The sequence below is a fragment of the Phoca vitulina genome, unplaced genomic scaffold (assembly GCF_004348235.1).
Source record: "Phoca vitulina isolate PV1807 unplaced genomic scaffold, GSC_HSeal_1.0 scaffold26, whole genome shotgun sequence".
In the NCBI taxonomy this organism is placed as follows: Eukaryota; Metazoa; Chordata; class Mammalia; order Carnivora; family Phocidae; genus Phoca; species Phoca vitulina.
In genome coordinates, this window is record NW_022589729.1 from 4936931 (window position 1) to 5009019 (window position 72089).

At 39.6% G+C, this 72089-nt stretch overlaps 1 long non-coding RNA gene across 1 annotated transcript; it reads left to right on the forward strand.

The window, feature by feature from the left end:
• The first annotated feature begins 16062 nt into the window (after nucleotides 1-16062).
• On the forward strand, nucleotides 16063-43537 carry LOC116643400. Its single transcript, XR_004301543.1, has 5 exons — nucleotides 16063-16242; nucleotides 21429-21544; nucleotides 36415-36522; nucleotides 38821-38887; nucleotides 43490-43537. It is a non-coding gene; the product is annotated as an uncharacterized LOC116643400 (long non-coding RNA).
• Nucleotides 43538-72089: the final 28552 nt, after the last annotated feature.

The following is a 72089-nucleotide window of genomic DNA, read 5'->3' on the forward strand; positions in this document are numbered from 1 at the left end:
CTCCACAAATGTTTAAGAAGTATTGCTTTCCTATGGCTGCTATAACCAATTAGTAACATTGTGGTGGCTGAAAGCAACAGAAGTTTATTTTCTCACAGTTCTGGAGGCCAGAAATCCAAAATCGAGGTGTCGATAGGACTACACAATCTCGGAAGTCCCTCCGGGAAAAATCCATCCCTTGCTTTTTCCAGCCTCTGGTGGCCTTTGGTGGCTGCCGGCATTCCTTGGCTTGTGGCTATATCACTCCCCAGTCTCCTCATCACCTTTTCCTCCATGTGAGTCCAATTTCCCTCTGCCTCTTTCTTATAGAAACACTTGCAAAGGCATGTAGGTCCACCTGGACAATCCAGAATAATCTTCTCATCGCAAGAGCCTTAATTTAATCGCATCTACAAACACTTTACCCTATGACACAACATTCACAGTTTCCAGAGGTTAGGGTCTGCTATCTGTGTGGGGAGGTACCATTCAGGTCCCTGTAGGATGCAGCTTCTGGGAGGAGACAAGCTCACAGTTCCCCCCAGGAGTTCAGGCCCAGGATGACTTATGAGGATGAACAGTCCTGTGCTTTGGGGACCACAGTCTAGGTTTCCAAGGCCTCAGGAAGAATGAAAAAGAGCAAACACCAATGGAGATAAAGGGATCTTTGGGCAGATTTCAAGCCCCAATTTTCCCTGAAGAGAGGAGCTGAGGATGAGAAGCCTTCAGGGTGTGGCACTGAGTGGAGGATGGGATACTCCCCTTTTTACTTTATTGTGAAATCTTTTCATATTTACAGAAAAGTTGCAAGTACTTTCATATGTTCTTTCCCAGATTCACCATTGATTAAAATTTTGCCTGTATATATAGTATATTATTGTATATATAATTTTATATACTATATATAACTTTATATAAAAAATGAAAAATAAAGAGGTCTCATGTAAGGAAGAAATCTGCACTTCTCCCAACAGTTCCAAGTGGCGCTTGGGGGTCAGGGAGGGTGGTGCGCTGTCATGGCGATTCTCCTGGTCTCCACCCCTGGACACACCCCAGTCGACAGCCTTCACCTGGGCCTCCTCCCTTTTAGCTCAAGAAACATGCTCATTCTAGGCCTGAAGCTCCACTGAGAGCTGAGAAGCCATACCTCCATTCTACTCCCCAGAGGTTTAGCTAGAATCTAAAATTGAATGAATGGTATGTTCAAGAAAAGAGAACATTTAGAAAAATAGTGTTATTTCATTGTATCTGTGCAGTGCTGATTGCCTTTAAGATGGAGAATGTTCCTGGGAAGGGCTGGGGCCAAGCCTGCAAACTTAACTGGGTGCCCAGGTGCACATACCTGACTCTAGGTCAGGGTTTGAGAAGTTTCCAAAAGGGTGGTCATTGCTGGGAACCCTGATGCCAATATTCATGATCCAGTGTCTGATTTTCCCTCTTTCTTTCTGGCTTCATCTCTTGTCCTCACCTTCCCACCCTTACCTTCTCCTCTCCCATACTCATCAGAGCCCACCCCTTACTGGCATGGAGTACCTTATCTCTACCCAAACTTTTCCCTCCTGTTGGAACCCTCTTCTCCATCTTCTCCTTGTCTGTCAGGTTTCAATTCAGATGTCTCTTCCTCCAGGAAGCCCTCCCCGGTCTTCTGAAATCTATATCGTATGCCTCTCTAATATCCTCACACTGTACTTACAGCCTTATCACTCTGCTTTCTAATAGCCACTTTGCTTGTCTATATCCCCTAGTCGACTGTATGATCTGTGAGGCTTGTTCACAGATTATCCCCAGCGCCTGGCACATTTCCTTGCATATGGTACATTACCCATAAATATGTGCTGAATAAATTCAATGACTAACTAGATTACTATAGCCATGAAGACAAAGATAAGTTGTTGTCTGTGAATTCTCCTTAGCATGACCCATCACAATTAATAGAAATTTGAGTACATGTCTTTAAGGGATTTGGGGTTAATTCATCCAAAAGAGGCATTTACAGAATCCTAGAAAATCCAAGACTGAGTTTGGGAATGGGAAGGAGAGGGCAGGCCAATCAGAGCCCAGAATTCTGCCTGGTGACCTGGGGAGCTGAACATTTCCTCATCTTGCCTTGTAGGAGCTTCCTCACCCGGGAGACGAAAAGACAGCAGGGGCCAAGTACAAGGACTCTTCCTATTGTGGAGATGGAAGGGGCAGTGCTTTGGCATTTTTCTCTACACTGGTATTTCATAGTCACCAAGCCATTCAGGTGAACACATATTGAAAGAGTGTCGAATTCCAAAGAAGAGCTTCCCACTTTTTCTCCATCTCTTTAGAATAATATTTAGACATTAAGGAATTTCCCCCCTTTTTTTGGAATGTAAGATTTCTACATCAGAGCTCCTTTTTCTCTCTATTTCTGTCCATTGGATGTTACACAAGGCTAAACCCACCTCCCTGATTATTGATTGCTTGGGCATCTCATGCATTCATTCAGTAAGAACTCAGGGGCCACTATGCGCCGGGCACTGCTCTAGGACTATGAAGTGACTGGGATACATTATAATGACACTTAATATGATTTATTTAAACCATTCCATTTAATTTCTTGCTTTCAACATCTTGTTTTTTCTCTCTGTCTCCATGTTCCCATACAAAGAAAATGTGAAAACACATACAGCACGCACAAACGCGCATGATTTGATCGGGATGCATTTTGAGGGCAATAGCCTCATTCGAGAGAAGAGATTAATTCAACACGGAGCTGCTCTGTGGATTCTGTGCAGGGGATGACTTAGAAAAAGCAGCCTGAGCCATGTTTACTGGAGCAATTAGAGCCCACTGTCCTCAAATGGATTCTTACATTTACAGGCAAAAACTGGGGTCAATAAAGCCATCACAAAGAAACGTACAAAGTTGCCTGGGTCTCTGGAGAGGTATTTGGTTGAGTCATTGGTGGCAGCAAGTAAGAGCCGGGGTTTGTTTTACATTCCTTAGGTGTTGTTACTTTGAAAAGGAAGGAGAAGGCAAATGTCACTGTCACCACTGTCCTTCAGTCTCTCATCAACCCCCCACCTCTGACCAAGTGCGCATCAGCCCTAAGATAACAATGAACACTTCTTACCAAGTAAGTGAAAGGATGGTTGTGAAGTATTATATCATTTGGGGGTCCATACTCACCTTTGTAACAACCCTCTTAATAATATAGGATAATGGAAACAAAGTATCTTTTCCTTGCAAATAAACCCAGGTTTTTCTATACCTGTGACAATGGGCAGGCTTCATGGTAACCAGCCTTGAAATACTAGTGATCTTCTAGTGGTGGGGTGGTGTGTGGGCTGCAGAATTGGGGCCGTTACTTAATAAAGAGCATTTCACAGCTCTTCCCAACAGGAAATTAGGAAGCACGGTACAGACAAGAGTAGGGATCCCAGACCAGGATACCACCATGCCAAAGGTTTTGAATGCAAAACTCCTTTTGCCAAAAGACCTTGAGACATTTGGGGAGAAGGATGCCAAAAGCTGTTTGGCATTCCAAAGGAAAGTTTCCCCATTTCATTTTCCCTCTAGATTTGTGTAGGGAGGATGGAATGTATTGGCTAGATGTAGACAGACTGAAAAATGGAGGATTAAGAGAAGGAAGGGACAGATGATCCACCGTTCTGCCTTCCAGCCAGTAGCTGTCCAAAGCACTATAATTGATTGGCATTCACTTTCTACTTTATTGCCAGTGTTTTCTTCCAGCTTAATGAGGAAAAAGAATGTGCCATCTGAGATGTAAGTATAGGCCACATGTGAATGCACAGGAAAGAGTTACAGGATAAACTGCCAGGCTGCTCTCGTCTGCCGGGGGAGTGTCACAGAAGGATATAGGAAATTTCTAGGCCTTCATGCTTCTGCAGCATGGGGAAGGGGGACCCAGATTTTACCAATCTGAGGGTTTCTCTGCCCATTATTGAGAATGTAATAAGATATCTCCACTGACCCTAGGGCTTCAAAAGGTGATTGGGGCACCCAGCTAGAAATAGTAGCATATCCCCAGTGAAAAGAGAGAAAGCTAAATGTTATTTAAATAGGAGAGAAAACGCTTTCTCTGATTTTAAATAAAGAACTGGCAACCCGTGGTTTGCTGAGTTTGCTGAAAACCCCAGCCTCCTTAACCACACCTCTGATGGAGATTCTCTTTTTGTGCTGGCTCAAAGTTAACCTTGGGATTGGAGCCCGAGGGCGAGAATCAGACACAGGCAAAAAATATTCTGGATGGAACTGCAAAGGGCAAGCCTAGCAGGGGCCCCTAGGAAAGGATTAAGAAAATCTCAGTGCTGCAATGTCTGGATGAGAGCAGGAAAGAATTTCCCAACTGAACTGGCTAAAGATCTTCCCATGTTCCTTAGCTAGACGTAATTGGAAATTATCCCAAAATGGTACTTAAAGTGTTATTGAGTGAATGTAATTATAGTAGAGTTACCTGAACACAGAAGTGGCTCTAGAATTGAAATCTAGGAAGACTTAATGTTGGCAATCTGGATGGAGGTGGCTAGCTGGGACCCTTAAGCTGAGGCTACACTTGCATTATAAACATAAGGTTTTTACTTAGATTGCACATCTATTTGGGGGAGCTTGAGTGGGGCCTGAAGGTGGCCTGTAAAGATTCTCCAAGTCAGATTTTTGTTACCCACTCTTCTCTTATCATAGTGTGTTTTTAGCTATTTCCCTCATATCATCCTGTTGCCGGCATAAAGCCCCGAGAATAAACAACCTTGGGAAGTACTGATGTAGATAATTGGTCCACATGGACCACACTGACCGCTGTAGTTAAGATGACAGCATCCAGCGAATGCAACCCAGATAAGTGACTCTCTGACCCAATGCTGCTTTCATGAGGCTTCTTGACACCAGGGGATGCTCTGTGTGCAAACAGTAAATTCATACTTGAAAACAGTTGTGGTCTCTTACCGGGTTGTTTTGTCTGGCCAGCAATCTGCCTTGCAATACATGCACTGTGTTCTGGGGACCGCCTCTTCCTCTGGATCACATGGTGGGAGCACCATCTGGAGCATGTCACTTTGCTTTGGGTCACTGTTCACTGGATGGGGAGTGGGGACGAGAGCAAGATGGGATTTTGGAATCAGATCTGTAGGCATTTAGAATTAGGTGAGTGATGGGCAGTCAGTTCCTCTCCAGGCAGCTGGACACATACTATGTGAACGTAGGAGATGTTGGTGTCTATGACATGTGGGAAGAAAATAAAACGAAAACAGGGATTCTGAAGGAGCGGAGCTGAGAAGGTAAGGGAGAGGCCAGCTCATGGTTCTCATCCCTTCCCTCAGGCCAGGCTTCTCTTTCCTTGGCTTCTCCGAGCTATGAGTAAATCCTCACTAGGCTAGTTTCCCCTTTTATGGCTTAAGCTTGGCCTGAGTGGTTCCTGTTACTTGGAGCTTCAATAGTCCTCCCTTGGGAAGTGGCTCAAAAATGTTTGTAATCCCAGGACCCTGGAGCACCAGGCATCTGAGAACGAGATGCGCCATCCTAAGAATGTTCACTTGCTTTAGCTGGATTGTGCCAGACTTTGTCTTTAAGTCTCTGTAGACTTTGTGGGTAATCATGACTTGTAGTTAAGTCCTCATTCTGGAGGGTAGATGTTGAAGAAGGATCAGACACATTATATTCAGCATTACAGGTGATTCAGCTTTAGATCCTGAGGATTTGTTCAGTTATTTTGGGCCATGAGAGACCAGAATGTTGAGCCATAACTGAACACGCATCACACCTGTTCAGAAGGGAGTTTTCATCTTTAGAGTGAACAAGAGGCCATTTGTACCACTTTACTCATCTCAATTTACTCCGACATCCCTCCCATGAAGGTGTTATGAGCAAGTAGCAAATTTCCCGAATTGAGAAGATGAGGCCTAGAGAAGTATGTGTTCAAGATCTTTTTTTTTTCTTTTGAGATCCGTTAAGAGAAGAATATATGAGTAAGCCCTTCTCTTGAGAGCCTGTGCTCATCATACACATGACCCAGCAACTGAATGGCTAGGCATATACTCAAAAGAATTAAAACTTATGTCCACAAAAAAGTTGTTTGGAAATGTTCACAGCACCATTATTCTTCATAGCCTGAAAGTGGAAACAACCTAAACATTCATCAAATAATAATGGTAAAAAATTTTGGTATAGCCACATCTAGGCTATTACTCAGGCACAAAAAAAGGAAGGAAGTACTATTAAAGACAAAATGACATTCTAGCTGTTAAAAAAAAAAAACAAACAGCATTTTAACATTCAGGACACTTGTTAAAGCAAGATAAAGAAGAGCTGATCCAAGGAGGAACATCATGCTGAGTATAGGAACCACTGCATGCGGTCTTTCCCTGGGCAAGAGAGATTGGACATGACTCCCAAGACAGCACGGGCAAGTGGGGGTTTATAAGCAAGAAGCAGGGTGGGGATCAGTGGAGAGAAAATTCCTAAGAGGAAACATCAGAGTTAAGGGGAAATTCTGGTTAAACTGACCCAGCAGGATTCCTGCTGAAGTCAGGCTGGAGTGATCAGACGTCACCCGGAGAACGGTGGAGAACAAGGAGCTTGAACAGACACAGAGGGTGGGGTTCTTAGCAGAGTTCTTGTTAAAATCAGATGATGCTGAGACAGACACCAAGTCCGAAAGTCAAGGCCCAGCTGAAAAGTTCAGGGGAGGCTCAATAGTGTTGGTCAAGGAGAGATTCTGTCAGTACTGATGCCAGACCACCCCGTGGACGACCCTTGAAGACATTACGCCCAGCAAAGGCAGCTAGACACAGAAGGCCACAGAGTATAGGCTTCCAGTTACATGAAATACTCAGGGGCTCGCTTCGGCAGCACATATACTAAAATACTCAGAATAGGTGAATTCATAGAGACCGAAAGTAGCATAGCGGTTGCTGGGGCCTGGTGGGCAGGGGAATACCTATACTGACTGATAACGGGCTTTCTTTTTGTGGTGAGGAAAATGTTCCGCAACTAGATAGTGGTGAGGGTTGCATGATTTGGCGACTGCACTAAAAACCACTGAATGGTACAACTTAAAAAGGTGAATTTTATGGTGTGTGAATTAAGTGTCAATTTTTGCAAAGTGAATATCCATCCTTCTCCTGACCTGTTGTGTGGAGAAGGCTGGCCTTCTCATCTGGGGCAGGTGGGAAAACAAGGTTTCTCCCTTCCTTGTCAGTATCCCCAGTATGAGGAGAGTAAAGAATGAAAGACACAGAAGCTACATTTCGGCTCACTGCCCACTGAACCTGGCAAGAACACGGGAGAACTCACAGACCATCTCTGCAGTGAACATCTTAGGAAAATTAGCTCAGACCCAACACGAGCCCTGTGGTCTAAAGGAGAGGCCAGTGGTCTTGTCCTTCCCAGATCACTCACTGAGTATACTTAGTGACAACTCTTCGACCGTACCTCGTGAGTGCTGAAGTAGCTGGAGATCTTGTTAAAATGCAGAATCTGACTGAGCAGGTCTGGGGTGGGGCCCGGATTCTGCATATCTAACCCTAATCCTACCCCTGTGGATGATGCCAACCTGACTGATCCCCAAATCACACTTGGAATAGTAAGGCAACAAGTAAGCAGGAATTCTATTTATCAGGGAAGGCTCCCTGGAAGAGGAGTTTAGACCAGGTTTTGGAGGCAGAAAGCACAGATGATTTGCCAGGGCAGACAATGATCTTCCAAGAGCTGGGATCAAATGGTTGAAAGGTGGAAACATGGGAAGCTGGTATAAACGAATGACAGGCAGGCTGGCTTGGCTCTCCCAGGGAGGGAGAGACATGTGGTGGGGGAAAAAAAGAATAGAGGATCAAGGAACTCTTTTGACATCTGGACGTGTCACACTCGGCCAGGAATTCCGAGGCTGTGTTGGCTGGAATGTTGCTGGCCTGGGAGCCCTCCATAGGTATCAGTCTGGCTGTGCAGTCCAATTAGGAGAGGAAATAAATACATTTCTTTCTTTCACTTTATTTTATTTTAAAGATTTTATTTATTTATTTGACAGAGAGAGAGAGAGAACACGAGCACAAGCAGGGGGAGCGGCAGGTAGATAGAGAGGGAGAAGCAGACTCTCCGCTGAGCAAGGAGCCCGATGTGGGACTCGATCCCAGGACCCCGGGATCATGACCTGAGCTCAAGGCAGATGCTTAACCAACTGAGCCTCCCAGGTGCCCCTCTTTCACTTTATTTTAAAGATGCTTATCTTTCTCTTCTCAATGCAGGGCACATGTTTCCTGCTCTTTTAAAAATGGTTTCATGTCACTAGGTATATGTCTTTTAAAAGGTGCCAAATGACATGCCTCTTTTCTTTCCCTTTGAAATGGTGATTTACAGTCCTGACTGCAGCTTCGAATGATCTGAGGAGCTGTGTAGACCATCAGCGCTCAAGCCTCAGCTTTAGACTTTTTGATGTAGTAGGTCTGAGGTAGGGGCTCAGAAGAAGTATTTTTGGAAAACTATCCAAGTAATTTGAATGTGCAGCCACAGATCTCTGACCCGATTCTACCACCTTTTGTGCACCTACCAGGGTCCGCACTGAGCTTCCTTGGATTACCTACTAAGAGGCTGTCCAAAGAGTCCAAGGTTGGGCGGTTTCATAAACTCTTTATAAAAAGTATGACCTATGGCTGACAGATTTCATGAAAACAAGTCCAGAGTTATTTGGCACCGGTCGATAGTTGTCTCTATGAGCCAAAATGAAGCCCACTCCTCAGGAAGGTATTAACTCAAGAAACTCACATTTGCAATTTTTCAAAATGGACATTGATGGTTTATGAGAAATGCCTAGGAAATAAATGGATCTAAAATTTTGGAGGAGTAGAGGATTCTCCTTTAAAAAGAAAAAACTGGATCAGTTGCTTGGAATCCATTTGGAAAGGAACTTAGCCTTAATAGTTATGAGCAGTTTGGCAAGAATTGGAGAAGACCAAAAATCACAAATTGTTTTGATGGCAGAGACTTCATTTGGGGCTTTATTTTGTTTGTGTATTTTATTTTAAAAATTCATTTATTTTCCTTATTTTTTTTACTTTATTGAAAATGATTTCCCTATTGTAAAATAGACCCATTTTAAGAGTATAGTTCGATCAGTGTGACAAATATATACAAGTGTGTAATCATCATCCCAGTCAAGATACAGGACCTTTCCATCACCCCAGAAAGTACCTTTGTGAACTTTTCAGTCAATTCCTCCCAGCCCTGTCCTAGATAACTCCACTGGTCTGATTTTATACAAATGAAACATAAAATATGTACAGTTGTATTTTTTATTTGAATTTTTTCCAGTTTTATTGAGATATAATTGATATAAAGTCCTGTGTAAGTTTAATGCATACAACATAATGATTCAACTCGTGTACACTGTGACATGATTGCAACGTGATCTAGTTAATATCCACCATCTCATAGAGAAAAGAAGGAAACAGAAACAGTGTTTTTTTTTTTCCTTGTGATGGGAATTTAAAGGATTTTCCCTCTTAACTTTCAAATATACGGCACAGCCGTGTTAACTATAGTCATTATGCTATACATTACATCACCAGTATTTATTTATCTTACTGCTGAAAGTTTGTACCTTTTGTCACTTTCATATATGTACACTTTTATATTTGGGTTCTTTATCCAGCTTAATGTTGTTGAGACTCATTAACATATAACTCATCCGTGTTATTGTATGACTCAATAACACGGATGAGACTCAATAACTCATCCGTGTTATTGTATGAATCAGTAGCTCATTTAAAATATATATACATAGAGGCACCTGGGTGGCTCAGTCGGTTAAGCGGCTGACTCTTGGCTTCGGCTCAGATGGTGATCTCAGGGTCCTCTCTCTGTGCTCAGTGTGGAGTCTGCTTAAGACTCTCTCTCTCTCTACTCCTCCTCCTCCTCCTCCCCTGCACTCTCTCTCTCTCGCAAATAAATAAATCTTAAAAAAAAAAAAAAAAAAAAAAAAAAAATAAATATATATGTATATATATATATATATATATATATATATATATGTATTATTGGGTAGTATTATGGATATACCAGTTTGTTTTTTTTAATCCATTCACTTGGTGATCCCCATTTGTCTTAATTCCAGTTAGGAGCTATTATGAATAAAGCTGTATAAAGATTTATGCACAAGCCTTTTGTGTGAATCTATCGTGTCATTTCTTCCATGTAAATAATTAGAAGTAGGATTGCTATGACACAAGGTAAGTGGGTCGCATGGTAAATTTATACCAAACCGTCAAATTGCTTTCCAAAGTGGTTGCAACATTTTACCTTCCCACCAATAATGTATGAGGGTTCCAGTTGCTAAGCATCTGGGCCGACACTTGGATTGTCAGTCTCTTTAATTTGAGACATTCTGTTGGTTTGCGGTGGTATCTCATTGTGGTGCGAACTGTGTGTGAAACTTCCATTTCCCTGATGATTAAAGACATTAAACATCTTATGATGTTAGCCCCTACCTCAAACCACACATGAAAATTAACTAGAAATGAATTATAGCTGTAAACATAAAAGGGAAAGCTATGAGATGGTTTACAAGAAGCATAGGAGAAAATCTTTGTGACTGTGGAGGTAGGTAAATATTTCTTAGACAACTCTTAGAAAGCACTTGAACATGAAAGAGAAAAATTGATCATTTGAGTTTTATCAAAATTTGAATCTTCTGTTCTTCAAATCACAGCATTAATAAAATTAAAAGGCAAGCCACAGACTGGGAGACAAGATTTTTAATAAACATGCAGAATATATAAACAGCTCTTGCAGTCACAGATGAGAAAATCAATCCACTTTAAAAGAAAGGAACAACAAATATGAATAGACACTTTAAACTTATTGTCGTTATACATAATTTTATGCAAGTGCCTAAATGTGATCGTATACATTTTTTTTTTAAAGCGCAGTCTTTATTTTTTTCATTTTTGCTTGGTTTCTATTTCCTTCTCCTTATTTCACTCATATCAGTGATCCCCTGGGCACCCATGGTAGCAACCCCGAAGTGTTTTCTCTGCTAATGTCATCACATAAAGATGTATGCCCACAGCCACGTGCACACACCTTCATGCACACACACAGGCACAGATATTTTTGTCTTTTTTTTTTTTTTTACCAAAATGGGGTCGTATTATCCATATATTTCTGCATCTTGTTTTTCACAAGTCCTCATTATTGACACTGATCCAACTCAACTGTCATAAGTCTCATTTTTCTATTTCCACTCCTTACTATTCCGTGGTGTGCATTTACCATAAATGATTCAGCCATTCCCTTTGTTTCCCTTCTCCCCACTCTGAACAGTGCAGTGATTGATGTCCTTGCACATATCCTTACTTTTGGGGATTTTTACCTTTAGGAGTGGGATTCCGGCCAGATTGCTTTCTATAAAAAGGCTGTGTTCTTTCCCCACACCCCAACCAGCAATGTGGATGTGGGGAGAGGTAATAGAGCTAGAAAATCTGGTGTTGGACTGCCAGGGTTCCATTCCTAGCTCTTCTACTTGTTCGCTGTGCCACCCTGTACCTCAGATTCCACATTTGTGAAATGAGAATAAGCGCACTTACCCCACTAGGGGTGTTGTGAAGATTGGAGGAATTCCTACCTGCAGAGCAGTGAGCATCTGGCACATGGTAGTTAGCTTTCACAAATGTTGAAGAAGCACCCAGCATTTTTTCAGAATCTATTTTAGACTCCAAGGATATGGCAGTGAAGAAAACTGACAAAAATATCACGTTCCCAATGGAGCTTCCATTCTAGTGGGAAAATCTGCTACAGCGTTCACAGTTTTAAAATATTTTTGTTCTGATAGAAAGTACTCATCACTCCTTTCGATTTGCATGTTCCTGACCTGTAGGGCATTTCACCTTTTCATTTTTAAATTTGACACTTCTGCTTGCATTTCTATGAACTGTCTTTTTATATATCTTTATATATTTTTTGTCTACTTTTTACATTTTTTAAAAAAAGATTTTATTTATTTATTTGAGAGAGAGAGATAGTGAGAGGGAGAGCAGAAGAAGTGGGGAGAGGGAGGAGCAGACGCCCCACTGAGCAGGGAGCCTGATGTGGGACTCAATCCCAGGACCCTGCGATCATGACCTGAGCTGGAGGCAGACGCTTAACCGACTGAGCCACCCACGTACCTCTACTCTTTTACATTTTTAATCATTTTTTCTTTAGTAGGCATATTCACACTTCTCTGTATTGCAAATTCTTTTTACCCAAATCTGCGGTGTGTCTCTTGACTCCCCATACAGCATCTCTTGCTGTATGATTGTTTTTAATTTTTATATAGCTAACTATTTCCATCATCATCTTAGAGCTTTTAGATGAAAAGACTTGGTTAAGTTCCACTGTACCTGTAGTTTATAAAATATTCCCAACAAAAATTTTGTTTGATTTTTCACATTTAATTCTTTATCTGTAATTGATTCTTTATATACAGTCTTCATGTTTTCTTCTAGATGAAGAGCCAAATATGCTGACAGATTCTTAAACATAGCATCTTTTTCTACCAAATTGAAATGAAATTTTAACATCATATATACTGTATGTTCCGCTTCTGAATTATTTATTCTATTTACAAATCTGTTTCTACCAATGCCATATTGATCTGCTCACACTTACTTTTTGGGGTGTGTTGATATCTAGTGAGCAAACCTTCCCTCACTCTTCTTTTCAGCTGTATTGGCTCTTGGTCATTTATTCACCTATATTGACATTAGGATGATTTTGTCTAATTTTAAAAAGCAGGAATTCTAATCAGAATTAAATTAAGTTGATATGTTCATTTTAGGAGAATTGTTATTGTCTTTTGCTCCAAGAACATGGTATGCCTTTCCTTTTAATTCAGATCTTATTTTTACATTTTAATAACGTCGTATAGCTCTTTCCAAATGGGTCTTGTGCCTTTCTTGTTAAATTTATTCCTAGGCATTTTATAGATTTTGCTGCCATTTCAAGTGAACTAAATGTCCTATTTCCATATGATAGTGCTACTGTTAGAAGACAGGAAATTGCTTGATGTTTTTATTTCCTCTTGCATCCACTCATTTTCCAAAACTATTCCAGTATCTTTTATCAGAGTAACTGGGTTTTGATTATAAAAAGAGATAAAACTTTCTTCTTCCTTTGGTTTTATACCAGTTATTGGTCCCTTATTGTATCTGTTAAAACCTAAGAAATGTAAAAATTAATGATGATAGCAACCCATCATGTCCTTCTCCTTTTTTTTAATTGGAACCATCTTGTAATTTTGCATTTGGGATAATATATTGTATTTTTATGTATATAATACAATATATAAATATAATATATTAATATATAATATGTTTTTGTTCCTATCTTATAAAATGTTATAATAATAATGGCTTGTGCATTTAAAATGCCTTTTCAGGGGCGCCTGGGTGGCTCAGTCGTTAAGTGTTTGCCTTCGGCTCAGGTCATGATCCCAGGGTCCTGGGATCGAGCCCCACATTGGGCTCCCTGCTCGGCGGGAAGCCTGCTTCTCCCTCTCCCACTCCCCCTGCTTCTCCCTCTCCCACTCCCCCTGCTTCTCCCTCTCCCACTCCCCCTGCTTGTGTTCCCTCTCTTGCTGTGTCTCTCTCTGTCAAATAAATAAATAAAATCTTTAAGAAAAAATAAATAAATAAAATGCCTTTTCAGAATCAATGGGTCTGATTTTTCTACCAAAATATATTTTTTATTTTTAGATTTTTAGATTTCATGGTATTGAAAACTTGTTGTGTTCTTACTGGCAGTGACATTCTGACTCTCCAACCACACCCACAGGCAGGAGCTTTTTCCAGTCTTCTTTCTCTAGTTGTACCTCAAACCATTCTTGTGTTTGTTTTTTTCCCCCATATGTCCTACCACTAGCTAGCTATCATGTTATTCAGAGAGATTAAAAAAAAAAAAAAGTAGAAACCTATCCTTGACTTTCCTAATTTGACCACATACAGATTTCTAGTCAACCTATGTGAGATGGTAATGATATGATTCTGATGCAATTTATTGGTAAGTTAAAAATTCAGTCAATCCAGCCAGTTATTCCTCTGGGACAACCAGTGGTATAAAATTTCCACCCATATTAAAGTAAATGAAGTTCGTAGGCCTTGGATATATGTACCCTGCTTATCCTATGTTTATTTGATCTAGGTTTGGTCTCTTCACAGCCTGCTGGGACTATTGGACAACATTTAGGCTGTGGTGACGTAGAGTTAATTTCAGGAGTTGTTTGGACTCAGCAGCATAAAAAATCGGAATGCAAAAGAAAGTAAAGAGACAAAAAATAATTAAGAATTGTGATATAATGTCCTGCCCCTGTCTCCCACAAAGAGAGGAAACTCTTTTTTTTTTTTTTTTAAGATTTTATTTATTTATTTGTCAGAAAGAGAGAGAGAGCACAAGCAGGGGGAGCGGCAGGCAGAGGGAGAGGGAGAAGCAGGCTCCCCCGCTGAGCAAGGAGCCTGATGTAGGACTCGATCCCAGGACCCTGAGATCATGACCTGAGCTGAAGACCGACGCTTAACGGACTGAGCTACCCAGGTGCCCCAAAGAGAGGAAACTCTTACAGAATAAGATAAGAATAACAATAGTTTTCATTTATTGAGTAACTACCATGTGTCAAGTGTGTTTTTTATGTCATCTTACATTGTGTCCATCACCTCTAGGAAGCAAGAATTGGATTCCTTGTAATTGTCCAAGAAATCAAGCCTCAGAGAATGTCAGTTTCTTGCTCAAGTTCTCATAACTGCTAATTAGCAGAGTTGGGCTCGTATCTGCCTTTGTCTCCCTTTGAATTTCCTAGGCTAATCTCTCCTTTGTGATACAACAATTCAGCTTTAAAGATGAAAAAAATCCATAAATAACTAGAAAATAACCAACTCACGAGCTATAAAAAATACTGTTTTATTCAAGAATAATGCCGAGCAAAGTTAATTATTGTTGTTTTTGATAGAATTTACAAGATTAATGCACAAGGGAGACAGTGGATACCATACATCTTTATATGAAAATGGTGCTCCCTATCATTTGTCATGTAATGAAATTCTTTCAGTTGATCTAAATTGGCTTTTTAGCTTCTCCAAGAAGCTCTTATTATTGACAGAATGAAAATCCAATTGCCGTCTCTGTTGCAGGAAGTTTACTCCAGAAAGTGCTAGCTGTTCTCCAGGTAGGTCTGGCGTCCCTTTTGGTGCTGGGCTTTGGGAGAGAATTCTAGAGCCAGGGAAGGGGTCCTGCACAGCCTCTGCCCCAGTCCAGCCCGTGCCCTCTAGACATGCTCATTCTGGAGGCCTGACATCTCCACCCTCCCCCTCTTCTCTGTGTACTCAGCTTACACTGGGTTCAGGTTTCTTTTTCTCAAGAAAGCCTTGCTCAAAAATAATCCACCCCAAATAATCCACATTGCGTTTCCCTTTTCCAAACTATTCAAGTGTGTACTGCAGGAATCATTCGGCTTGGCATTTAGTCGTATGCTACTTTCTTTTCTTTTTTTTTTTTTTTTTTAAAGATTTTATTTATTTATTTGAGAGAGAGAATGAGACAGAGAGAGCATGAGAGGGTCAGAGGGAGAAGCAGACTCCCCGCCGAGCAGGGAGCCCGATGTGGGACTCGATCCTGGGACTCCAGGATCATGACCTGAGCCGAAGGCAGTCGCTTAACCAACTGAGCCACCCAGGCGCCCCTATCGTATGCTACTTTCTATTACTGTCCTCTGTGTCGTAAATTTTGACTCTACAGAAAGACTAGGTCCTGAGGGTGAGCAGGCTTCAGAACCACATTGAGCTTGAAGGAAGGTGTTAATAAACACTAGTCCAATAACACAGGTTGACTTGACTTGAATTCCTGCCTATTCAGAAATAAATCAGGACCTGATCTGAGAGGGACTTGGAGTCTGAGGAACCCTATGCCTCCTTTATTAGCTAAAATATGGTGGAGGTTTACAGCCAAAGCACCCAGGGTACTCTTCTAGTTTTTCCTGGAATCTCATCGACATCTCAAGTTGACACTGGGTTTCAAGCCAGACCAAACATGTCCTCTGGCCTCAGCTTTTGCTGAGGATCTGGCTCAAGTGCAGATACTTCTACCTCCATCAGAAGCACAGTTCAAATATCCAGCAGCCTCTCAGTTTATACGCTTCCCCTGGTAGTGTCCGGAATATTTCCAGGGCTCTTGTTGTAAAATGATATGATATAGCACAATTTTCATCATGCTGTGGGGAGAGAAGAAATGAAAGTACCGTTGGATCACTGCCAGGAGCAGGTATGTTACCCATCTTTCCCTCTGGGGGATACAGTGTGCCTAATGCATGCTTAGCAGGGGGCTGTCATCCCGCAGGCCTTCTGAAGCATCCTGTTCTCCACCCTTCTTATCACTGGCATCACGGCAAACTTCTGCAGAGGGCAGGCCATCCTGAATTCTGGGGAGCAGCTCACAGGGGATGGTTATAAATCGGTGTTATTTCATAGGGGGCTGTGTGAATTCTAGCATATCATTTTGGGGATTAGCACTGCAATGTCTTAGAAGATTATGAGTAAAAAAAAAAAAAAGGCTATTGTGTAGCAAGCATACTGTGCTTTGATTTCAACCGTTGTAACAAAATGATTGCATGACCTCGGTCAATTTCCCTGCCTCGTTTGAGAAGGAATCCTGCCCATCCCTGCATGAACAGGGACTTAGAAGTCAGTGAGGAAAATTATTAGACCCTCTCAATTACGGTTTCTACTGGGCTCATTATTTGGCTTCTCAATGTGCTGGATGCACAGTAGCTACTCAACAAAGAATTGTTTGATTTGCTGATTAATTCTGTGGCTTTAGAACTGACTGGAATCCTATAAACAGCGGGCACTCCTCTCCTCAAAAATAAGTCTGGAAAATACCTGATGAGTTTGGGAGTATCCCACGGCTTGCCCGAGATAATGGAGTGAGCATGGCTGGAGTGAGAACAGAATTTGGGGGACCTGGTTTTGTGGGGGATTGTCCCAGAAGGAGATGCAGGCTTCCGGTCCACTGAGGAGGACAGGGACCCAGGTTGTTGACACAGTCCCCCTCCCTCCCATACAGGCAGCAAGTCCAGAATCCATTTCCATCCCACTCCAATCATAGAAACAGGCTGGAAAAGACCAAATGAAATGAGATCATCAAATCCATTGCACAGCCAACAAAGGAGGCTATCCAAAATGCAAGAACAAATAAAATAAAAACCTCTGGCAGAGCTAAGAGAGAAAAGACTGCAATTCAAAAGGGAACTGAAATTACTTTTAATAGATCTTGGTAAAGCTGCCGAGAGACCTCAATCTCTCAGCTCTCCATATTATTTATTGATTGGGCTGCCATCCTCGCTGATTCATGAGTGCTTTATAGAATTACACAACCTTTGGGTTGCAGAATGCAGCCCAGGAAAGAGAAACCTTGGCTCTGGAGCGATTTCTTCTTCAGCTGTGTGGTTGTGTTGTTTCTCATGCCTTCATTTCCTCATCTGGGAAATGGGGAGATAGACACAGGCATTTGTTAAGTCCTTCTCAGAACTCCTTGACTAGGCAGCCGTTGGGTAGTGATGAGCCTTTTCATCTCTCAGATTTAACGATGAATTCTTCCAAACAACACTTACCTCGAGACTTTTTACTTATAGTTCATAATTCGATAAACCTGCAGAGAGAGAGAGAGAGAGACCCTAAGCATTCCTGAACTTTCCTGCACCCCAGTCTGTGGCCCCATGGCTAACTCACATGTCTCTGATAGATATCATTTGCTCCATAAAATGTCTTGGGCAGATTGGTTGCATAAAGTCAGAACTTGGGTTCAATCCTGGCTTTGTCACCAGCTTGTTGTAAAGTCTGGAACAAGTCAATTTATTTATTTATTTTCCATCTGTAAAATGAGAGGATTGGACTAGGTACGTTTTAATGTCTCTGGCAGGTCTTAAAGTCTATATTATAGTAATGAAATTTGTGACATTGCTTCTTTTTGAAGAAGCAAAAAAAAAAAAAAAGTTGGCTTTAAAGACACAGAAGAAAAATGGTATCTTTCTTTCACTCCATTAAGAATAACCCCCTGTCGCCAAATTAGTGACATGGTAAATTGGGGTTACAATATTCAGTGTCTCTCCTTGGCTGGCATAGGCTGGTAATCAATTCTAGCTCTGTGAAATAGAACATTCTCTTTAAAACAAAGACTCTACCAGTAGTCTCAATAATAATGCAAATCTAGAAAAGATGGAAAAGGTTTTTTTTGTTTTTTGGGGTTTTTTTTTTTTGCCTACATTTGTTGTTAAATAAGCAAGATTTCTATTTGAAGCTAAAGTGAGAATAGGTTTTATGAAGCAGCCAATATCTGCCTGTATGTCCAGCTGTCTGTCTTTATCTCTCCACACCATCCCTCCCAGATCTGGTCATAGATCTTCTTTACCTTTGGCAATAGCGTTTTATCTACTCACTGTTGCATAGATTTGGGTGAAATGGCAAGGAACAGGGACAAGCAGAGGCAAAGCAGCATGGAATACGGAGAAGGCATGGCACCATGAGGGCAGCTGAAGGAGTACAGCTACACGGTGGGAAACGCAAGTGATGTGGAGAAGAAAGAAATACAGCACGTATGATGTTTGGCGGCAAATCTTGAGCTCATGAAAATTTTTGGCAAATAAAGCAACCACTTAATAAATGTAGTGAGGCCTTCCGTGTTCTCAGCATTCTAAGGATAATGTTGACGCTAACAGAAATCTTACATGCATACTTTCAACTGAAGAATATTTCTTCACTGTCCAATAATGGACATTGGGCATAGGGGAAAGCTCTGTGATGGGCATGGAGGGGGGAAAGAGGAATAAAATGGAAAGTAGATAGCACCATCAACAGTGTGATTTGGCCTGGGCCATCCCTGAAGGGCTCCACTACCCGGACCTCTGTGCAACCTGCAATGACTCTGCCAGTTCTATTTCAAGGGTACCACAAAGGGCACGTGTCCCTTGCCATGTAGAAACTCCCTTTCCAAACAGAATCTTCTTTTTTTCCAAATGAGTTTATATTCTCCTGTACTTCTGTTGTGCTCTGTGTGTTTGTATAATGACTTTTCCTTCTTCATTCTCCTGGAAAACTTCTACTTATCCTTTAAGACTCACCCGTACATCTTTCCCAATGACATTAACTAATTCTCCATCAGTTCAACCACCGTTCACCCATTTTTCTGTGCGTGCCTAATAACATCTTTGAGGAACATCTCATTCTCAGGTGTTATTCTGTGGTTTATGACTAGATATTAAGACAACTTTCAGCAAATAACAGTTATGGAGAGCATTGCAGAGGTGTTTGCTGCTTTTATATCCTGTGCTCGTCATCTTAATCTCTTTATCACTTTAGCATTTGCAGTACAATTCAAAGGCATGGCAAAGGATCCTGGTGTTTCATGAGTATTTCTTATTTGATCAAACTCATAGTTGTATTTTTTTTCTCACTTGAGTCGTATGTAACTAGAGTTTAAGCAGCTTCTATTTAAAATCAACAGGAAGTCTTGGTCAAATTGATATTTGATGCTTTGACAGTAGTTCCGCATTATGCGTGTATGAGACATACCAGCTCTCACTGCTTTGAAATTTTTTCTATCTGTTCCAAGGGATTTGGCAGTTTCTACTTTCTTCAACTGCTTGTGTAACATGATGGGCAATCCTTTTTTATGCATCTCAGGAACAGAATGTAACAGGTTCATCTACTTGGGAATGTATTCATTTCTTAAATCCAGTAAAGTATTCAGCAGCTGCTCTGCAAGAAAATAGATAGTTGTAGTTTTTTGTCTAATATCAACATGTATGTCACTAATATAAATGTGTGCCCTGTTGATATATTTCCATGTATTTCTGTATCCACAATAACTTTATTTCATTGCCAAATGATAGGGAAAACTTTCTGGAGACATTTCACATGGCAATCACCAATAACGCTCATAGCTAAGGGAAATAGTAAAAATATGAACACATATGGTAGAGAGGGGCAGTGACAGCCATACCACAGCTGCTCCCAGGCCACTTGTGGTAGTCATGTGGCATTGATATGAGACAAATTTCTATCTCATAGATGTGAAAATGTGAAAAAAAAAAAGAGTGTGTGTGTTAGAATTGATGAAGTGTGGCGGAGACATGGAATACATCTAGAGACATGGAATACATCTAGACATGGAATACATCTAGAAAGCAAAGTGATCCACTTAAGAGATCTGAAAAAGGTAGAAAGAAATTAAACCTAAGGAAGGCCAAAAGAAGAGACCGATCAAGCTGTGTGGAGAAATGAACAAGTTAGAAAACCCAAAGCAGGGCGCCTGGGTGGCTCAGTTGGTTAAGCGACTGCCTTCGGCTCAGGTCATGATCCAGGAGTCCTGGGATCGAGTCCCACATCTGTGCAGAGAGAAGAGGCGTTCCTAATTTTGGAATAATCTAAATAACGTGATGGTAAGATTTATCTGGCCTGGCACCTTCTCTGAGCCTGCTTCTCCCTCTGACCCTATCCCCTCTCATGCTGTTTCTCTCTCTCTCTCTCTCTCTCTCTCTCTCTCAAATAAATAAATAAATAAATAAAATCTTTAAAAAAAAAAAAAAGAAAAAAAGAAAACCCAAAGCAGTAGAATCTTTTCTAACAGTTTCCTGTTTTCTCTTATTTTCGTTGTATTTCCTGGGCGTAGAATAAAAACATCTGTGAAAAAGTATTCTCTCTCTCCTTTCAATATCTATGGTTTATTTAGTTCTCTCCTGTTCAATGGCATTGGCTCACATGCTGCTGGCTGTGGGTTTGAGATGTGTATCTTTCCATCCTGTTAGTTTACTAAGATTTTTTTTTTCATACTTGAAATAGATGGGGAACTGAGTCAGATGCCCTTTGCCCTCATCATTTGCTGAAATGATCACATGGTTCTTCTCTTTGATCTAATCATAGAGCACACATCAACTTTCTAATGTTGCAACATCCTTGAATTCATGGGCTTACCTGCAGTTGTGTTTGCTTATCAATTTAGCAAAATAGGCTTGGGATATTACATTATATTATATTATATTATATTATATTATATTATATTATATCATAATTTCATAAGGTAAATATTCAACTTTAAGTATATCTGAGCACATTTAACTTGGTTGTATCTGGGGTGACTGTTGTCCTGTGTTCTGAGTTCTTACATTTCTTAAACATTAACACCAACACTCCCACAGCAGAGGCAGTAGTCCTACTTAATAGAAAATATATTATAAGTTACAATATGGAAGATAGTAAGGGACTGGCAGAAGACTAAACAGAGCAACAGAGCGGTCTAGAAATAGACCTAAATAAATAAGAAATTTTAGTATAATTTTAAAAAAATGACTATCCAAATCAGTGAGGGAGGAAGAGACTGAGTTTTATTACCCAAGGTTAAATTTTCCACTCTGCTGAACTTCCTATCGACATATCCTCTGGTCTTCATCCTAGGTGTTGGCAGTATGGCTGGCAATGGCAGGAAGGGAGCCACTGAGATGTGGAAATTTGCAGAATAAGAGAAACAAGGCAGTTTTCCCTGTCATACCCATCAATCTCCATTGTTACAGGTAACTCTTAGGGGACCTCTTTTTGGGGGACGTTATGACAATATCATGTACTATCATTTCTTTCTTTTCACAGGAAATTGGAAAAGATTATAGATTACGGCCACTTGTTTATTGCCTCAAGCAATTACCTATGTTCTTTTCCAGGAGATAAATTATGTATTTTCAACAAGGGACAAAAAATATGTAATGTCAACAAAATCCCTTTGAAATATTCCTTTTGTTTAGAATGTTTGCTGTTTGTAATGTTTTTGTTAAAGAATTTTTAGAGGTCCTTACTCTACAATGAAAAAGGGAAGTTGTGGCTGAACATCCCATTACTGTATCTATTCTAAGTAAACTGATAAAAAGTCCTGGAAACTCCTGTCGTGGTGGCAGGGTGACAGTCACCCTTTGCTACAGGTGACAGTCACCTCTCTGTGTTACTTATCCTCAAAGATAAAATGAACTGTTCCAGCTCCAGGTCCTCAACTATTCAGATAATTGGGTCCCCCTCTTGAGGCAATTATAGGAGCAGGGCAACTAACACCAGGATAGTTCCTGGCCCTGGAAATAAAGGGGCAATAAGAACCTTTGGGCAGATGTTGATTTGTTGGTACTTGAAATTCCCATTTCAGGCAAATGAGGACAGTCAGTGTAAGATCTGTGCAGAGAGAAGAGGCGTTCCTAATTTTGGAATAATCTAAAATGCCACGGGGGCGAGAGATAGAACCAACCTGATGAGCACCAAGCTGGATGGTGACTGGAGAAAGACACATTTGGCATAGCCTGAAGAGATGGTGATTGGAGATGTCTTTCCCGAGGGATGCGGTGGGTTTTTGGAGGTATGGGCCACGTGTGGTCTGGCCCGATATCCTCTCACAGGTCCACATGAATGAAGACCCACCCAAGCCTAGCGGGCTAATGTGATGGTAAGATTTATCTGGCCTGGCACCTTCTCTGGGCTCACACACCTACTTTTTCAGAGAAGGTCTATTGAGACAACTCCATCGTGTCGTTTTCTGAGAGATCATGTTCATTGTTATATAAGAGTGAACTTTAAAAAAAAAAAATTTATTTATTTGAGAGAGAGAGCAAGAGCGAGTGAACGAGAGAGAGAGTGAGCACAGAGGGAGAGGGAGAAGCAGATTCCCCACTGAGCAGAGAGCCTGACATGGGGCTCGATCCCAGGACCCTAAGATCATGACTTGAGCCGAAGGTGGATGCTCAACCGACTGAGCCACCCAGGCACCACCACTAGAGTGGACTTTTTATGTGAACAGGTTCTCCGGAGAAATAGTAGGAAATGGATATAAAGCCATTTTAGTTCTAGGTCATAGAAGAAGGGAAATTTCACAAAGAAGATATGGGGTCCAGCTTTCCAGAGGACAGTAATTCTCGGTTAAAAATCCTGGTTGTCAGTTCAGTCTCAGAGGTCCCAGACTCTGCGTCATTGTCTTTCTTCATGATCAGATTGACTCTGGCCAAGGCTTTGCTGTGTTGCCCGTTAAGAAGTCTGGGAATACACACCATGGTTAGGGATGGGACATCCGGGTCAGGCTGGTGCCCAGGGCAGTGGGTCAGAACACATAGAATCATGTGAACTTGCTCTCCATTCCAACTCCGCCTGGCCACTGGCACTTGTCTAAACAGACGCATAAACCTGAAAGTCAGACAGGCGGCTCAATGTTGCTATCAGTTCCTTAGGTAAACATGTCTTCTGAGCAATTATAAACAAATTACTTCATCTGCAACACACAAAGCCACTGTGGTCTGAAGTTATATAATCTCTTTCTCTCCCTCATTCACTTTTCCTTCTCTTCCAATTTCTCTCTCTCTCTCTCTCTCTGTCTCACACACACACACACACACACACACACACACACTCTTTCTAATGCCCAAATAACACCTTCTTCTGTCTAAACTGGAATAGTTTGGTAATAATTTTCAGCTGGGTACAAAGCTTAAGTACTTAAATGTACTGTCACAGACTTTTGATTATGTGATTCTTAGTTTAGTGAAAGACACTTGGAATTATGAAAAATGAAAGTCATCCAACCTCCTGTGGGATAATTCCTGTTTTGCAGGACCTAGGATTGTTGAGACTGAAAGATAAGTAGTCTGAAATGGGAAGAAAGACACCGAATCTGTGGGAGGTTGGGGGGGGGCGGTGAGAAGTATGCCAAACCTGCCCCACCCCTATCCCCACCCCCTTAGGGGCTTTGCACTTGCTGCACAGGGACTGGACCTTCCTCCCTCTTCCCCATCTTTGCATGATTTGCTCCCCTCCTTCATTCAGGTCTCTGCTCAAATACCTCCTCACCCAGTTGGTTTCATTTGTAGTTCATAAGAATTCTGTGTTTTTTTTAAAGATTTTATTTATTTATTTAACAGAGAGAGAGCACGCACAAGCAGGGGGAGGGGCAGAGGGAGAGAGAGAAGCAGACTCCCCACTAAGCAGGGAGCCCGATGCGGGGCTCTATCTCAGGACCCTGAGATCATGACCTGAGCTGAAGGCAGACGCCTAACCGACTGAGCCACCCAGGCACCCCCATAAGAATTCTTACCACCTGACTTGACAAATGTATTTGTTCGCCAATTAATTTTTCATGTCCCCTCGATGATGTGAATCTAGGAGGGCAGGGCTCTTGCCTGTCTCATTTGCTGCTCTCTCCCTGGCCTCACATAGTAGGTGCTCAAGACATATGTGTTGACAGAGAGAGGTGAAGGATATGGACCAAATTGCTTCACTAATTGCTGGCATCACTAACAGAGTTTAAGTCCTCCACATTCTTGTGGATCGGAGAGCTATTTGAAGGCCAGTGTATAGTTTCTGCACTGCACTTGACAGACGACTCGTCTGCACCAATCTGACTCTCAGGAGAGAAAGTCCCACCACCAAACAATTCTTTCTACTGTACACGCCCCCCACCCCCTAGGCTGCTTCGTCTTCTCCCTCTCTCTCTAATCTCCTCAAGCCACCATCAAATCTTACGAAGATTACCCTAATGGACTCCTCCTAAGTAGGTTCCTGCTTTTTTTTCTTGTCTTTGATTAACCTATTTTCTCCATAGTGACCAGAGCGATGTTTTAGAAAAACACATCTGATCATATCCTGGTCAAGCTCCTTCTAGAGCATATGACTTGTCTGACTCATCCCCACCCTGTTCTACCCATACTGGCCTTCTGATGTTCTCAGTGTCATTCAATTCTGTCCTGCCTCAGGGACATTGCACTTGTGCTCTCTGTGGCTGGAATGTGCTTCCTGTGGTTTATTGGATGGCCAACACTATCTTTTTCATCTTTCTCAATTTAAAGGTTGTTTTCTCTTTGATCACAGCTTCTCCCATTATTTTCTAGAACAACGCTCTCCTTACTATCTTTTTAGCTACCAAGGGTTGTAGCTCTTTTATTTACCTGATTCCTCATTTCACTGTCAGTCTCATTAGGGTTGGGGTCATGTTTATCACAATCCCTATTGTTTCCCTGATGCCTAGTGCAGTGCCTGGCACATAGTAGGTGTTCAGTAACAAAAATTGTTAAATGAATGAAAAATATTTTTGAGTGAATGAATCTCCTTAATTCCAAAGAAAGTCAGAGTCCCAGGTAAAAAGGAGATTGCTCCAAGACAGACACAAAAACAGACACATAGATCAATAGAACGGAATAGAGAGCCCAGAAATGAGTCCACAACTATATGGCCAACTAATCTTAGACAAAGCAGGAAAGAATATCCAATGGAAAAAAAGAGTCTCTTCAATAGTTTTGTGAAAACTAGACAACACAGAAAGAATGAAACTGGATCACTTTCTTAGACCACACACAAAAATAAACTCAAAATGGACAAAAAACCTAAATGTGAGACAGGAAACCATCAAAATCCTAGAGGAGAACATGGGCAGTAACATCTTTGACATCTGCCATAGCAACTTCTTACTAGATATGTTTCCTGAGGCAAAGGAAATAAAAGCAAAAATAAACTACCAGGACTTAATCAAGATAAAAAGCTTCTGCACAGCAAAGGAAACAATCAACAAAACTAAAAGGCAACCTTCAGAATTGGAGAAGATATTTTCAAATGATATATCTGATAAAGGGTTAGTATCCAAAATGTATAAAGAACTTATAAAACTGAACACCCCAAAACTAAACAAGCCAGTTAAAAAATGGGCAGAAGACATGAATAGACATTTTTCCAGAGAAGACCTCCAGATGGCTAACAGACACATGAAAAGAGGCTCAACATCACTCATCATCAGGGAAATACACATCAAAACCACAATGAGATACCACCTCACACCTGTAAGAATGGCTAAAATCAACAACACAGGAATCGACAGTTGTTGGCGGGGATGCGGAGAAAGGGGAACCCTCTTACACTGTTGGTGGGAATGCAAGCTGGTGCAGCCACTCTGGAAAACAGTATAGAGGTTCCTCAAAAAGTTGAAAATAGAACTATCCTATAACCCAGCAATTGCACTACTAGGTATTTACCCAAAGGATACAAAAATACAGATTTGAAAGGCTACATACACTCTGATGTTTATAGCAACATTATCAGCAGTAGCCAAATTATGGAAAGAGCCCAGATGTCCATTGACATCTGAATGGATAAAGAAGAAGTGGTATATATATATATATATATATATATATATATATATATATATATGTAATTCAGCCATAAAAAAGAATGGAATCTTGCCACTTGCAATGACATGGATGGAGCTAGAGAGTATTATGTTAAGTGAAATAAGTCAGTCAGAGAAAGAGAAATACCATATGATTTCACTCATATGTGGAATTTAAGAAACAAAACAGATGACCACATGGGAAAAAAAAGAGAGAAAGCGGCAAACCAAGAAAGAGACTCTTAACTCTAGAGAACTAACTGAGGGTTGCTGGAGGGGAGGTGGGTGGGAGGATGGGTTGAATAGTTGATGGGTATTAAGGAGGGCACTTGTTGTGATAAGCACTGGGTGTTGTATGGAAGTGATGAATCATTAAATTCTATACCTGAAACTAATATTACACTGTATGTTAACTAACCAAAATTTAAATAAAAACTTGAAAAAGAAAAAAGAAAACAAGAGAAACTGAAAGAAAAAAAAAAAGAAAGAAAGGTCATCACTCCAAGAAATCTTATTGAATAAATTTCAACTGGTTCCTAATAAAAAACTCTGTCCTTTGACCAAACCTGAGTCAGGCTCTTCTGAGCCCTCTTCTCCAAGAGGCCCTGAACTTGGGCTCTGTCTTTGGTCTGCTCAGTCCAGTTTTAGACAGAATTCTGCTGAGTCAGTTTAGCCTAAGTCCCCCACCCTTGGTATCTGACCACTCCTCATATCTGATTAAGTTCCTTTTCCCACCCTTGATATCTCATCACTAGTGTGCTTTCAACAAGAGACATGTCAAGTCTGGTCTAGCAACAACAATCGCCCTAGCCTCCATGTTTCCTCTTAGTAATTTTCCATGCACTGACCTCCACCTTGCATCTTGCATCTTGACTGTACCCAGTTTGGAGTTGAGCCCAATCTCTCTCCCCTCCTGCAAAACCCCATTGCAGTAGTACCTCTCGCATAAACTTTTCCTTATCAACTTTAACAAGTAGCCCACAAACAATTTTTCTTTACCAGGTGCCCCCCTCTATCCTCTTCTCTAGTTCTATCCATGCTTGCCGTCTCCCCATGCACATATCCATAGCTGGCAAACCTATGCCCAAGATCCTTAAAAATTTATAGGTGTGATATTTGGACCCTCTGTAGGTCTGATCATCTGTCACAAATTCAGAATCCTGCCCTCAGGCTTTATGTTCCTAATACAAACAAGATAAGCAGCTGGGGCACCTGGCTGTAGGTCATAACAACACAATCAAACACCCTTTCCTCAGGAGCTATGTTCCCAGAGAAGTTATTACTATTATCATTAGTGGGCTAAAATAATTTTAAATGTACTAAAATGTTGATGTCTTACGGGACCCAATAAATGGTATCTTTCTTCCCTGCTCTGCTTACGAAGAAATGGAGAGAAAAAGGAGTGGGAGGTGGAGGCCAAAATGTCCCTTTTATGGCTGAGAGACTGGACAGGAGTCCTGGTTTTAGGGCTTTTGGCCAAGCAGCCTTCCTCATGTTGGTCCCCAGAATTGGGTGAAGGTGCTCACCAAGTATACTAAACCTGGCCTCGTTGGGGCTGGTTTGGGGGCTGTCACTGGGATGTACAAATGGGCCTACTGCCAAGAGCGGAGTTGAGCTGCATGGGCCTCTTCTTCACCAGCTTACCAATGAGCTACCCATTCCATTCCCCCAGGGCCGAGACAGTAAAGGATTGAAAAAATGCAAGGTATGCATTTTTAAGAAGTCCCTTCCTTCTAACGTCAGAGTCCACCATCTTGCAGAAAACATGAAGTGAATATATTGGTCCACTAATGGATCAGGTGTACAAACTGGTTGGCTCAGTAACATTCAAACCTGTCAGACTCACTTTCTTCTTTTAAAAACTGAAGGGATTCATAAGATCTAATATCTCTTTGTTAAAAAGAAGCAACAGCTCCAAAATAGAGTCACTTGTGCTAAGTTTTACCAAGACTTAAGTCTAAACTAACTGCAGTTTCAGCTTCTCCTATGAGTGGAATTTTAAACTAATTAAGCTGGAATTTCATGATTAGCACTAGCGAGATCATCTGTATTAAGACCCTCTGCCCTTCCCCCCATGGGAAGGTGACCTTGCCTGAAACAATCTTTTTTTTTTTTTTTTGCGAATACCATCCTTGTCCCACCCTGTTTCTGCTTATAAAATCCTTTTAGTTTGTACAGCTCCTAGGAGCTCCTCTCTAATTGCTAGATGGGCTGTTGCCTGATTCACGAATTGTTGACTAAAGCCAATTAGACCTTCAGATTTATTCAGTTGAATTTTGTTTTTGAACACCTTTAATTGCTAAGATTCTGTGACGATTTCTCCCCACTGGAAATGGCATTTTACTGTGAAAATTTGAACTTGAAAACAACATTTATCAGAAAGAAAAGACATGTTTTTCACGAATGAGCTATCATTTTCCTGATGTGTGTTCCCCCATGCTTTCTCTGTTTGTAGATAGATTGGGGGAGATGTCAGAAATGGTGTCTGTTCACATTGGAAATGACATCTCAAACAAGGTCATTACCAGAGAATGACAGTAAATAACAGAAAATTGTCTATTTTCCGGGTTTTAGGCACACAAAAGAGGATGAATAAAATAAGTCCATGTTTAGCTACCTATCCAATTGTACCAGTAGCTTTTTTTTTTTTTTTATTAACTGTTAAATCTTATCCTAAAGCTAAAACAAGTTTATGGGGTTTTGTTTTGTTTTGTTTTTAAAAAGCAGATTTGATTTTTTTTTTCTTTTCAGATACTCAAGTTTAATCAAAGTGCATACAAGGAGTAAAATAGTTAAAAGTCAAACAAAGGAACAGGTAAAAAGAGGGAGGAAAGTTCACTGATGATCTAGAAACAAGGGAAGCACTCTTGGATAATGGGTCAATTGCACGGTGGTGGCCTGAGAGAGAGTGTGCAGGTTTCCATCAGGACATTGTAACTTGGCATAATTATTTGCGGTTGTTAGAGGCTTTTATGGAAGTAAGATTCAAAGATTCCATCGACATAGAGCACATCTTGTCAGAAATCACAGACCTAAAACTGACAGCTGCATTTACATATTTCTCATATCTACCAAAAACCTGTTAGGGGCTTTATATGCTTTATCTCCTTTAGTTCTTATAGCCTGTTACCTAAGATAGGATTAGTACCTTCATTTCACACAAGAGATAATGAGGTTTAGAGAGTTTATGTCAATTGTTCAAGGTCATACAACTGATAAGTAACACAGATAGTCCTTGAACCTAGGTCTATCTTGTTGAAAAACTGGTGTTCTTAACCTCCGTGGCATACCGTACAGATAACAGTTGGTAGGAGAATGTCTTACTTTATCTTCCCTAAACCTCAGTTGCTGTTCCGTGGTGGCAGATGTCATGTCCATCTTCCTCCCCTTTGTGTCCCCCTGTGCTCAGTGTAGTGCCCAACACATAACAGGAGCTTGACAAATATTTGTTGAACAGATCAATGAACTGTGAGATTTGTTGCTAATTAATAATTATCCCTTTTATAGATAAACATATAGCAATTCTTAGGGAGGATCTTAAATTTGGGAAGTTGAAGAGATGGAGGAAAGATTCATTGAGAATTATTTAAATCATGCTCTGAAATGCAAACACTATCATTAATTTAGGTATAGTTATATACCTACAGGTATTAAAAGAGAGACTATGAGCTTTGCCAAATACACACACACACACACACACACACACACACACACACACACAATGTCTTGATACTTTGTATAGAAAACCAGGAAAGTCCATCTCTATTCTAGTCAATGTTGCTCAGAGTCTGCGGACAACACTCCGCTGAAGTGAGGGCATTAAAATTCTGTTAAACAGTACAGCCTCTGAAGCTGTGTTGTCTAGGTTTAAGACTTTAAATTTTATTTCATCACTTACCAACTATGTTTGTTCAAGTCTTTTGAGACACAGCCATCAAGTCTATAGTAGAGAGGCAGAAATAGTAGTAAGCAAGGTGAAATTTGGGTCATAATGCAGGTGTGACACATGGGAAGGGAAGGGAAGCAAAGAGATAGGGTTGGAGAATCTCAAATTATAGTCTACTTCTAAGGAAATCATCGGCCATGCTGAGGGGAGACTATAAGCCACAGTCATCCGTTATGGGAATCCTGTTTTTGCCATGCTCCCTCATTGTCCAGGAGCAAGCTGGAGGCAAGCTTGGTCTTGGTGCAAATGGGGTGGTAGATCTAGAGGGACAGCAGCAGAGTCTGCTCATCAACTATGTTCCTGGCACCAAAGATCTGAGTGGTGTGTTTTCTAGAACACCACATCAACTATAACCCTGGACAAAGCACTAATTTATCTAATTGTCTTCTTGCTAAAACTCTTCAAAAGGGTTGCACATACTCTCTACCTCTGATTTCTGTTCTGTTGTGCAACCCTGAAGCATTCACATAAGACGTTTGTTCCTACCACTGAACTCTTCCTCAAGGTGACCAGTGACCTTCCCAGTGACCTATCCAATGTCTAGGTCTCAATCTTCTAGATTCAGTAGATCTATTAACAGTACTGGATGGGGCTGGCTGGCCACTCCCCCACCTTGAGATACTCCCTCGACTTGGCTCCTGGGTCTCGGTCTTCTGACCTCAGTGCTCAACCCTTCTCAGCCTCCCTTGATGGTGTGTTCTCATCCCTCTGATCTCTGAAATGCTGACCAACCTAGGACTAGATGTGAGGACTTGGTCCTCACATCTCTTCTCTACCTACATTGACATTTTAAGTAATCTTATCTAATTTCATGATTTTCGTTGGATTCTAAATTTCATCATATCACACTTCCTATCTAGTACAGATCTTTTTGCTCAACTCCAAACACTGCTCTGGCCAAAAACTGTAGTGTGTTCCTTGATTCTTCTTTCTCACACCCCATATGGGATCTATTAGAATTTCTGTCAACTCTGCCTTCGAACACACCTAGAGTCCATCCAGTCCTCATTTTTTCCAGTGTTGCTGTTCTGGGCTAAGCCTTTGTTATTTCTCCTCTGGGTTATTGCAGGAATTTCCTCATGGATCTCCCTACTTCAGCTCTTTCTAGTGTATGGTATATTCTGAAACTTAAGCAACCAAAATGAATTTTTAAGTTACACTATGTCTTCCATCTCTCCATTGCATCAGCCAACTTCTGATAATGGTCCACAAGACCCCTTGCCATTGAGCTTCTGCTAATCTTCTGCCATGCTTTCACTACTTGCTCTGCTCTGGCAACACTGGTTTGGTCATTCCTTGAACACCAAGCACCTCCCTGCCACAGGATGTTTGCACTTGCTCTTCCCTTGACCTGGAACATTCTTCTCCCATATACCCACATATCTTACTCCCTCACTTCTTTTGAGCCTTTTTTCAAATGCCACCCGAGTAGTGAGAGCTTCCATAATCCATAATCACTGCCTGTAAAATAGCAACCCTCCCCCTTGGCACTTCCTGACCTTCTCACCCTAACCTCTGTTTCCCTACAGCACGTATTACCATTTGGCGTATTATGTATTTACCTACTTATTTACATAAGTTCTCTCTCTTTTTAATATTCACACTAAAAACCAGACTCCATAAGAGCAGAGACTTCATCTGTTTTATTTATACTGTATTCCCAGTGTTTGACACAGAGCCAACGAATGATAAAATACACTGTTCTATGTCCTATATTGTGCATGTCAGATTCCAATTTGTGTAAGATGTTGCTTTTGAAAATCAAAGGCCTTATTCTTTACATAGACATTAATTCAAAGTTTACTCTAATAGAGTCTGTGTCACTTTATTACTAAGGAGAGTTTCTTTATCCATTAAACTCTGAGAGTGTTAGTTATCTGTCAGACTTCTCCCTCTTTGGACTATGGTACTCTATTCCCATCTGAGTTCTCTGTGTCTTTTTTCCTTGCTTTGTTTTTGCTGCCACCCTGCAGTGAAGGAAAGAGAATTTTAGGAAATACCTATAGTGTTACTCTCTGTTCTGTGCATATAATAGATTACAGTGAATATTTGCATAATTAATTTGAATTAACTTCAGTTTATACCTTTAAAGATTCTCCTAAGGTATCCCATTTTGGAGTCTATGTAATTGCGTAACCAGTTCATGCCCAGTCACATTGGTTCACATGCGTGCCATGTTTCTGCCTTCTTTTCCTCTTTAACCCTATTACCTACAAACAAAGAAGTAAAATTGAAAGTAGAGATTTGAGACAACCATAATACTGTCTTCCACCTTAATCAGAAATTTATGCCAAAAAAAAAAAAAAAAAGAAATTTATGCCAGAACCCCCTCCCCTAATTATTACTATTTTTTTTGCAAATGTGATTGAAGTTTAACATACATACAGAAAATTAAGAAAATAATGAGTTACACCTTGACAAAATTTTAGGAAGTGACCATACCCACATAACCAGCACTTAGATCTAGAAACAAACTTACAAGCTTCCCAGAAGGCCTGTCATGTCCCTCAGGGTCACTAGCCCCAGCAAGGCTCCCCACCTTCCAGACTCCTAATAACAAGGGTTGGTTTTGCCTGTTTTTAAACTATTATATAAAAGGAATGGTACAATATGCACTCTTTTGTGTCTGACTTCCTTTGATCAGCATTGTATTTATGATATTTACTCATGCTTTGAGTGTTATGGTTCAGAACCCTTCTCATTTTGTCTGTTTGGGAAGACCCAGACTCTTGCTTTGTTATCCTTAGATCCTCACGTGGGTGACTTTGAACCAGGGAGATGCGTCTTCTCAAATTGACTTTTGTGTTGCTAAGAACCCTCAAGTGGAAAGCAATGAAGCCTTTTTCGATCTGAGTTTCAAGTCTCAGGTACTGCTAACTAACATGGAAAACTGAGAAGCTTCAAGAATGGTGGTCTAGTTTATTGGCCAATAATTAGATGTGCAATCAGTGAAGTCAGGCTCACAAAACTAGTTACTGAATTTTCCAGGAGAGGAGCCAATGCTTTGAGGCTCCTCTGCAACAGCTATGATGAATAAGTTAAAGGTATTCTTTAATTCACAGCATTTTCCCAGCCAGCATGATAGTTCCTGGCCCACCCATACTCCTGGAAAAACCTGCCAGGAGTTTTGTCTAGCTAGGCTAGTTGAGAATGGGAATGCCGTCATTTGGAAGGAGTTGATATTGTGGTATTTGATGGATAAAAGCTAAGCAAAATGTTATTCTAAGAACACTGAGCTCCTTCCAGCTGCATCATTGATTAACTTTGGAGAGATGGGATAATTGCAATGGAGTCTGGGGCCCTGAGTTCTTGTCCTAGTTTTGTCCCTAACTCATTGTGAAAATCTCACTAAAGTATTTGGACCTTAGTTTCCTCCTGGAAAAAAAAAAAAAATCAGAATGTAAAACACTGTGGTCTCTGAAGCCTCTGTTATTCCTTGTGTGGCTGCTAATCCCCACTTTTGTGCCTTTCTTGGTCTCACTCCAGCTTCCTGGCTGATAACCTCTGTCCACCAAGCTTGTCTGCAGTCTCTCTTCTACCAAACCTTTCAGAATTAGCCTCCCTCCATGCTGCTTTCTCTCATATTGGAAGCTGTCAGCGTCAACGAATGATGCTGCTTCACCCTTTCTTGATCATATTACTTTGTAACATTGTCCTCCCTCCCACACTTGGAGTTTATCACTGTCCACTCTCAAGGACTTAAGAGTCCATCTAGAGACCCTTTTGCAATCATCTGTAGTATCTTATCTCATGTGCTGAACAGAAGGACTCCATGAGGTTTGTATTACTGATCTCCAAATCTTTAAAGAACAGTTAATGATTCACTCTGTCCTGTCCTGAAATACACTTCTACCCTCTCCACTCCCCAAACCCAAAGGTGGCAATCGTTCAACAATGTGAAATCCTGCTGCTGAGATGAACATGAGCAATGGGCAGAGTGGGTAGTGGAGAAGACAGGGAATGAGGAGCCAGGCAAAAGACAAACCATAATCACCTAGTCTTTAAACAACAACTATTTAACAAATAAGAATAGATCATTACTTCCTTAATCTGATAAAGGCATTTATTTAAAAATTTCAACAACCATTAAAATTAACAACTCAGGAAACAACAGATGTTGGTGAAGATGAGGAGAAAGAAAAACCTCTTACACTGTTGGTAGGAATGCAAGCTGGTGTAGCCACTCTGGAAAACAGTATGGAGGTTCCTCAAAAAGTTGAAAATAGGGCTACCCTCTGACCCAGCAATTGCACTACTGGGTATTTACCCCAAAGATACAAATGGACTGATCCAAAGGGGCACCTGCACCCCAATGTTTATAGCAGCAATGTCCATAATACCCAAAATATGGAAAGAGCCCAGATGTCCATCAACAGATGAATGGATAAAGAAGATGTGGTATATATGTGTGTGTGTGTGTGTGTGTATATATATATATATATATAAAATGGAATATATATATATATATATATATATATATATATATATATATATATATAATGGAATATTACTCAGCCATCAAAAAGAATGAAATCTTGCCATTTGCAATGATGTAGATGGAACTAGAGGGTATTATGCTAAGTGAAATAAGTCAGTCAAAGGAAAACAAATATCATATGACCTCACTCATATGCGGAATTTAAGAAACAAAACAGGTGAACATAGGGGAAGGGAAGGAAAAATAAAATAAGATGGAAATTGAGAGGGAGGCAAACCATAAGAGACACTGAACTCTAGGAGACAAACTGAGGGTTGATGGAGGGGAGGTGGGTGGGGGGATGGGGTAACTGGGTGATGGGCATTAAGGAGGGCACTTGATGTAATGAGCACTGGGTGTTATATGCAACTGATAAATCACTAAATTCTACCTCTGAAACTAAAAAAAAAGAAAAAAAGTCCTGCTCTCAATGAAGGCATCTGATTTCCAATTATTTTGCTTCTATCAAAAAAGGAAAATAAACACTTGTCTTGCTTTAGACAAAAAAAATTTCAGCAAACATCCCTAATAGAGAAAAGTAAAGAACATCCCTCTTAAAATCAGGAACATGATAAGAATTTTCAGTATCACCATTTCTAATATTGTTTAGGAGATCCTAGCCAGAGCCATAAGACAAGCAAATATATAAATACACACACACACACACAAAACACAAAATAAAGGGAAAAAGAATTGAATAGGAAGGAAAAAACCACCCTTATTCATTGATTATATAATTGTTTACATAGAAAATCTAAAACATGTTACAGGTACGGTATTAGAATTAATAAGAGAATTTAGTAATATAAAATCAATATATAGAAGTCAACTGTATTTCTATACACCAGAAACTAAGGCTTAGAAATTTATGAATGTAAAAATACAGAGCACCTAAAAATCAACCTATGAAATTCATAGCCATCTTTATGGAAAAATCTAAAATATGTTTGATAGATGTTAATGGAAACAAAAGGAGAGATAGATCAAATTCATGTAATAGAAAAAGTTAATATCATAAAGGTGATAATTCCTGCCAAAGTGGCTTATAAATTCAAACAAAATCCAATAAAAAAAAATCTCAATAAGTTTTTCTATGGAGCCAGATAGGATTATAGGAAAGGCTGGTCCTAAAATATTTAATGAAGAAAATCAGGGCCAAGAACATCCATGACAATTTGGAGAGAAAAAAAGAATCACAGTGGGCACCTACCCTACCTGTTATCCAGGGTTCTTGTAGAACCACAATGATTAAGCCAATGTAGACTGGCATAGGAATAGGTATGTTGAACCCAACAGGGAGCACAGAAACAGATCCATACGAAGACTGAAACTTGATACTTAACAGAGTTGACATTGCAGGATAAGGGGAATGGGAGGTTATTCAATAAATCAGATCACTCTCTGAAACAAGTGTTTGAAGTCCCAGTCTAAGCTCTGTCCCCAGTACCTGTGGGACCACAGGTCCTTTCACTTGGACTCCCCAAATGAGGAGACTTATAGAGCATCAGGGGACAAACACCTGGACAGCTGTCATTGGCAGCGTGCACAGGCCAGTGAGAGCTGCCTGCCCAGAGGCAGGCTATCAGGGGAGACATCATCTACAGAAAATAACAAAACAATAGTGAAACTGACTAAAAATTGAACTGTCTCTTATTAAAGAGTAGGCAATTCTAAAAAAAAAATGTCCCCTATGAAAGTCAGTGTATTCCCTGAAAAGTATTTTTTTCCCTAACTTCTAAGTAATTCCAACAGTTACTGCTTTGTTTTAATAATAGATATGTAAGCTTCAATACATGTTACCTCATCTTTTTTATGTTTTTATAAACTTTATATTCTTTTTTAGCCATTATACTGTACTGCACAGTAATATGGAAGTGACTTCGGAGAACTCTCCAGTGTATCGTCAGTGTCCCGCCTTGTGTGGACTCAACGACAGGCATCTGTTTTGAAAGTAAGTTTGTGATGGTTCAGTTTTTGGAACTCCCTTCCAGTGAAGCTTATGTTGAGCTGCCTATTACTAAACAAACAGTTGTGGCACAGTAATTCTAAAGATGAAGAAATGGAACCTGAGTTACTATAGTTGTCGCTTTATGTGATCACTTCAGCATTTCATTTGTGCTTAAAATTTAAAATAATTAAATAGAGAGCTGTCATTGGCAACCCAACCATCATGGCAATCGTTCTACTTAAGTCTGGACAAGTCATTCATTTCAACAGGATAGGTGGATGGTTGCTATGAACTGATTGACATTAGTAGGTGAAATGCAAACAAATTGCCATCTTATTTATAGGTTTTTTCCAACCATAAAATCTCATGTTTTTAAAAGAACAGATCAAAAATATTTGTATTTTATATATAATAATATATTATTTTATGTATTTAATCTGCAAGAAGGAAAGGGTGGATCACATGGTTCTTCAACCTTCTTTCTTCCAATTCTGAAATTTTAATTTCTCTCCGTATAGTACCTAACGATGTTCCTTCCCTAACCCACCAGGGTTTGCAAACACAGTCACCTGAGATTTTACACATGCACACTTGGATCGTCTATAAATCTTAGAGTAGCAGAGAGCTCTATCTGTGAGATCAACAACTGTCACCGTATAATTGGGGCGGGGAGGAAAGTGTGTTTTATGTTTCAAAGCTGGGGGCACTGGTTAAAGAATAGGACAGAGGAGAAAGAGGTTTCCTAGGGGCAGAAATGTAGGAGCTGGTTCATTCACGTTGGTAAGGAAACATGGCCTGTGGCCATAAAGGCCTCCCGTGGTGACTCACACTGCCCTAAAATGAAATTTGTTTATTCTGGGGCTCATTTTATCACTCTAGCCCTGGGGTTATTGAAGCTCCTAAAAGCTTGTAGGTAGTAAGTGGTTTGGGGTGCCAGAAAAAGTAATTGGATTAATGCACTTCTATCTCAGATTACTGCCAAATTAGTCTGTGGTATGTGGGCTTTTTATGTTATTCTGAGTGTGGCGTAATACGACCAGCTGCTCTGTGACTTTATTATCCTCCTTACATCAGACCCACCCAGCCAGCCCCATCTCATCTTGTCACACCCCCAGGCTGCACCCTTTAAAGTCCCTGCCCGTCCCTCATCCCTTCTTACTTCCTGGCTCCTGCTTTCAACCTTCCACTTCTTCCCAGGCTTCGTGATGCAATTAAACAAAACCAAACCAAAAATCTTTCAATTGTATCAAAGCCTTATCCATTGCAATTGCACTTGGTGGAAATCTATAATAAGTCAACCATGACCTGACAGCAGGATATTTCTGCAGCCTCCACGCCGAAGGATGTTAAGAGGAAGAAACATGGCGTAGGACTTCAGATGCCACATGCCACGAACCGAGGAAAAGGAAGGATTTTATGGGCTTCAGTCAGCACACTGTTTTTTTTTTTCCCCACATTTTTTTATTGTTATGTTAATCCCCATACATTACATCATGAGTTTTAGATGTAGTGTTCCATGATTCATTGTTTGTGCATAACACCCAGTGCTCCATGCAGAACGAGCACACTGTTTTTTGTCAATGATCTACAATTAATTAGAACTGGATCAGAGTTTTGTGGTGTGAAGAGTATTGGCTTTAGAGTCAGATGACCAAGGTTCAAAGCCTTTCTCAGTCACATTCTCGGTGATGCTGGGAACTCTAACATTTGAGGTTGTCTTAACTGCTTCACAGCCTATAGTGAAATAAGTAAATATGAAAAAGCTTTATGTGTTAGTAAATGTTATAAAAACATAAGATGGTTTTAAAAATCATTGATTTAGACCCTATTTAGTAATAATTCACAACTAACTGCAATTACTCTATAAAATAGTATTATAATTACAATTTTTTAGAATCTTCTAAAATTCAGAATTTTATTAATTCAAAATGGCTTTCTGGCTTTCCCCTTAGGTTAATTCCCATCCACGAAGATGTGTGTGTAGCACATAAAGTTCCTCTTACAAACTTTCTTTGCTGAGGGCAACGGTCATCTCTTCTCCAATGTTTGGTTTACACGTTGAGTTTCAGAATGGATAAGGTTATGAATTCCTAAAGCAACTACTCCATTGAAATATTTAATTTTTGTCAGATAATCTGCCATTTCCATATTACTCTGTGTATTTAAAAACTAAATGTAGCTAGACTTTCATAGGTGAAAGCAAGCATTGTGAATCCAACTTTGATGTTTTGAGTGCCAATTTTACCTGACCTGGGTTTTGATAAACATATTGATATAGATTTACTGTTCTCTTCTCTTCAGTGGCAATTCTTAGAAGATACTGCTTTGATCTTAACAGCCCATTCAACCAACTTTTCAGGACCTTCAGGTGACTCTTCTGGGGCTTTTGGTTATCCTAGGAGACGTTTTTCTCTGTAACTTGATGGATGAAAAGTTCTTTGTAATAACATTTTCTTTGCTTTCATTAGAGACATAGTCCATACTCAGTCTAAAAGCTGGATAAGTCTTGAAAAGGCAGAAAGAAGAAAATATACAAGCCCCTTAATGCTACTCCCAAGAATAAGTAGCTGCTGCTTGGTTTTTGCTGTACAGCTTTACAAATTTTCCTCTGCCATGCCACACATTTTATTACAATTAAATGGAATTTTAGGGCTTTTCTTGTTACAAAAGTGATATAAGATTGCTGCAGAAACACTTTCCAGTGGAAAAAAAAAAATAACCCAGAACGTGATACCCAGAGATAAGGGCTATTTAATATTTGCTGTGCATCCTTCCAATCTTTTCCTATGGCTATATATATCTTTTATTAGAATTTAAGGAACTTTTCCCACTTCCTGTCACCATAAAAGAAATATAAATTCAAGGTAAAAAATCAGAAAATAGGCAGGAGAAAGACTAAAAATTACCCATAATGTCACCACACAAAGGTGAGCACCCTTATACTGATACATATTCTTCTAAGGCTTATATTGGGCATTTTGTATGTCCATATATGATTTTTTTTTCTACAAAACCAGATGATACCAACCATACTGATTTGCAATCTCCTTTTTTTTTTAACTCAATAATATATAAAGACTGTGTTCCTATATCATTAAATATTTTCTTACAGCACAAATATTAAGGTCTCATACATAGTATTGTATTGAGTTAATATACCCTGACTTGTTGAACCAATCTCCTGTTTGGGGGGTATTTAGAATGTCTCCGGTTTCTCACAATTATTAGCAATGTTTCAGTGAACCAAGTTCAACTATTTTTTGTGAGCATCTTTTAGTATTTCCTAAGGATAGGTGCCTAGAAATGGAATTTGGAAGATTTTTCGTTCATTTTGATGAATTGTCTTCATGCATCTTTTAATAGTTTATATTTCCCATAGCAGAGTGCCTTTTCCTTGCAGCTTTGCCAAAATTGACTATTATCCTTTTTATTTTACGTTTTTTCATCTTTGAGTGTTGAAATGGCAAATATTTATATTCTGTTTTTAATTTAATTTACATTCCTTTTGATTATGTTTTCCTTTAAATTACATGCTTACTAGTATATCCACTGAATCTGTGGAAAATTACCTTGATAGTAAAACAAGGAGAAGAGAAATTTCTGAATCCTGCACTTGCAGTTGTGTGAAGGAGTCAGTGAAAGTGGCATTAAATGTTCACTGATTCATGGGTCCATTTGTCTATTTACTTATCATTTCACAAATATTTGCTGAACACCTTCTCTATGCTGGGCTTTTTTCTAAGAGCTGGGACTCTAGAGGTGAATAATATTGATAGGGTCCCCATCTCAGAGATTTTTAGTATACAACACAGAAATGAAACAAACAATAATTACAAGTGACTTTAGGATTATAAAAAAGGAAGTTAAAAGTAATTATCCTGAGGCAATTATATTTAGGCTGAGCTGGTCTGTTAAAAAGGTGCCATTCACTGAAAAGTCCCCTACGTGGTGTTTAGTTTCTCCTATAATTGGGTAGTAGGAGAATATGTAATGAGAAGGCACACACACGAAAGAAATGATTTTATAGAACAGGAGAAGTCTTGGGAAATGGAGAAATTCCATTCTTATTTTACCAGGAGATATTTTAGTCCATTCCTGTTGGGTAAATATGTATTTTGCTTTAAAAAACCTACAAAAAGACTTCCCACACTGCTTGGGTGACCTACACGTTCTTACTGTTCTTGCTGAATTGGCGCTCTATTTAGTCTCTTGACACCCTGTCATCAAAGGCTGTAACTCTAGAATGCAAAAGTATCCAGGTGATCCAGTCCAACAAGTGGAAGCAAGAAATGTTTGCTTTGACCAAATGTCTCACATCTTGGGCGTTGGCCTTGGTGACAGATCATCCTTCCTTTTAGGGAAGGGGCCAAGTCTTCTTGAGACTCAGCTTCCTAGAACTTTCACTTTTCTTTCTTTTTTACTTAAAATATTTTGTAGAATACAAAAAATACATAAAACTATATACATTTTAAATAATAATATTAAAATGAGCACCTATGCAAACAGCATCCAGGTTAAGGAGACATTGACAGTCGTTTAAAAGCTCCCTCTGTGCCCCTCCCAGATGGACATCCCCTTGAATAACTAGTATTCTGACTTTTTTGATAATCATTTCTTTGCTTTGTTTAAAAAAAGAAAGCTTTCACCATCTATAAGTGTATATGCATCCTTCATATATATTATTTACACTCCTGCTTATAAAAATTGTATAAATGGATCACACTAAATGTGTTTTTTATTCCTTGTTTAATACTATGTTTATTTAATATTATGTTTATGATTTATCCATGTTAGTGTATACAGCTGTAGTTTGATCTTTTAAGAAAAGTAATGAATATACCAAAAGTTATTTATCCATTCTACTATTGATGCACATTTGGAATATTTATGGTTTTTGGCAACCACCAACAATGATGTTTTGAACATTCCTGCTGGTAATGGAATTGCTGGTAGCCAGGAATGAATAAGTATAAATTTACTAAATAATTCAAGTTGTTTTCCAAAATGGATGAAGCAATTCATGTTCTCACTAGCAGTATATGAGAGATCCTACCTTCCCCAACACTTGGTCTTGTCCAATAATTACATTTTTGCCAATTGGGAAGGTATGCCATAGCATATGTTTGTGGATTTCATTTTCATTTTTCTGACTATGACGATGTTAAACCTTTCTTCCTACATTTACTTGTTATTAAAGTTTTCTTCTATGTGAAATATTGGTTCAATTCTTGGGCTTACTTTTCTCTCAATTCACTTATTTTATTGATTCATAGTTCCTTACGTATTTTGGGTAGTAGTCTTTTTTTTGGATATATTTTTAGAAAATCCTCTACTCTGTAGGTTGTATTTTCAATCTTTTAATATATCTCTTGATTAACAGAAGTTCTTAATAGTACTCGAGTTTATAATTTTTTCTACATAGTTTATGTTTCTCACATCTTTTTTTTTAAAGATTTTATTTATTTATTTGACAGAGACACACAGTGAGAGAGAGAACACAAGCAGGGGGAGTGGGAGAGGGAGAAGAGCGGGAAGCCCAAAGCGGGGCTTGAGCCCAGAACCCTGGGATCATGACCTGAGCTGAAGGCAGACACTTAACAACTGAGCCACCCAGGCGCCCCATGTTTCTTACATCTTGCCAAAGAAATATTTTCCCAGGGCTCCTGGGTGGCTCAGTCAGTTACATGTCAACTCGATTTTGGCTCAGCTCATGATCTCAGGGTTGTGGAATCAAGCCCCGTGTGGGGCTCCATGCTCAGTGGCGAGTCTGCTTCCTCTTTCCCTCTCCTTTTTCCCCTTCCCCCACTCAGGCTCTCTCTCTCTTTCAAATAAATAAATACATCTTAAAAAAAGAAATATTTTCATTAGTGTGAGTTATGAAAATATTTTTCCTACATCCTATTTTAAATTTTCATACTCTTGCTTTTTATGATTGTCTTCATTTGGATTTGATGTCTTTATATAACATGAGGCTTCTAAGTGGATATACCACATCTTCCCAGCACTATTCATTAAAAAGTCTATCCTTAATGATCTGCTATAACATCTGTCATAAAACAAGGATCCATGAATGCATAATCTATTTCTGGGCAATCCTTCATGATCCATTATTCTATTTGTACATTGGTGTGCCAGAGATACACAGTCTTAATAATGATAGCTTAAGATATCTTGTTAACTGGTAGGACAGGGCTCACACCTTATTTTTCTTTACACTGTCTTGGTTATTCTCAGCCCTTTATATTTTTCTATCAATTTCAAATTAGCTTAACAAGTTACTCAAATGCTACAGTTGGCATTTTAATTGAGATTGCTGTGTGTATATATGTGTGTAGGTATATATGTTTTTGTTTGTTTGTTTGTTTGTTTTTAAAGTAGCCTCCACAATGCAGGACTTGAACTCATGATCCCGAGATCATGACTTGAGCCAAAATCAAGAGTCAGATGCTCAACTGACTGAGCCACCCAAGCGCCCCTCATCTTTTCATTCTTAATACCTATTGTGCTTACTCTATTAAATCAATTTAATTAGAGGTTTGTCAGTTTTATTATCTTTTCGAAGAACTGAATTTGGTTGGTATTAGCTACTACAATCTTGACAGTATATGTGTTTTCTATTTGGTTCATTTTAACTTTTATTTTAAAATGTTCTTTTTTCTGTTCTGTTAGGAGTTATATTGTTGTTTTGTTTCACATCCTCAAATGGTTTCTTTACTCATTAATTTTCTGTCTTTATTCTTCTAATCTGTAACTTAAGGTTATATTTTTTTTCTAAGACCTGCTTTACTTGCCTCTCATAAGTTTTCTAAGTAGTATTTTTTATTATAGTATAAAATATATTTACAGTGCTATCATGAGTTCGTATTTTACTACAGATATTTTAATCCATGTCTTCTATGACATATTAGGTGACTGTGGATTTGTCTGGTACTCCTTGTAGTTCATGACTTTTTTCTTTGTGTATTTTCAGGCTATGCCTTGAGGCACAAGACAAAGTTTTAATTTTGTATCTACCCACTGAATTAAAACTTTTATGTTTCAAATGAAACTTTATCTGGACTATGCTCTTTGACTTAAAGTCTATTTTCATAAATGCAGTTATATAAACTTTCCTTTGGTTAGAATTTGCATGATAATATTTTCTACATTTTTATGTTCAACCTGACCAGTTAAGCAGGAAATATTTTCTCCCCCAATTAATGAACCTCAATCACTAAATAAGCTCTCAACGGAATGAGGAAGCTTAGTATTGACTTGTCACTATCGTAAGTTCTTTTAAACTTTTTATAATGAATTTTGTAAGCACATGAAAAAATGAAACATACTATAACCAATAGCTATGTGCTACCAAGCAGGTACCTAGATCTATCAAATCTTAGCTTTTTAATTATATGTGCTTAATTTTATTTTGCTTAATACACACTTTTCATTAAAGGAAAATATACACACAGCAAAGCGTGAAATCATGAGTGTGCAGCTAGATGAAATTTCACAAAATGAACACAACCCGCATCAAGATAGAATTACCAATGCTGCAGAAACAGTATGGTACCTCTTTGTCACTGCTTTAATTTTTCTCTCAAAACTGACAGTTATTCTGACCTTTAACACTGTAAATTTTCCCCCTATTTCTGTGTTTTATGAATAAAATCCTACCACTGTATGTACTCCTTGTGTCCGCCTTACAATGCATCCATTTATGGCATCCATATATCCATTCATGTTGCATGTATCAGTGGCTTACTCATTTTTATTGCTGCTTTATATCTGATTAATTTCTCCATTTTACTGTTAGTGGATATCTGGATTGTTTTCAGTTTGGAACTATACTAAGTAATGCTGCTTTATAATTCTCATACATGTCTCTGGCTCTCAGAGAACCCAAGAGGCATAATTTGATAAAATCATAACTAAAAGGAAGCCATTCTATGTCCTCCAGTATACTCAATACCATCCAAAGCCATGGGACATGAGAACTGAAATGGCCACAGTTGGAAGAGTTGACAGTCTCTGAGGTCCGAATTCATACAGTCATTTAGAGACAGAACAGGGATTGACAGGTATTAAAAACTATCTATGTAACACCTGATAGACCTGAATAAAAATTGGAAAAAAAACAGTCAAACTAACAGAAGCATGTAGATCCAGCTACTGAAACATTATTTGTTCAATGGCAAGCAAACAAAAAGCCACAGCAATTCAGCCAAAAAAATTGAGCATATAGATAATCTCAATATGGAAAGGATTTTGAATTTGGGATTATTTCTTCAAATGTCCACTTATGGAAAAGAAGAGCAGATCTTTTAAATAATAGTAAAATATTAAGACAAGCTAATTGTAGAATTGAAAGAAAAAATTTGAAGGGACATAATTTATCTCTTGAGTGCCAGAGAGATTCTAATAATGATGTCAGCTAAACAGACTGAGGATCCCACTCAAATAGATCAAAGCCACATGTTGCAAGATGTAAGACATTATCCAAAAGCCAGAACATGCTATCCCTCCCAGCCCCAGTGGATCATTAGTGATCCAAGCCCAAAAAGTACATAAGGCTTTGGGCTGGTTCCCTGAAACACAGAGGGATGCATTTTGCTTGTGTGACCCAGCAGACCACCGCCTGGGTGGTCTGTGCAATTCAGAGGATGTAGCAGCCAAATCCCCTGAGACGGTTTGGGTCAGCCTGTATTCTGATTTGCCCTTGGACCAATCCACTCTCATATGGCAGTCATGTTACTGTCTTGCCTAAAAATCTTCAGTAACTTCACAGGACTTGTAAAATCACATTTGAATTCCTACCCATGCTCTGCTAGACCCTGCATGATCTGACCCCTGCCTGCATTACAGGCTACTCACACACTCACCCATGAAGTCGGGCCCCACTGGGCAGCCATTGTCCACTCCGGGGAACCTGGCACAGATCTACGCCCTGGATCTGGAGGGCTCTTCTTCTTTCTCTTCCATAACTGGCTTCTTTGCCTCATTCAGGCCCCAGGTCAAATGCCTCATCCTCAGAGAAGACTTTTTTGATGGTCAAAGCCAAGCCCTTTTGCCGGGACCCACACATTCACCAGCATCCTTATCCTCCCTCTGACTGCTTCTTTTCCATTCATGTACACATGACAATTTGTTCCTGTTAAAATCTCTTTATTGCCGATTTCCTCCAATAACCTACCAACTATTTGTTTTATTCATCACCATATTCCCAGGGCCCTAGCATAGGTTTAGCATAATGCAGTTGCCTAACTATATTTGTTGAATGTACGAAGAGAAAATAATACTAATAATAGGTGATACTAACTTGGACTCATTACATGCTCATTCTAAGCACTTGACATGTATACCTGTGTTGAGTCTCTGACACAGGCCCTATCTTTTATGGGTGATGAGACTAAGGCAGAGAGAGGTGAAGGGACCGCCAGGAGGTAGGGCAGAGCTACGGTTGGAACCTAAACAGTTTGAAGTAACAAAGACCCTGGTCTCTCCTAAAGTGTCCCTGCCTTACCTCAATTAAATAACAGGCTCCTCAAGAAAGCATTTAGCATACTAGGGTCTTAGGGCATCAGATAGATGTCTGGAGCCAGAAGGGTCTTCTGGGCTTCTGAAATCCATTGCTCCCTCTGCCTATAGCCCTGTGTTCTCTGGCTAGAGAGAGCCCCTTCCTGAATGACCTGGAAAAGGCTTCACTTTGTGCAGGGTTTTTGCAGAGTCTAGTTGGTGTGCACGCACATGTGTGGGTATGTGTGCGTGCATGGATACACGTCCGGGGGTCAGTGACTGTTTACCAGGAATATGGCCCAGTCAGCTTAAGGGATAGTGAGGGAAACAGAAAGGATTGGATAAAAGAGACTAATACACAGGTACATTGCAGAATACAGCTATGGGAGAGGAGACTAAAATTGCTCCGTTTAAAGGGCTGTGTTAAGGAGATTTAAAACAATAAGTAAATGGATTCAACTTTTATGACTTTTTTGGGATTTGTGCTTTGTAGTATTAACTCATGCAGTCCTCACGTTGCAGTATTTATACTCTAACTGGTTCCAGCCCATCAGTGGTAGAGCCTGGTAAAAACTCAGACAGACCGGCTGACAGCCTGTCCTCCTCACCATAGCATTAGTGCCCTCAATTATGCGAGGAAACATTCTTGATGTAGCAAGGAAGGAAGAGGGGGTCCTGGGGGCCATGGGTGAAGACATCAGAAGCATGTGTTGACAGCACGCACCCTGCCTTAGCATCAGAAGCGTTCTTCTCTTTTGTTTTTCTTCCCCTAGCTTTCCCCTAAGAGGAGCTTCTTGAGAAATGAAAAAAGATGCTGGGAGTAGGGTGTTCAGGGCCTGAAGCAGCTTTGCCAATTCCGGAAAATCTGTCAAAGGCTAGACCATCCTGAATCCCAATAGCTTTGATGTATTTATTCTTGCTCAATCCTATTAATACACTTTCAGTGATTTCTGAGTTGCCTTGCCCCTACCACTATAAAAAACAGATTTGCTAAAAGTAGCTCAGGATTTTTCAGTTAACACCCACCCCACAGTCAAACACTGTGTCAATAGGTTACTTGGATTAGTTTATCTTCCATAGATTTGTCCTTCCATGAGGCACAGTACTCATTTGAGTACTCTTTTTTCAACTTGCTTTAGTTTTAATTTCTTTTCTCCCTTCCTCGTTGATTTAATTTTATTTTTTAAAATATGTGGGGGGCACCTGGGTGGCTCAGTTGGTTGGGCCTCTGACTCTTGGTTTCCGCTCACGTTGTGATCTCAGGGTCGTGAGATCGAGCCCCAAGTCGGGGCTCAGTGTCCAGCATGAGTCCACTTGTCCCTCTTCCTCTGCTCCTCCCCCTGCTCGTGCGCTCGCTCTCTCAAATAAATAAATGCATAAAGTCCTAAGAAAAACGAATAAAATATGTGGATCATTAGCATGCTTCTGAAAGTCAACCCTAATCAAGAAGATAGACTTAAGGAAGTGTCTCTTGGCCTTACATCCTTTTCATCCCATACCACACTCACCTCTTGTAAGTGACCAGCTTTATTCTCTTCTGGTTTTTCTTTCACACAATTCTTTTTGTGAAAATAAGCAGATACATGCACTTTTTACTACTGCTCCTCTTTCTCACTGAAACACAGCATACTGTATGCGATATTTTGCAGTTTTGCTTTCTTCACTTAAAAACCTCTCCTGGAATCATCCTGCATCAGCGTGAAGAGCTCTCCCTCATTCTGTTATACAGCCGCATAGCACTTCCTTCTTCGCGTGTGTATGCCATAGTTTATTCAACCCATTTCCCAGCCTGGACATTTATTTACATTCTTTCCAAAATTTTGCCATTACAAATTAAGCTGCAGGGAGTAACATTGTGCAAATGCATTTTCATACTGTTGTAAGTTATCTTTGGGTTAGATTCCTGTCAAGAGATGCTGGGCCACAGAATAAATGCACATGCAGTTTTGTTAGGTCCTGCCAAGTTCCATCCCCCGCAAGGATGCTATCATTGTGTATTCCCATCAGCTGGGTGTAAGACGGCTTGTTTCATTTGATTAAAGGCCAGTTTTGTAGCTGGCTTTGTGAAGTGTCACTTCGGGTCTTTGCCCATTTGTCTGTAAGGTTTCTAACCTTTTCTTCCTCAATTAAAAAATCATTTGTTCCTTAATGATATCAGCCCTTTCCCCATGATATATGTTGCAAATATTTTCTCCCAGTTCGTCATTTCTTTTTTCACTTTGCTCATGGTTTTTGCTATCCAAAGTTCTTTTTTTTTTTTAAGATTTGTTTATTTGAGAGAGAGAGCGAGGGCAAGCACACAGAGGGAGAGGGAGAAGCAGACTTCCCACTGAGCAGGGAGCCCGATATGGGGCTCGATCCCAGGACCCTGGGATCACGACCTGAGCTGAAGGCAGACACTTAACTGACTGAGCCACCCAGGCGCCCCCAAAGTTCTTTTTAAAAATTTATATGTAGACAAATGTATCAACTTATTATTTCCTTTTATTGAATACAGATCAAGGAGGATTTCACCACTTTTTTTTTTTTTCCGTAGTCCTTACGTACTTCTACTGTTTATATTTACACCTTTGATCCATTTGGACTTTATGTTGATGTGTGATATGGCATGTGTGTATTTTATCTTTTTCATTACTTATTAAAAAGACTCTTTGCTCCAGTGACTGAAATACCACCTTTACAATATATCAGATTTCAATATGTGGTTGGGTCCATTTCTGAACTTTGATCCTATTCTATTGTCTGTCTACTAATATCTGGTGGGAATAGTCTCTTCTCTTCCTTTGCCATGTTTCCCTGGATATTCTTGTGTGTTGATTTTTCCATATGGACTATGATACCAGCTTATCAACTTCTATGACAAAGTCTCATAGGTATTTTATTGGATCACATTAAATTTGTAAACTAACTTAATAAAAACTAATATCCTGACGATGCCAAGCTTTACTAACATACAAGGGATGTCTTTACTATTGGCTACTTTGTGTCCTTCAGGAGGGAATTACAGTTTTTCATATATAGATTTTAAATATTTCCTGTTAAGTTTATTTTACTGTTTTAAAATTTTTCATTGCTATTGTAGATGGACTTTTCCTTATCTGTTGGTTATTGTTTGTATATGTGAATACCATTGATCTTTGTGTGTTAATTTTATATCCTGCTGCTTTGTTGGATTATTTTATTGTTGAGTTAATCCAATCATTGATTCTCTGGGGTTTCCCATGTATATTATCCTGGTAGCTCTAAATAGAGGTAGTTTTATTTCTTCTTTTCTTATTCTTATGCTCCTAAGTGTTTTATCTTGTTTAATTGCATTGTGTAATAATTCCAGAGTAGTGTTAAATTGCAGTAGATATAATGGGCATACTTGCCTATTCCTTATTTTGTGGGAATTTTACTAAATAACTCTTTTCATCCCCGTTTTCATATTAAATTATGTTTGACTTGCATCATATTCAATTTATGATGATTTATCATATTGTAACATGTGGGTGCCCATCTACTCTAATTACTCAGCATTTCAAAACAGTTCGTTCTTTTTCTCTCTTTATTTGCTATAATTAATTGCTACATTTTACTATCTGTACTTTTGCTTCTATTACTTGAAGTTTTATTAGGCATTCTCATTTTTAAAAATCTAAAGCTAATGAAAACATTTCCTCTTTCTGACAACATGAATGCCTCAGAACACTTCAACTCCAGCCACTCCCTCTTGACATTCAAACAATTCAAGTCCAAGTCTTTAGTTCTGGCATTAAAAAAATAATAATAATAATAACCCATAGATGAGACATGATTGCTCCTTCATTTCCTATGGGTATTGCCTCTTTATATTTCTATACATTTGCTAGTCCTTTGCTCACTATTTCTTCTGGGACCAATTTCTTTTTTATCAGTTATAGTCTATACACATTCATTTAATTGATATTTTCTAAGTGTTTAATACGTGGAACTACTTCATTCTCTCTTTTTTTTTTTAAGATTTATTTATTTATTTGAGAGAGAGAGAGAGAGAGAAAGCAGGTGTGAGCAGAGGGAGGGGTAGAGGGAATGGGAGGGAGAGAATCCCAAGCAGACTCCCCTCTGAGTGCAGAGCCCAATGTGGGACTCTGATCTCATGACCCTGAGATCATGACCTGACCAAAAGTCGGACGCTTAACTGACTGAGTCCCCCAGGTGCCCCTAAAATACCTCATTCTTAAAAGACCATCTTGCTCAGGTAATTCTAATAGACCGTACTTTTCTCTCAACACAGTGGATTATTTGGCTTCTATTATTGCTTTTAATATGTCACTATTGGGCTACCTGTCATTTTTGTGGGAGGTAAAGATCTATGTGTCTTTTTGTCTTCAGTGTCCTATAGTCTCCCTACCATGTGATTGGTCCTTTTCTTTTTATTTTTCCAGCTGGTCACACAATGTCCATTCATTCTTCTCATTCATGTGTTTGGCCAGTTTGGGAGAATTCTGTCACCATCTCCTTGAGTCTTTGCTTTCTCTGCTTTGGACTAGATATGTGCGAGACCTTCTCTCTCTATCCTCCATAGTTCTTATTTCTCTTTCACATTTTCTCTCTCATTCGACCTCTCTGCCTTGTTTAATTTCCTCAGCTCTGTTTCCTGGCTCACCAACCCTCTTTTCAACTGTACCTAGTATGTTCTTTACCTCATTATTGAGTTCTACATTTCAATAAAGTTATTTTTCTTTCTATAGAAGTGTTCTTTTATGAATGTTCTTGTTAGAGTCTACAAGGTTGTTTTTGATAGACTTTTTTTCCTCACTCATTTTTCAAAATTCAGTATCTTTTGTTATTTAACATTTTATGCATAAATATTCTTTACCTGGTAATTCCAATGTATGAAGGACTTGGGGATCTAAATCTGTTGTGTTCTTGCCTTTTGTGTGTGTATGAGTTCTTGTTTTATTGAATTTTATCTGTACGAATACTGAGGGCTTAAGTTGAGTTAATTTCTTCCAGAAACCATTTGACTCTGCATCTGCCAAACTCTTTAGTCTCTCCTGAGGGTCCCTAAAAATGAAGAGGGGTCTTACATTCATTTTCTATTGGACCCTCCCTGGGATTAGATTTCAGATCCCAGGAACCTAGTGTGAATTTCTTTAAAAATTCTGAGTGAGGCCTGAAAATTTCCCTTGCTTTTTTTGTGAGTTCAGGTAGTACTTTAAAAGGTTAGCTTACTAATTTGTCCAGTTTTCAGTTAAATTACAGCAGAGGGCCTTGGAGTTTACCCTACTATGTATTGCATATGTTTGTGTTTTTTTTTTTTTTTTTTACTTTTAAAATGTTTCAAATTTACAGCAAACTAAAGAAAATAAGTAAAGCATGTTATATGTATTACTAGCCCAGATTAACAAGCAACAACGTTTAGCTTTATTTGCATTGAGCTTTTATTTTTGAAAAAAAAAAAAAAAAAGTATAGATACAGGTAAAGCCCATTCCCGGTGTCACAAATCTTTTTGGAGCTCCACGGGCACATGGAGGTGTTCAGAACTGAACTTGACATCTTTTCCATAAACTACTCCCTTCTTGTAGTCCTTGACTCAGTTTCTGACAACAGAAACCAAGGACATTTTCCCCAATTATTCATATCTTAAATCCCACTTTCACTGTCTTGGTTCAGGCTCCCTTCCTCTTTTAATTTGAATATTTCACTCTCCTACCCGAGCTTCCTACACCTAGTCCTGCCTTCAGTTCTACCCACTGCAGAGTGATTTTTTTTTTCCCTTACAACATCTCACACATGTTACTCTCTGAATAAAAACCCTTCAGTGACATTCCACCACTCAAAATCCTTAGGATGGCAAGGAGCCTTTCCTGTTCTGAGCCCCTTTTACACACTCCTACTCCCAATTCTCTAACCCCCCGTCCTACCCATCTCTTCTACTTCCCCCCATTTCATTCTTAGTCTTGCCTCTGATTCTTTATACAGATTGTTCCCTTTGCAGGTAATACTCCTCTAATTTCTCCAGAGTTGTGACCCCATTAATTCTCAGCTAGATTTCACCATACTCTGACTTCCCTGAGCTGCCATGGCTGGCCAAAGCATATTTCTGATGTACTCCATAATGACTCTTGGTATATATTTATTGTATATGCATATAGATATATAGATATAATACATAGATACATAGATATGTCTATTGTAATAATCAGTTATGGACTTCAAAGACCGTTTCTTATTCATTTTTCTACTCCCAGCACCTGGTAAATGGCGCAGCTTGAATGTATCAATGCATTCATGGTCTCTTGGCTCTACTTCAAGTACCCTGAGATGAGTGGCTATACTTTTTGAATATCATGCCTAGTTTTTTATATGACCTGAGTTGAAAAGTAGCTCCAATGATAGCCATTAAGGTGATGCTTGTCCAGAATGGCCCGAATTAAGTTTCCCAAGCCCAGTAAATTATCTGAGGTAAGTCATAGGAATAATTATGTTTAACAGTTTTGTGGAGTTATAACTGATATACAATAAACTGCACATGTTTAAAGTTCACAATTTATTAAGCTTTCACATATGGTTACACTCGTGAAACAATCCATGATCTAGATAATGAACACATCGATCACCCTCACTGGGTTTTCCAGTTTGGAGTTATTTCAAATAAAGCTGCTATAAATGTTTGTGTATAACTCTTATATGAATATAACTTAGGTGAATACCTAGGAGTGGAATATTTGTACCATGTGTACAATGCATATTTAACCTTTGAAGAAGAAGACTGTTTTACAAAGTAATTGTATCATTTACCTTTCCACAAGCAGTGTGTGAGAGTTCCAGTTCCTTTGCATCCTTGCCAATTTTAGACAATCTAACAGGTGTGAAGCAGCATCTCACTGTGCATTTCTCCAATGGCTAATAATGTTGAGTATCTTTTCACATGGTTATTTTCCAGCTGTATGTTTTTTCTGGTGAAATGTTGGTTCAAATCAGTTCTAGCAATTTTGGGTGGAGTCTTTTGGGTTTTCTGTAGAGAGTATCATATTATCTGCAAATAGTGAAAGTTTGACTTCTTCCTTGCCAGTTTAGATGCCTTTTATTTCTTTTTGTTGTCTGATTGCTGTGGCTAGGACTTCCAATACTATGTTAAATAACAGTGGTGAGAGTAGACATCCCTGGCTTGTTCCTGGCAATAGAGGAAAATCTCTCAGTTTTTTCCCCATTGAGAATGATATTAGCTGTGGGTTTTCCATATATAGCCTTTATTATGTTGAGGGATGTTCCCTCCAAACTTACTTTGTTGAGGGTTTGGATTATGAATGGATGTTGTACTTTGTCAAATGATTTTTCTTTTTCTTTTTTTTTTTTAAGATTTTATTTATTTATTTGACAGAGAGAGTGAAAGAGTACAAGCAGGGAGGAGTAGTAGAGGGAGAGAGAGAAGCAGGCTTCCAGCTGAGTAGGGAGCCCGACGCGGGGCTCGATCCCAAGACCCTGAGATCATGATCTGAGCCGAAGGCAGACACTTAACCATCTGAGCCACCCAGGCGCCCCTGTCAAATGATTTTTCTGCATCTATTGAAAGGTGTGGCTTGTCTCTTAACAGTATCTTTTAAAGAGCAAATGTCCTTAGTTTTATCATTATTTTGTCTTTTGTGGATTATGCCTTCAGTGATATATTTAAGAAAATTTTCTTAATCTAAAGCCACAAAGATTTATTTCTATATTTTCTTCTAAAAGTTTTATAGCTTTAGGTTTTTTTGCATTTAAGTTTACTGTCTTTTGGGGTTCACTTTTTGTGAACCATGCTATGGACTGAAGTTCCTATTTATGCATGTGGATATCCAAGTTTTTTAGCACTATTTGTTGACAAGACTACTTTTTCTCCATAGGACTCCCTTGGGCAACTTTATCAAAAATTAATTGACTATCAATATGTGGGTCTATTTCTTGACTCTATTCATTGTATTGATCTATACTGTCGTCATTACCATATTGTCTTGATTTCTGTAGTTCTGTAATAGATCATGACATTTGGTAATATTAGTCCTCTAACTTTGTTTTTCTGTTTCCAAGTAGTTTTATCAATTCCAGGTTTTCTGTGTTCTCATATACATCTTAAAAATAGCTTGTTAAAAATAATGCAATATATGTTAAGAAAGAAAAAAAGAAGAAGAAGAATGTAGCAGGAGGGGAAGAATGAAGGGGGGGAATTGGAGGGGGAGAAGAACCATGAGAGACGATGGACTCTGAAAAACAAACTGAGGGTTCTAGAGGGGAGGGGGGTGGGAGGATGGGTTAGCCTGGTGATGGGTATTGAGGAGGGCACGTTCTGCATGGAGCACTGGGTGTTATGCACAAACAATGAATCATGGAACACAATATCTAAAACTAATGATGTAATGTATGGGGATTAACATAACAATAAAAAATTAAAAAACAAAAACAAAAACAAAAACAAACAAACAAAAAAAATAGCTTGTTAATTTCTACAAAAGCCTGATGTATACTAATAAATAGTATAGTTTCATTCCTTTACTTCCAGCCTTTGAGTTATTGTCACACAATCCACTCTTACATATGTTATGACTTTCTTTTAAGCATTTGATTATCTTTTGAAGAGATTTAAATAACAAGAAAAAAATGTTTATATTTACCCAAGTAGTTACCATTTTTGATGTTCTTAATTTCTTTATGTAGTTCTAGGTTTTCCCCTCGTATCATTTTCCTTCTATCTGATGGACTTCCTTTAATATTTCTTGCAGTGCCAGGCAGTTGATGGTTGATTCTTTCAGCTTTTCTATCCTTGTAAAAGTTGATACTTCACCTTCATTTTTCAAATATATTTTTGTTTGGTAACATGTCCTAGTTTAACAGTTTTTTTTTCTTTTAACACTAAAAATGTTGCTCTGCTCTTTTTGCTTGCATTATCTCTGACAAAAATCTGCTGTCATTCTTATATTTGTACTTCTATTCATAATGTATCTCTTTCTCTGGCTGCTTTTGAGTTTTACACTTAATCACTGGCTGTAAGTAATTTAATTTTGATTTTCCTAGTGTACTTTTCTTCATATTTCCTATGCTTAGGATTTATTGAGCTTTTTGGATTTGTGGTTTGCAGTTTTCATCAAATTTAGAAAAGTTTTGTCTGTTATTCTTTAAATGTCTCTCTCCACCATATCCTTTTTAGGCATCAATTACATATATGTTTGGTTGCTTAAAACTGAAATCAATTAATTAAATTAATAATGTTGCATCAGATTACTGATGCTATGTTAAAATTTTTTCAACATTTTTTTCTCTGTGTATTTAAATTTTGCAAAGTTATTATTCCTATGTCTTCAGGTTCACTAATCTTTGTTGCAACACCTAATCTGATGTTATTCCATCCAGTGTGTCTTTCCTCTCAGACATTATAGTTTTTGTCTCTAGAAGTTCTGTTTGGGTCTTTTGTATGTATTCCATATCTCTACATAGCATGTTCAATCTTTTTCTAGCTTCCTGAACATATGGAATCAATTACAACTGTTCAATGTTCCTGTCTTCTAATTCAATCACCTGTAACATTTCTGCATCAGTTTTAACTTATTGAATTTTTTATTCATCATTGCTAGTATTTTCTTGCTTCTTTGCATGCCTGGTAATTTTTTTTTGGATATGAAATATTTTGGTTTTTATTTTGTCGTGTTCAGTATATTTTTGTATTCTTATGGATATTGAGAATTTTGTTCTGGCACATGCTTAAATCACCTGAAAACAGTCTGATCCTTTTGGGTTTTCCTTTTAAGCTTTGTCAGGTTGGATCAAAGCTGAATTTCAGCCTGAGGTCAATTTTTCCCACTACTGAGGTGTGACTGTCTTTAGAAGTCTAACCAATTCTCCCTAAAGTATAAGGTTTTCCACTGTGTTTATTGTGGATGGATAATATTTCCAGCCTTTTTGAACCCTGGGCACTGTTTCTTCTAATCTTTTAGGGTGGTTCTTTGCCCAGCCATGAGTAATTAATTTATATTCTTGTGATAACCAGTATTTAGCTGAATAATCTGGACACAGTCTCTGCAGATTTCTGGAGTTCTCTCTCCCTGGAGTGTCTCTCCTGTCCTGTATTCTGCATTGCGAGCTGTAGCTCTCTTGGCATCCCTGAAATTCTAGCTCCAGGTCTTCAATCAGGGAGAGTGTAGGGCTCTGCCTGGGATCCCCCTGCCTGTGCCACTTCCTGAAACTTTCTCAAGGCAGTAACTGAGGGCAGCTTAGAATGCATCTCATTGTTTTTCCATTTCAGTTTTCACTGTCCTTCATTGTCTGACATCCAATATTTTGAATGCCATTGTTTCACATATTATTTTCCATGTTTTACTTGTTCCAGGCAAAAGGATAAATCCACCCTTCATTAATCCATCTTTTCCAGAAGTCCAGGATAAATTTTGATCCAAAAGTTTCCTAGGTGTTTCTTATTTGCAGTCAAGCATAGGGAGAATGTGATCACAAAATCAAATGGAATTTGGGGTGCCTGGGTGGTGCAGTTGGTTAAGCATCCCACTCTTGGTTTCAGCTCCAGTCATGATTTCAGGGTCCTGGGATGGAGCCCTGCATTAGGCTCTGCTCTCAGCGCAGAGTCTCCTTGGGATTCTCTCTCCCTCTCCTTCTGCCCTTCCTGCTTGTGCTCTCTCTCTCTCTCTAAAATAAATAAATGAATCTTTAAAAAAAATCAAATGGAATGAAATGGTAAATAAATGTTGATATAGATGAAGCTGTGAAAAATAAGAACTTTGTCAGAGTTGCTTATTCTCAACATAAGAGGGCCAGTGCTTCAGAATTGTTTGAGATGGGGAGTCAAAGAGAGTTTTCTTGAGCTCTTATCAATTCACTACAGTTACAGAAATTTTTATTTACAACTTATTTTTGTTTTATACAATAGTATCATTTATAAGCAGGGAAGTGATTCCTGAATATAACAGATATCTACTCCCTTTAGATAATAAACCAGAGTTTGAATCTGCTTTTCTAGTTTCTGAAGAAAATAGAGGAAGAGGTTTTAGGACAATTCTGAGATAAGCTATCCCCAGCTGCTTTCTTCCCCATCTTGGGATTTATAGGCAATGGGAACTCTCCATTAACATATATTTGTTATGTGATGATAAAATGGCACCTGTTTGCTCTTTGTCAATGGATGAAAACTAAATATTCAGCATCCATAACCTAAATCAGAGACAAGTACTTCACCAACAAAGAGCATAAAATGATAAGATCCAAGACAAAGGCGGTGTTGGTGGCGTAAAAGCCACAGAATGAATTGAAAAGGTATGACAAAAGGAGGCTTCCCAAGACTTGATCATTGGAGTTTGAGTGAGTATTTTAAACAAATGAAAGTGTGGGGACCAGAAATGCCTAAGGTCTGGACTCTGGGTGGTGGGGAGATTCTGGGACTGTGGACAGAAGTAAGGCAGATGGAAGATGAGGTAAGTGACTTTATACATGGTGTGCTTTTCTCAGCAATACCAAGGTAGTAAAATGACATCCAATTCATTTTCTCAGCAGTAGTCAGCAAGCACTTCCCATCCCCTAGTGTGTGTAGAACCATTGGAAAGATCACTATAGGAGACAGAATGATGCACAAAACAGGACCTCTACCTCGAGGAAGCTGGAATAGAGCTTAGAGTAGGAGTACAGTGAGACAGTTTGGGCCCATTCAAAACCAGCATATCTCTAATAAGTTAAACGAAAAAAATAGAGGGGAACGTGTATGGTAGGTCAGACTTTACATGTGTTACCTCATTTATTCATCACGGGTACTCTATGAAGTAGCTATTCATATTTTTCCCATTTTACGAAGAAGGAAGGCAAGATGCAGACAATTTAAAGTAACTTGCTGTCTCAGTCTGTTCAGCTTGCCATAACAAAATACCATAGACTGGGTGGCTGATAAACAACAAATATTTATTTCTCACAGTTTTGGAAGGTGGGAAGTCCAAGCTCAAGGCAGATTCAGTGTCTGGTGAGACATGCTTTCTAGGTCATAGACAGCTGTCTTCTCTCTGTGACTTCACATGGAAGAGGGGGAAAGGGAACTCCCTGGGATCCCTTACATGAGGCCATAGTCTCATTCACAGGGGCTTCACCCTGGTGACCTAATCCCTTCCTCAAAGCCCCACTTCCAAATACCATGTCACTGAAAAGAACAGGTTTTGACATATGAACTTGGGGGTGGGGGAGACACAAACATTCAGTCCACAGCACTTACCTTCCAACACATAGCTAGTGAGTGGAGGAGTCAGTATTCAAATCTAAACAGAGTCTGGCTCCGCAGCCTTACCTCTTACTATTTTCATTCCCTATCACAAAGGGTTGTTAGGAGTGGGATTTTCAGGAGGAAGGCTATGTGCTGTTAGAATAAGCATTCTTGCTTGGATCGTATACCATATCTTTCTCATATGAGTCCCTCTGGCCAAGAAAGTATCCGATTAGAAGGGGAATCCATGAGCTGCTGCAAAACTAAGCAAGCTCAGAGACTGCCTTGGGAAAGAACAAAGACTGCCAGCCTTTGGCCCACACGTGCACGCCTCCTCCGCCAGAAAATAAGTCCCATAGGGAGAGACTGTTTTAGGGGTCGCTGTAACCCCTGGCATGTAGAACAGTGCCTGGTACATAGTAGCTGCACAGTAAATACTTGTTGAATCGAGTGAATGAATGTGGTGAAGCTCGTCAGGGAGAAGGAGGATTCAAACCAGCAGTGCGCCCACAGCTTGCCTTGTCTTCCGGCGTCTCCGTCACGTGCCACCAGTCCAGAAGCCTGGTCTCTTGAAGACCCGCACATATGGAAGTCCACAAGCTTGCAGGGACACGATTTTCCTCACACATAAGGCCACCTAGGGACACCCAGTGTGGCCTCACGTTGCCCGGAGGTTGGCCTTTCCCCAGGCACTGCGGAGCCAGCCTTACTAGGTTGCTGGAAGCACTGGAAATAGTGCCTGTAATTCCTGGACCTGAGCCCGTCACCGTGCCTCTCCACCGGATCAAGTTTCCCAGTAGAAAACTAGTAGCACAGCTCCATTACTCCCACATCCTACTTTCAAATCCACACTCTTCACTGAATTATTTGCTTCCTATGTGCCCCAAGAATGTTCCATGTGGACAAGGTGACAAAGCATACTCTTGTTGGCTTTGCTAAAAATGTCCCTTTGTAAGTAACAACCAAATTTCAATTTGGTTTTCAAATCCCCTGCCCAAGAGGGTATATAAAGTCACAGCAGGCGGAACTCTAGCTATAAAACCCAGTCTTTGGTATCGTACATAAGTAGACATTTAATAAGTGCTTAATGGTGATAATGATTTATATTTTGGCATGGGCCAAACAATGTTACCATAGAAAGAACTGCACAGCACCTGACTCTCTCACACATGCCATGGTTTGGCAGCCAAGACAGGCAGGGGTGGTATGCCTGGGGACTAGGACCTGCAAAGTCAAACAGAATACGTTCCTCTTTGCACCTGGCCACTCGTGTCCACGGGCATTACAGATGCAATAATTTGGTCTCCTTGTATTGAAGATACAAATGTTCTTTTAGGTAAATATTAAGTATTTTCTTTTACATCAATGCCACAGAATAGCCCGTGATATAGACTTATACATGGAGTAACTGGACATCTAATGTGTGAAGAATCAACTTGTTTAGTTAATAGTTGATTAAAAAAATACCAACCTGACCTTACCATTAAAACTTGCCACACAGTGTCAAATTCCCTAAAAAATTCACTTCATGTTGCCATTCAGCCATTTATTCAGAGCATAAGTCTTTCTTAATAAATTGCTCTGTAGTTCATGCTTTGGGAGACATATAAGATGTGGACAGTAAGGTTCCAGGACTTGAGTTTATAACCGACACAGACCAAGGGAATGCACATGCTGAAATTCACTGATGAAGCCACCAACAGGGAGTAATTAAATAGTAACATTATATTTATTATAAACGAGATTAAACGGTTTGTCTCCAATTCAAACATTCTGATGGCATTCACTGTTGCTTTTCCACAAGTGTGCATAAATTCAACCCATGTCTATCCCATCACTCAATTGCATGCTGCTTGGGGACATCATCGGCCTCATGAATCTGATGCAGCCCCATGCACACAACGCAACTACTATCCCCTAGGCATTCAGGAATTCAGTGACTCCTGATGAAATGAAATAATAGTTTTCCCTTCCACGTTCCTTCCTCCCACCTTTTCTTCTTTCCTTCTTTTTTCCATTTTTAAGCAAAACCTACTTGCTCTGAGGCATGATGTTTGGTGCTAGAGATGCAAAGACAAATCAGCAAAGTCCCCGGCCCTATATAGGCTCATGATCAAGTGCTGACAACTGACACGTAAAAAGACAATAAAAAGTGAATCAGGTAGACATTTGAATTCAATGTTTCAGGAGTTCCAGGGGAAAAGCTATTTATTTTAGGAAAAGACAGAGGGTTTTTATGATGTTTAGGGATAGGGTTCGACAGCTAGCATGATCATTCATTAGTCAGTCCTTGGCTAAGGGGATGGTAGATAAATGATGTTATAATGACCAAGAGTGTCAGGGCAGATCGTGTTTTAATGGAGAACAAAAGAGAGAATACTGTATGATTATATATTTACTTATTTTTAAAAATAGTTTTATTGAGATATAATTCATGTACCTTATAATTCACTCATTTAAAGTGTACAATTCAATGGTTTTTAATTTATTCACACATACGTGCAATCATTACCACCATCATTTTTAGAACATTTTCATCACCTCAAAAAACAGACAAGCGGGTGCCTGGGTGGCTCAGTTGGTTAAAAAACAGACAAGCAAGCAAAGAAACAAACAAACTTTCATACTCTTTGGCTGTCACTCTCCTATTCCCCCGTCTCCTCTCCCTCCTGGCCCAAAGCAACTGTGAGTCTACTTTCTGTATCTACAGATTTCCCTGCTCTGGATATTTTGTATCAGTTGGATCATATGATATGTGGTCTTTTATGACTGTCTTCTTCCACCTAGCATGATGATTTGAAGGTTCATGCATGTTATAGCATGTAACATCAATTCATTTCTTTATATGGCCAAATATAATATTCTCTACATGGGTATATACCACACTTTGTTTATTGATTCATTGTTTGATGGACATTTGGGTTGTTTCCACCTAAATCTACTTCTGACCATGCCCTCTGGGTGGGAGAAATAAAACCAGCCATACCTCACCCTTGGGTTTTCAGAAATCCAGCCTATGGCACTGTAAGCCTCCCAACCCAGGACACAAGAAACATACTAGTTAATGTTTTGCTTGCTTTCTAAAATATAAAGGAAGCATTTCCACTCAAGAATTTCCAAGAAGTATTATAAAGCAATTCATTAACAAACAAGTGGCTTAAAGATTTTTAGATTCAATACCGTTTCAAGGTCACTGTACATGTTAAAATGAGAAAAAAGAGGGGTTAATAGCTAGAAGAGAAGGTTTTATTGACCAACAGATTCATGACGCAGAGGCTGCCATCACTCCCACATCCAACGGAGGGCTCCCCATGGGTGACAAATAACCCAATTTGGGAAGCACCACTATACTAAAGGGTTGGTGGAGAGGAGACAGAATCAAACATCAGAAAATAGAGTTGCCATTCCTGCTCCAGCCCTTCTTAGATATGCATTCTTGGGGAGGTCATTTACAGGTCACCCACTCCTTGGGTTTCCCATCTGTTAAATGGACTACTGTTACCAAGTTTGTATGTTTTATAAAGCTAATGCATATGAAAACTCTCTGTGAAGAATAAATTATAAAAATATCAGCAAGTGTTACCAGCTCAAAATCTTGTTAAATTATTGCATTTCCTCACCAGGCCCAGGAATGCAATAAAGACTAACATTTAGTAAGGGCAGTGATAAAAGTTCAGAAGTTTTCCAATAATTTTTTACAATTTATTCCCCAAACTCTTTATTTACTGGAACCCCAAGTAAGGAAATTAAACAGGCTTATAATATATACCAAAGTCTTCTGAAATTCAAAGAGAGCTTGCAAGCACATCCGCTCCACCTTCTGTCTCCACACATTAAATTACACACACAAAGACCTCCAGAAAAGAACAAGCTGTGAGATGCACTGACCCATTTTTTATGGGTGACCTGTCTTCAAAGGGATAGGAAGCCCTTTAGTTTTGGAAATAGTCAAAGAAAATGGAAGAAAGAACCTCCTATCTGATCCTATGATTAAAGGTGTTTATCACAAGGTCTAAGATAAGAGAATTAAACCAGTATAGCATAAGAACTTCAAAATCTGAGTTGTCTTGGAAAAGTCACTCAGAATTATAAAATTGAAATGATAATCTTGCTTTTCCCTTCTAGAAAAGGTAAGTGTATTGTATTTTAGGGAAACTAGAGAAAAACTAGAAAACATCCCAGGGAAACTTGACCCAGGTATGGAACCATTGAAAGCTAGAAATGGAAAGCACCATAGCATTAGCATAGTCTATGTCCCCAACCCACTCCCCACACATCCCACCCACCTCATAGATGAGGCAGCTATGGACAGAGGAAGCAACTGCTGCAAGATCACACCAGTAAGTAAGTAGGAAACTTGACACTAGAATATGGTCTCCTGATTCTCTATCAAAAGCCCTTTTAACTCAATTTTCTTTTCCTAACCCTTTTATTGACTGATTCAAAGTAAGTAACAAAGAGTCATCTCATATGTTGTATTTCTATTAGAAATCTGCTTTTAGAGTTGATGGACCATATATCCCACTCTTTCACATTTTTGATAAAGAAGTTGAAGATTAGAAACATTAAGGGGGTACCTAGGTGGCTCAGTCAGTTAAGCATCTGACTCCTGATTTCAGCTCAGGTCATGATCTCAGGATTCTGGGATCAAGCCCTGCGTGGAGCTCTGCACTCAGTGAGGAGTCTGCTTGGGACACTCTTCTTCTCCCTCTTCCGATGCCCCTCTCTAAACAAACAAACAAACAAACGAACGAACAAACAAATACATCTATCTTTTTTTAAAGAAAAGAAATATTAAGGAATTTTTCCAAGTCACATAGAGGGATGAGCTAAGAACAGAACACATTTCTCTAAATTTTTGATCACTTTTGTTCAATATTCTTCCCATTGTGGGGCAGTTTCCTCTCCTGATCAGTGTTTGAAATGGTTTCTTCTTTTTAGGGTGTGGCTAGGGTCTACAGTCATCCCAAAGGAAGGTAGCAAACACCAGGATGTCATGCTAGGGTCACTTTTCTCTTACTTCTACGTGGGAAAGTACAATATGGGCTTTGTTGTGACACATCTTCACACTCTCCCATTAAGTTATTAGCAAATGAATAGCCCTGAAAATGCATTGAAAATATCTCTTTGAATGTTAAACAAATAAATTTGTGTAATTGATTATCCCAACCCCCTCTGGATTTTAACTTGAGGGCAGAAATTAGGTATAATTTATACCTGTCACATTTTTGATGGATTGAATCAAGGCTACAGACAAAGTCACATCCTGGTTGTACTTCATGTAATCTGATGCTTCATGATACGTGCTTCCAATAGACATATGCAATATTGTTATCTGACAACCTAGAACAATGCATATTTATCAATAAACTATCAATAAATTGCCCCACTCCCCTCTTTTTTAAAAAAAGCTCTTCCTATACAAAATTAAAGGAAGAACATGACTGATAAAACAAATGAGCTATGTGAAGTTTATTCAGTTTAATTAACACATGCAAAAGAAATTAAAAACAAAGTAAAATCTTTCCAATTTCTTTGACGGCTGGGCCATCTTTTCTCCATGCTCAGGTAAAATTCAGCCTTATATTTTAGATCTTTTGAGCATCTACAGTCTAGTTATGCCTTCCTGCCTGCTCCCTCTCTACCCTGTACATATCTCTATCCTAGCACCTGCTGCAAAGTTTACTTGTTCATCTCCCCAACAATGGTGAGATCTTGAAAGCAGGATTTAGTCTTATTCATTTGTCCGCCTCCTGTGTTTATCAACAGAGACAAGGAGATGGCCTGGGCTCAATAAATATTTGTTGAATGAATAAAAGTTTGAATAAACAAGTGAATACATAAATATTCAGTTGAAAATGAAATTGTATGACTATACCTATGCTTCTAATTGCTGGAACATGAATAGAAATATATATATATATATATATATATGGTAATTCATTCTCAAAACATAACCCAAAAAATCCAAATCTCATATGAAACAACATAACAGAAAAGGCTACAAAAAAATACTGTAATATTGCATTCCATTTTCAGCAAACTTCAGAAATACAAACTCTCCATCATTTGGGGAACCAGAGGGAGATAATGGTCCAATCTCAGCCAAACAGTGCTATTAAAAACACAAACAACTGAACTCTATGTGCATTCCAATTTCCCTTGTGGTTCCAATTAAGATCACATCAATTAAATGAACTTATCATTTTGCATCATGGAGCTCTTGAAAATTGTATAAAATTCAAGTTGGCATTTTCTTCCTTCCCTGATAAGGACAGGACATGATTGCATCACACTGATTGCATATTTAGCTCTCCAAACAGCTGCATAAACATTATAAGCAATACAGCAAAACAGAAAAAAAAAAAAAAATGTGTCGAAGCTAAAATCAAAGGACACATTTCTGAAACAGAGCATGCTATGGGTGGTTGATTCTAATTGAGAGATGATTCAGAAATATGAAGCCACCAGAGGAGTGGGCACTGCATGAGAGAATGGGATGATTATGCTCCCCCACCCCCACCCCAAATCCTAAAGTCAGAGTATTTGTTCATAGAACCTTAAATGAACTTCCCCAGTGACGGCATTATTGCCCCCGGCAACAGGGGCAATTTCCCCAATGCCAGGCCACCCTGGGCAGCATCTCTGGGGAGGAGAAGGGGGAGGGGATAGAAACTGCCTGTTAAACCTCCCTTGGAGGGAGATCAGATTCCTGCTACCATCTTTCTACCCTTTAGAAAAGCTCACAGTATGGACAGATGATCTCCAAAGCAGCCTACATGACTTCCTGGCCATGGCAGGTCACACATGGTAACGGGGCTTCCCCTTCCGCCTATATATTAGCGGTTGATAAGAGCTCGGGCTATAGAGTCATTTTATCCTGGCTTACATGCTAGCAAGACTAATTTACATGACCTTGAGTTTGCTACCTAACCTCTTTGTGCTTTGCTTCCTCCTTTGTAAAATGCGGGGAATAACTGTAACTACGCAATAGGGTGGACATGAGAATTGAATGCGGTAATGCATATGACGCCATTAGGAGCCGATATCCCTCAGTAAAGGGTAGCTGCTCTCATGGCTGAGTCCACATGTTGCTGCAGCTGCTGTTCTGGGGAGACTGATCTGTGCGATGCCTGGGCCCCCCAACAACGAAAACTGCCCCAGACTGCACTCCTCTCCCTGAGGCTCACAGCTTCCTCTTCAAGCAGATAAAATGCTCTTTCTCAGAGAAATAAGTGGCAGTCCACAGACAAATACAAGAATCTGCCTTAAAATGCCCGTACTGTGATTAAAAAATGATATACTACTAGTAGAAAAACAGTAGAAAGTTATACTGCTATAAATACCCAGGATAGCATTTCAACTACCTATGGGTAAACAGGCTTTTGTGAGCTAGTCCACAAACCTGCATAATATCATTTCTCTGGATCCCAGGTAAGAACTGATTTTGTAATTGGAATGTGTTTGTCTGTGTCTGGGGGATGTAATGCAGCAAGGCGGGTAAGAGAAAGAGAATATCTCCATTTTACAGAAAAGGCAACTGAGGCCCAGAGAGGCTGTTACTCTGACGAGGCTTCGGAGGTAAACGTCATACCAATATTCCAGGTCCAAACACACTCACCGAGATCTCAGGCCTGAGATAAGGAAGCAGTTCATGGCAGCTGGTAAACACGTTTCCACTGATCTTCTAGAGTGGCCTTCTCACTTCCACCACCCTCTTCTCTGTGATGTTTCTGTTGCCCTTCAAAACATAGTCTAAAATGAAAAAGTAGAGAAGATGGAAGGAAATCCACTGCAATATTAATGTGTGATTGGGCTACGGATGGTAGAATTTTCTTCTCTGTGTTCTCTATTTTCTAAATTTTCTGCAGAGAAGGTCTTATAGGAGACAGCAAGCATATTATTATTATTTAATTATTTTAAAAGTTCTGCTCAAAATTTAACCTTTTCATAAAGTCTTGCTAAGTTAGCCTCGTTTACCTCCAACAATTTCATTCACTCAGCGCTCATGGCTTTGGCTCTTGGTAATTTGTACATTCTCTTTCATTTCTCTTTCTTTCCTTTCTTCTCTCTCCCCTAAATCCCTCCCTCCTCCCCCCCCCTTTTAAGTTCATATTATATGCTAAGAGATTTAAACATCACATAAGTGTGATGAAGACATTCTAGTTGTCAAACTTGGAAACAATACCAAGGTTCATGGGGTAAAAGTTAAAAGTCTTTCATAACTTCTTCCTCTCTCTCCAAATCCCATTCTTCTCTTCCTGTAGATTGCAACTCTTCAACTTGGTACATAATTTTAAATCTTTCACATGTATGTACACATTATACATGTATATGACTATGTATTTGTATGTGTGCATGTTGGATTTTTTTAAACAAATGAACCCAAATATCATTTTCCTTCCTGCAAAGCAGCTATGATTACCGCCTCAGGGTGTTAGTGTTTAACTCTAAGTTAAGGGCCCACAGATAAGAGAGACTAGCTTGAAGGGCCATTTCTAAGAATGTCCTTGTCTGAGGGCCATGGGCCCTGGTGACCTTCACACAACTCAGCCCCAGTCCAGGCCTCACCGCGTGGCTACATATGCAGGTAGCAGGACAAACGTGCCGTTGGCTGTCGAGCCTACTGATGACAGGTGCACGTGCCATATAAAACACGTGCTCTCTAAAAATAGGATCCAGAAAGAAAGGGTTTCATGTCCAGCCCTCTGGGTGGCCTATGATAAAATGTTCACTCCGTTAATACTTAGTGGAAACAATGCTATTTCAACATTTTATCACCTGTGTTTATATGGACAGATGTATTGAACTCTTTTGAGAAATCAGCTAGTCAGTTGATCAAGATGGTAAATTGAAGGCCCCTTAGCCTTAATCACAAGATAACCAAGGAACAAAGATGAGACGACTAAATGTGTTTTGCAAAATGAGATCTGGTTCTTTCAATTTCTGAGGCAAGTTTTGTGTGAGTCTTTCCTATCAGCCTTTGTTAGCTGTGACTTTTCCATCATTTGCTGAACTTCGGCAAACATAAAGAATTCTTGCCTGTCATTTTCAAAGTTCTAATGAGAGAAAATACTGGACTTCTGCTTCCTGCATCACATTTTCATAAGAAAAGAGAAGAAAAGAATGCTTTTATAGGAGTTGTTCTGGGGGGATAAATTCTAAAACCAGAACAACTAAATGAGAAGTCCTATTCTATTGGTTGAGGTAAGTACCTCACTTTGGTGTGTCCAAGGAAAATGTGAGTGCAGAGCACTCAAAAAATGAATATGTTGTTCACCCAGCCAGCATGCAGCTGGGCACCTGCTGCGTTAGCTCTGCCATATTAGGTAGCAGGGGAAGGGTCCACTGCGGTCCTTGACTTCGAGTGGTATGCAGATGCTACCTAATGGGATTATCAGGGGGCTCCTTCCCTTGGTTCATACACCAGATCTTCCCCCAGCTTTGATAATCCAAGTCAGAGCTGACATGATGATATTGGGACTTGCAGTTATTTTTGCTTCTAAATAAAAGTAGAGAAAAGCAGTTGGACAGAACTGCAGTTGGACAGTTTGATGTTTGGTTATCGATTGGAAATTACAAAGGATAAAATACCAACATTAAAGGAAAATTTGCTGTAAGTATTTCAAATCTGTTGGGGAGTGTGTGTGGGGAGTGTGTATGTGCCTTAATCTTACAGATGTGTAGTTAGTTGCTTCCCTGTGAAAGGGACCTTCTTTGTCCTGGTTTGCTTGGGGGGAATAAGCCATCTAGCTGGTTGAGAAGAAACTGTTTATATTAGATTGGGAGAAGTTGGAATAGTCTGGACTAGTGCAGAAGGGGCAGATTTTAGGCACGAGCCATACACGAAATTATCCATCAGAACTTCCTCGATAATTCAGACCCATCTCTGAACTGTCTCATCTGAATTTCACCATTTAGTTGTATTCTCTCCTGCCTTGTAAGTTTTTCCAGTTTTGACAGCTGTTTATGTGCTATCTCCCCAGTCAGCTCCTGAGTTCCTTGAGCGCGGGCACTCTACCTGTCTGCATCTGATGAGCTCTTACTGGGTCTTCGGCAAATCCTCCCGGGTTGACTTGGCAAGCTTGTTGCTGAGAAGCGTGAGGGTGAGTGTGACATGTGAGTGTGTGCACATATCCCCACCCTTCCTAGGACCCTCTTGCAGCTCTCCCACGGCTGCTCCTTCAACCACGGTAGGACAGCATTCCCTGATGGGAGAGCAAACCCCTGAGATCTGCATGCACTCTGCTCAGTCTGTGACCCGCTCCTCCAAACTTTCCAATTCACCTTCCAAGTCACAGCCGGTGCCCTGAGTAGGGCATTTATAGGGCTGGCGACACATGGACCCGGGCCCACATTCCTGGATGACGCCATCACTACTTGGCCATCTGTAGGGGGAGCGTGGGCGCCTGGAACATCTGGGCTGCCTTTGGGCCAACACGTGTCCGTCTTGTTCCCAGCCTCCCTCATGTGACCTCCCTATGGGGGTAGGCCAGGTCATGGGGTAACTGGAACTATTTTTGAGAAGGCCATTGGCAGAAGGTCTTCTCGTCCACTGCCCAAGTACCCCACATTCTCCATTCTCCAAGCCAAGACTTTGTAGAGCCATTGAAATAGGAGTCAGAGAGGGAGCAAGGCCAAAGGGTGGAGGGAGAATCTGCAAACTGACATGGCAGGAGGCAGGAGCAGGGACTATCTATTCCTGATCCTGCTGTGGTCTGTGGGTGTCTTCAGAGGCCTCCTTTCTGGGTTGTGTGCCTCCGTCTGTGTGTGTGGCACAGCGTGAGACAGCTGCATTTATCCCTGGAAAGTGGGGGGAACAGGTAAAAGAATATTAAGATGCACAGGTAGGAGTGCTCCCCACATTTAAAAAAATAATTTATGAAAACACATTCAATATACAGGGAACTATCAGCCATATGCTGTTTCTCTTAGGTGTTGCGCAGGGAGTGTTCATTACCCACTCCATGTGTCTGGCTGTTGAGATGTTCTGAATTGCATTTAACTTGTTGACTCATTGTCCTGAAACAGCATACCGAGAGAGAGAAAGAGAAATATTCTTCCCCTGTTTGGTAGAAATGGAGGTATGAAAAGGTAAAGCGGTCTACCCAGAGTTACAGAGAAAGTTCAGGACAAGAACATGACCTGATTCCAGAAGAGAAATTGGTGCTACTTCTTTACATTCTTTTGTTCTTTGAGGGCATGAATCTACCTATCCGAGTTTCAAGTAGTCATTAGTGACTGCTCAGGATAACCGGCTTCCTCTCTGAGTGCAGGGAAGAGTGTCCCTTGCCTGCTGTCCTTATGGTTGAGGGAATCTTGTGAGTAGTTCTAGACAGGCAGGAGCCTGCAAAAGCCAGTGCATAATGTACAGAATTCTCCCTCTACCAGCTACACAAATCAAAATGCTTCAGATCCTTAAGGCCCTCCATCAGCCCGAGGTGGGCACGTAGTATGAGTAAGAAACAAATCTTTATTTTGAGCCACTGAGATTTTGGAGTTGCTAGATGCTGCAGCATACCCTAATTTATCTGGGCTTGTACAGGATCATGGAAATGAACTTAAAAGTCCCACATCATGACAGCATCAGAGTTTTTGATTAGAAAAACTCAAGAAGGGCCCATGAAGGAAGCTGAGAGCCAGGTTCAAGGACCCCTGCCTCTATTCAGAATTTCTTTCCACGTTAGCGTACTTTAAAGTGCATTTAGTCCAACTAAATCCTAAGTTGTGGCTCTCTTTAAGACATTACCAGGTGGTCTTTGAGTTACCCCCTTGAATATTTACTTCGTCATACTCCCCAAACATCTCCTTTCCATTGTTTTTTGGCAATCAGTGGTAAAAATCTTCTTCTTTATGCTAAGTCAGCATTTTCCTGTAATGTATATTCAATTGCCCCTGTTCTTTCCTCCTGAGCCACAGAGAACATGTGTCATTCTCTTTTTATGTAATCCTTCTGAATAATTTGAACAGCATGAACAGCATGAAATTACTTCTCCATGTTGAACACTCCCCAGTTCCTTAATCATTCCTTATATTGAATTATTTTGAGGTCTTTTATCATTCTGTCTTTCTCATCAGGACAGGTGCAGTCTGTAAATATATTATTAAAAATATGGCACCCAGGAGTACACGTGGTACTATTGAAAACATGGCCTAACCTACATGAAATGAAATGATATTATTATGTTCTGAATGTCCAAGCTCCATTAAACCCAAATTTAACAAACACAAAAGGCCCCAACTTAAATCCATCAATTTTAGATCCTGATTCTTTTGTGACAATATTAGCTATACCCTTAGCTTGGTGCTATTCCCATCTTGTAACTACATGCTCTCTAGGAAATCGTCATAGTCACTGATACAACACTGAAGTGGACATTGGCCAGATTGAGTCTTAAAAAACACCAATGAAGACATCAGTCTAGAGGTAAAGGTCCCTTAGGTCCAGGCACAAAGCATTTGCATATGCCCTTGGCTGTATTATCATGTAGCTTGCACTGCTCTGTCCAATATAAATGGTCATATGAGATAATCTATGAATTCTTTGCCAAATTACAGAATATGATGTTCATTCCATTCCCCTACCCTGCCAGTCTACTGCTAACCAATTACAAAAGGATATATGGTTAGTTTGTTATGCTCTGCTTTTACTAAATGCATATTGGTAACTAGAGACCACTTCTCCATTCCTAAGTACATATAACCTGTTCTAGAATAATACTTAGGATTACTTACATGTTTGTCAGTTTATATTTTTCCCCTTTAGAGATATTGTGCTATCATTTATCCAACATGTGTTTTGTTCTCCACGTTGTTGTTGCTGTTGTTTTGTTTTGTTTTTTTGTTGTTGTTGTTTTGTTTTTTTTCAGAAAACAGATGTGATTTAGCTGTGTTCTTTATATACCCCCTGAGTATCCTGAGGTGAATTTGTTACAACCAATAGACATAAACACACCAAGAACAGCTTGTACTTTCCCACAGTGTTTTTTCACTTATTCTAGTGAATATTTGTTCTATTTGTTCCTGTCTGAAAAATCATTCTTCTATTCCAGAAGACAGGTATGAATTAGAGGAGTTTATAATCTGGTGAACTCAGAAACCTACTATCCCCCCCTTTTAAGGGAGGCCATGATTTTGCACCCAAAGATTTTGTGACTATTTACCAATGCCATTTTTCTCCTCTTTCTTCATCTCTTCACCACCACCACCACATTTTCTCCCCCTGCCCCTTTGCCATTTTTGGTTTATAGCTTGGTAAGATTCTCTCTATATTAATGAAAAAGAGAAAATATCTTTTATCTTTTTCCCTGGTGCTTAGTTGAATTCTGTGTGTCCTGGGATATTCAGTAGATTTTGGTTGCGTGAGTAAATGAATACTTTCATGTTGTTCCATCTTTTCCAAGAAAGGGAGCTACAGTTTTCTCATTTTTCTTCATGCTTCAACAGTGTTGTTGTTTTTTTAAAGAGTCCTTTTCCCCCCTCAGAGATTTTTTTTAAGCTTTAGTTTAAAGCTTGCTGATAGTATGTGTGCATGCATGTTGTACTCTTCTTCATAAATTCTGTTGTTTTTATGATCTTCTTATCTCCATTCACATGAGTTCACATTAGTTTCTCTAATTAAAATAATTCTTCCCTGTCTTCATGATATGAACTTTATGCACAGTTAAGGGCCCATTGGTGGTCCTCACAGTGCACTACTCAGATATCCCAGATATGAGGGAATCATGCAAAGAGCATGATTGTGAACAACTTCCCAGCCACTGCGTCTTCAGGTCATCCCAGTGTTTATGCAGAGGCCATGCTTCCTCGGGCTGCTCCCAACCAATCCTGAAGTAGCTCAGGAAATGATGGGACTATCAGAGCTGGGCCATTGATTTTTCAGGATCTGCT